The sequence below is a fragment of the Lagenorhynchus albirostris genome, chromosome 2 (assembly GCF_949774975.1).
Source record: "Lagenorhynchus albirostris chromosome 2, mLagAlb1.1, whole genome shotgun sequence".
In the NCBI taxonomy this organism is placed as follows: Eukaryota; Metazoa; Chordata; class Mammalia; order Artiodactyla; family Delphinidae; genus Lagenorhynchus; species Lagenorhynchus albirostris.
The window spans coordinates 90,291,776-90,363,864 of NC_083096.1; the positions used below are offsets into that span (position 1 = coordinate 90,291,776).

General features: G+C 42.3%; 2 protein-coding genes across 2 annotated transcripts; both read right to left on the reverse strand.

Annotated features, from left to right (window-relative positions):
* Positions 1-6,890: 6,890 nt before the first annotated feature.
* GNAI3 (G protein subunit alpha i3) lies at positions 6,891-46,988 on the reverse strand. The gene is made up of 9 exons (XM_060139419.1): positions 46,747-46,988; positions 25,751-25,793; positions 25,497-25,638; positions 20,404-20,561; positions 18,253-18,381; positions 14,987-15,116; positions 14,270-14,423; positions 9,122-9,335; positions 6,891-9,031 (listed from the first exon to the last, which is right to left on the reverse strand). Exons 1-8 carry the CDS (start codon positions 46,862-46,864, stop codon positions 9,145-9,147), a joined length of 1,065 nt encoding a protein of 354 aa, XP_059995402.1. The 5' UTR covers positions 46,865-46,988; the 3' UTR covers positions 6,891-9,031; positions 9,122-9,144.
* A 2,814-nt stretch (positions 46,989-49,802) lies between these two features.
* GPR61 (G protein-coupled receptor 61) lies at positions 49,803-52,639 on the reverse strand. The gene is made up of 2 exons (XM_060139418.1): positions 50,940-52,639; positions 49,803-50,267 (listed from the first exon to the last, which is right to left on the reverse strand). The coding sequence occupies exon 1, from the start codon at positions 52,545-52,547 to the stop codon at positions 51,192-51,194; it is 1,356 nt and encodes a 451-aa protein (XP_059995401.1). The 5' UTR covers positions 52,548-52,639; the 3' UTR covers positions 49,803-50,267; positions 50,940-51,191.
* Between the last annotated feature and the right edge of the window lie 19,450 nt (positions 52,640-72,089).

Below are 72,089 nucleotides of genomic sequence, written 5' to 3' on the forward strand. Positions count from 1 at the left end.
GAAGGAGGGGAAGGCACATAAAAGCTATGTGGTGAGTGACAGAAAGAAATCCTATATAAAAGCTCCCATGTATGAAATTCAACACCAGGTTTTTAGATGAATTATCCCAAACAAAAAAGCAAACCTTCCCTGCAGTCTGCAAAAAAACTAATTAAAAACAGAACCTCACTAAACCTACCACCCCTTTTTACTAACAGACCTTTATGTGCCTTAGCTCAGAGACCTGAATCACCAGATAGAAGATGTGAGTTTCTTAGTTTCTAAGGTACACATCCAGAAAGGCTTTTTTTTTTTTTTTGGTCGCTCACACTGTTTGCAGGATCTTAGTTCTCCGACCAGGGATTGAACCCCGGCCCTCGGCAGTGAAAGCTCAGAGTCCTAACCACTGGACCTCCAGGGGATCCCAAAAATGATTTTTATTAAGCACAGATTATCCCTCTGCTCCCAAACTGCCAAAAAACTGTGTTCCCTATATCTCTGTAAGTAACTTTATCAGCTATACAAGACACGTTCTGAGTAAACTTGGAGGACAGAACACACTCCCACTTGGAGTATTAATGATTTTATTGCTGCCACTTCTCTATCACAGAATTTAGAATAAGTGAGCAATCCTAAAATCCTTGTTTCAACCACTACATGTTTCAGGAGAACAAAAAAGCCAGCTGATTTTGCTTTAGGCATCGAAAATCTTCGCAGCTGGGTCCATGAGATGCCTGGCTGAAAACAACATCTCCCCAAACAGGCCAACAATTAAATTATTCCCTGAACTCCTTTGGGGGGAAACAAAGCTTGTATTTATCTTGACAGGAGGTGGTGAAGTCAAGTATAGATTTAGCATTTACAACTACTAGTGAGGAAAGCTCTGGGCATCCAAGATTTAGTATATAAAAGAAAGTGTCAATTAAAATGAATATCTGCTCCTTGCCAAAAATACACATTCACACTTAGGCTACTACTAGCAATATTGATACTAGAGAGCCATATGAGCTTGAAATACACTGAAGAATACATTTGCAGCTGTTAAAATTGGATTCATTTAATAGTCTTTCTGATTCCTTGAAGAGAAACCAACTTGGGAGAATTACCAGAAAAATAAGGAAAACTACTCTGCCCACTGCCGATTAAAAAACTTAAGCCGAAGAAAAAAATCTGGGTAAGACTTTTTGCATCCAAGCACTGTTCAGGGACTATACTAAAGGGCACGCTCCAAAGATTAACCTCTTTGCTTTAACTCAACATATAGGGGCTCTGAGTTTTTGTTTTTTTTTGGTATCATAGATCCCTCTGGCAGTCTGATGAAACCTATGGACCTCTTCTCAGAGTATTTAAAAATGCATAAAATAAAACTCAAGAGAATTACAAAGGAAACCAACATATTGAACCCAGTTTTATCTTTGGAGTTCTGAAGACCCAGGTTAAGAATCTTTGCTATAGCTATGATCTTATCTATTCAGGGCCCAGATGTAACTTTTCCCATTTATTCTACCTTCAAGTAGGGTAGCCCCACCTACCCCCAAATCATGCCAGATTATTTGCTTCTTTTATTCACTTTTCCTTGATCTTTGACTCTAGGCAGGAATTGGCTATGGGCCAAACTGTAAAAGCCCAACCCAGGCTCCTTGGTTATTAATGTTCATATAGAACCTGCCCTACAGTACTAGCATGAAAACAAAGCCAGTGGGACAGGTCTTCTGGTAGAACAATCTCTAGGAGAATAAAACACGGCTGCATTTTAGTTTTCTTTTGCTCTGGTAGACATCCCAACTTTTAACTGGTTTATAAACAAATTCACACAAGCCACCCTATATGCACTTTGCAAAAAGGTTACCTTTGAGGCTGGATGGGGAAGTAGCAGTACTTAAAAGCAACACTTCTACAGCTGCTTTACTGAAGTTAGGATCTGGTTATTCATCTTACAATATTTTCAAGCTAAAACTCTTCTGGTGAGTCTACACAGAATAAAAACAGTGGGCCTTGGTCATCCGTTCTCTTGTTCCTTAGAACAAAGTCAAAACAATTTCCTAAAGCTCTTAGCCAACACTGGGATGTTCTCTGAGTAAAGGTAAGAGGACTTCAAATGTTCTGGATAAGCTTCCGAAAAAAGGCATTAATCCTTACCGCAGCTTCACTGTTTGTCAGGCCCAGAGATGGTTCCCAAACCTCATACTATTAGAGACAACTCCACTGGTACTTCTCCTACCCAACCGGCTTATTTTTATCTCATGGGCATTTTGATTGTGTGGATGAAAAGTTCTCTTTGCATAAAACAGCTGTTAGAAAGCTTAAAACCAAAATTATGCCATATACTCACTCTGCTGTCTATATCTGTCTTCTTTTGTTTCATTTTAAATTTACACTATATTGTTGAATTTTATATCATCAGAAATTGTTTTTTCATAACAAGATAGGTCAGAAACTAATACTCAACCCTATTTTCACATACTGCAATCTTAATTCTTAGAACGATAAAGCTAGAAGAAACTTAAAATATTCCAGGTTCACTAGCAATTTACAGATAAGTAACTGAGGCCAAGGGAGGTGGAGAGTCTTCATCAAGATCACACTGCTAGGAAGTAGCAGAACTAGAACTCCAAAACAGGTCTTCTGAATCCAAAGCCAGTGGTCTTTCTATATGCACCGTAATACCAACAGCCCACCATACACTATAACATCAAAGTCAATTTTTTCATTCTCCTAAGCTCCTTCTATTCCCAAACAAATCCTTGGTCATTTTTAAATTATGCCATCTCTAAATCATAGATATTTAACAAAATCATCTCCACACTAAATACAAATTGGTCTCAAAATAGAATGTGAAATTAGCATAAAACAGTAAAAGTATAAATAGCTTTGTTTAAGGTATAATTTTCTGTTCTTAGAGGGCAGAGACTGTAACACACTTCCCTTGCATTGCATGATTAGACACTGATGAAAGTAAGCCAAATGTAAATTAAGTTCCATTTCATATAAATCTGATTACAGTTGCTTTTTTTTTCTTATAAAAATATGATTGACTCAAAAGGACACATACAGTATAATTCCACTTATATGAAGTACCTAAAGTAGTCAAATTTATAAAGACAGAAAGTAGAATGGAAATGGGGAATTATTATTTAATAGGTATGGTTTCAGTTTGGGAAGATGAGAAAAGTTCTGGAGATGAATGGTGGTGATGTATAATGATGTGAATGTACTTAGTACTACTGAACTATACACTTAAAAATAATTAAAATGGCAAATTTTATGTTATGTATATTTTAACACAATAAAAAAATGGAAAAAATATAATTGGAAATGTGCTTTTATGCTTCTGTCAATTAAAGGAGGAATAAAAGCAGCACAAAAATTCAGTCTAAAAATTCAGTATAACTATAAAAGACATATCTACTTGTAACAGTTCTTACTCTGATTAAAAAAACCACGTACCCCAAATAGTCCAAATCTGGGTGGCCCCATCCCCAAGGTGAAAAATAACAGCATTCAAAAACCACTCTATACTTGGAGATGTGCCGTAGACCAAAGTGTGCCGGCCATGCTGGGTGGAGAAGGTGGTGAAGGGTGAAGAGCTCTTACCTCCCACTTCCCTCTCTACCCGGCACAGCCCCCGGAGCACAGATTCCAGCAGGACTTCAGTGTTGGGCCAGGGACTGCAAGTGTGCCAGAGCCTCTGGTGATCCTGCTAGGTAAACGCGTGAAGACATCTCTGTGAGGTCAAACAGATATACTGCAGACTGCAGGAACTTTTCTTTCCTTTGGTCATGGAAAAGTAAGCACCAGTTTGAATAGAAAATAAAGAACTGGATTTAAATGCAAAACAAAGACCTTTTCACCCTGCTTCGCAAAATATAGGGTAATTTGTAGTTGAACTTGACTTCAAGTTTTCGAAATGAATATGGGGAAAGTGATGCTGAGAAAAGACAACCAGCTACAATGAATACATTTGTTGGTATTGTCTTAGGTTACCTTTTTTGCAGTGGAGTACAATCTTGAGTATCACAAAAAGTATGTACAAAACACTTTTAAATGTGTTATTTCTATTTGATCAGAACCATAGACTATCACAGCTAGAAGAAATAATTTAGTCTGTCTTTAGATGAGGGATATAAGACTGAAAGACTTCATAGCTAGCTGGAAGCAGGGAAAAGACCAGAACCCAGCACATCTGGGTTGTGAACTCCAACTTCATAAGAGGCTGCGGACCTTCATCTTACATAAGCAAGAAAAAACAGGTAATTTCTTATGATTTGTTATGTCTACTGGGATTTTCTCTTACATATAAACAAGCCTCTCGGTAAAAATGTTTGGATAACCCAAAGGAATATGGCTGGGGGGTGGGGGTGGAGGGTAAGAAGACAGGATAAACCAGGTTGTACAGAACTTAATATGCCAGCTGTCAAAGATCTCACAGCTTAGTGAACACTAACACACTGAGATGGTGTACCTCAGAAGTATGTTTACTAATATTTGATTATTTCTACTACCATGTTGATTCCCACTAGATTTCAGGAAGGGAGAACATATACCACTGGGCATACAAAGATTTTATATTATATTTGACTCCTCAATCATTCCCCTTACCTACCCCTTCCCAAACCCTCTCAAGAAGACTTTCATTCTATAGCTAGCTTTGCTCTTTTATCTACCAACTGTAAATGAATATTCATGTTATTACACAGTTACCTTTGTCATAGGATTTTATCTTTACTTTGGTATATCTTTCAATTTTCACTGAATAAATAAATGGAGTGAAATAAAAGTTTGGAAACCCCAAGTTTCTTGTTTTGCCTTAATTTTCTATAAAAATGAAATACTCTGTCTAAAATGTAGGAATGTTCTTTGACCAAACAGTCCTCATACTAATTTTCTGGGTGAAAGGCACTTTAAGTCATGTAGGTGCTTTATACTTAATGGCAAATAAAAAATAACTTAGTCATTCACTAGTGATTTTGATGTTGTCTACTATTTGGGTTGATCTTTAATATAAGGTCTATTCAGTTGTCCCCAAATATTGGCCCAGGTTAGCTGCATCAGAACCACCTGAGGAATTTATTTTAAAAATACATATTCCCAGGACCTGGCTCAGACATTTTAATTGAGTAGAGTTTAGCCAGAGAATCTGTATGTTAATCTTGCACCTCAGGTATCTACTGCTGCATAATATTCCATATTATCTCTTATTCCTGAGAGACTTGAGTAAAGCCAGGTGTAGGCCTGACATAGTATCAGAAAATAACCATCCTGCCCTGATTTGTTCTGAAATACGCTTTCCTCAGCAGAAGTAACTCATAAAAGGTTATGAGAAAACTGGGGGTGGGAATGGGGATTTAAAACCTAAACAAAGGAACAAGGATCTTGACCATCCTGGAAATTAGTTCTCCAGTACGCCTCACTTAAATCTTTTACTTTCTAATAGTTCATAGTAAGAGCAACTTTCAGTTCCAGGCCTCTAAGCAGCCTGGTTTTCTCTTGTGTTTGGTGGCCATAAAGTTATACGGAGAGCTGTGGCTGGTCCAGGTCAGATCTCTGATTTGTACTTTGAAGTCTAAACTGGAACACAAAAATTACCTGGCAGTACTTGGAAACTGAGATAATTTTGTTTTTAAAGTCAGTGTCACATATGAAAGATTTCACAGGTAATATCAGTGAGTAGAGGGCTATTGTTTTTTGAACATCTAGAAGGGGAAAAAATCAAGACAGGTTTTTAATTGGATAAGAGACTAACTTTCCCTTATATGTAACTGCCAATACAGCAAGGAGCTCTGCAACAGGAAACTCCAGAACTATGCTAAGCAAATGGATAAATATAAAAAGTAACTAGTCAGGTTAGGCAAGCAATGCCGAAAGAAAGCCACAGCTACAAATCAGAGAACAGTGGCCAGGATATAAGAATAACAGGTGGGCAAATAAATTAGAAGAACCAGCAGTTATTCCTAAATACTCCATAATGTGCATATAATAAAACACAAATATAATACATAAGAGAATAAAACATAAACGAGGGAAGAAAACAGCTTTTAAAAATTTGGTCCATCTATTCTTAGAATGTAGCACCTTGTGAAAAATAACAACCCATCAGTATGATACACTGAACTAGAGGTTTAGAATTCAAACTGTCCACGGTGAAAAAGACATTTCAAGATCCACTTATGAATAACTGTAAAAATTCTTGGAATTTTCATGCAATTTTCATTGCAATAGGAAACCTATTGCAAGGCTGAAATTATAAGGTTAGGGAAGACTGGCCATTAAGGAGCAGAATACTTCCTCTCTACATAGAGCCTAATGGATGGCAATTCTACAGCCCAGAGTTTTAATCAGGTGGGGAAGATGTGACTGTCAACAAAATAAAGGTACTGTTACAATCCTTCCTGCTAGTGTCTGTTTACTGTTCGTTATTTGTTAAAATTTAATTTTCTTAGATGTGCTGATTTCTTAAGTGGTCCAAAGACTGGGCACCTAAATTCTGAAACATGATCCATCACAAATCTCCAGTATTCTCCACCAAAAAGACACAGGCAATTTTTCACTTCTTTGATTACAAACATCAATCCTTTTTCTCCAGGCTAATAGATATGAGGTTTCATTCCCACATTCTGGCTCTGCTGTAAGAAAAGACCTTTTAATTCAAAATATTGATACAATAGTGATTTGTAAGGCTGATGATCAGAATCACCTTCTTAAAATTACAGAATGCCAGCCCACCAGCCAAGAGTCAATCTCCGAGATGGTTCCAGGTGATTTTGACTTAAGGCATATTTGAAAACCACTGACTGAAACTGTGTCCCTGTGTCCTTAAGGAATGTGCATTTTGATAAATTATTTGGCATGGGGGGGGTAGGAGGTGATCCTCATGTAAACGCAGGACAAATGTAAATGGTATAGAGGCAAAATTGTGGAGAACTACTGTTTTTCATTGACAGAAGGGCTAAAAAATTAACATATCAGACAGACGTATTCAAGTGAAAATACAAAATGCATTTCAAAGTATTAATTTTTTTGGATTATCCCTTATTTTGTGTTATCAACGCATTCCCATTAGCCCAGACTATAGAAAGACTACAGTTAAACCAACATTCTACCAGTTCTCATTTCCAGATGATCCTATATCACACAATACAATAAGGAAAAGATATATTCAAAATGAACAAGAACTATCCCTATTTACATTGTGGGCACAAGTCAATCACCAATTGAAGCTGATAATTTTCTTTCTTTTAGATCCAGTTTTGCCAATCCTAAAAAAAAAAAAACTGTTAGATAAAACGGTTATACCATCTGTATAGTTGTATTTTTCCCACGAAAGAAAAAAAAAAAAACTACCAATAAAGGCACTGAAGTGCTGTGGCTTGCTTTCTGAACCAGCTTTGATGACCACCAACCATTTTTTTTTTAAAACTAGTGAAAGGTCACATCAAAAGATGAAATAGAATCCAATCGAAAAAGATCGGACCCCAAAAGGCACTACTCAAACTACTGATTTGGAATGCTCAAAATGCATTCTCTTCATTTGCCTTCCCCTAATGGACCATTCAGTATTTAATGACATTTGCTGTACATTGTACAAAAGGACCTGCAGGCTGAGGTAAATAGAGCTCTCCACACAACCAAAATGTAAATCTGGAAAATGAGTTTTGACTGCATATCACTAACACAGATATGACATAACACGCTCAGTCAGGCCAAGATTCAACAATACTATTACACCAAAAGATTAACACCTTCAGGGAACCCTTCTACCTAACCCATTCTCAGACAAAGGCCTAAGCACACAGCAGGGGCAAAAAGCAACAGAAGAAAATACTTCCAGAAAGGACTAGTTACAAACAGGAACAAACCTGGACTCTTTACTCACCATTTTAATACTGCTGCCAACTATAACAGATTAAAATCTGTACACACAACAAAGTGGAAAAAAAGTCCCCAAATCAATAGTTTCAGCAAAAGAAGGTACTGACTAAGGATTACTACAATGAACATTGCTACAATAAAAACAATGGCAAACAGGGATTTGGCACCATGTTTACAAAGTAAAGGCATGCACTGTTAATACACTTTAGATGTTTCCCAACAGAAAAAGCCAATGGAAGATGGAAAACAAGGGGCATCTTTTACAGAACTCCCTATGACTGAGACGGACAAGCAAGAATTGAAGTGGTCAATTTAGCAGATGTGTAGCAGCAAAGTCACACTGGTTCTGTTTGGAATTTAGCAATTTGCATTTCTAACTGGCAGCTGCCCTGGGTGCGTCTGTATCCAAGAAGCTGACTTTATCATACTACATCAGCATTTATCTAGTAATTTGGTAATCAGCATAAACCAGGTTAACCTTCAACCATAAGCTTAAAAAAAGAGCTGGAATCTTACTACAGAATGCTTCAATGTAATTACCATTTAGAAACCATAATGGTACTTTGAACAGGAATAGTAACATAAATTTCATCCAAAAAAGCTATAATTAGAGCCCCAATAATTGTAAAGAATTAAGCAATTATGGAAATATTATATTCTGACCATACCAAGAGTTAAAAACAAAGAGTTCCTACTAAAAGGAAAATTTTCAAGATGATCTGGTCACATCATGTGCATAGTTAAGACTGTTTGTGTTTTAATAAAGATTCTTTTACAAAGAAATAAAATTTAGTGAAGTTATTCTTCCCTTGATAAAAAAAAATAAACAACAAAAAACAACTTAAAAAATGAACTACTGGTGGTTTGTCAAGAACGAAAAAAAAAGAGTAAGCTACATATTGAAGTTCTGGAATGCAGCACCTCAACTTGACATCTGCCCTAAACATTTGAGATTGTGAAATCCAAGTGATGTCTTCATGATCAAATCATACTTTACAGTTGTTCCAATTCCAATGTCTGACTTTAGCATCTCATGTCAATTAAGAGTTCCCTAATACAGAAGATTGTGCTAAAGAGTACTAAGATTCTGCATGCCGCTGCCATTCCCTGGTCCCGTTCATGCTTGCAGCTGCCCAATGAGACAGCAAAAGAAGTCTGGTCTCAACACTCCACACTGTAATAACTAGGAAAGAAGAACATTTGTAATTAGAAAAAGTTTACAAAGTCAAGAGACATCAGTACAGCACTATAATTAAACTGTTCAAAGTTTTACCTTCTATTTAACATCCACACTCTTCAATAAAGTCCACATTCCTTTAAGTTGTTTTTAATGATGACATCTGTAACAGCATCAAAAACAAACTGAACATTCTTGGTGTCTGTGGCACAGGTGAAGTGGGTGTAGATCTCCTTGGTATCTTTTCTTCTGTTCAGATCTTCAAACTGGCACTGAATGTAAGCAGCTGCTTCTTCATATGTATTGGAACCTGAGGCAGACACCCAATATTCTCAGTTCAAATTAAAACAGCTGCTTGGACTCAACTAAGTCAGGCCATCACAATTTACTTACGGAGAGAGGAAATATAACACAACTGAAATAAACAGATTTCTATTTTTCTATAATCATTACATGTTTCTTGAGTGCAGAATCTCATTATAAGTAAAATAAAATTATCACAAAGATCCAGGAAAACAAAACTTTAAGTTTCTTTCCCTTTTATTTAGACTTTTTAGCTAAAAAATCTAGAAAGAATAAAAGGAAACTAGGGAGGTAGGAAGATGCATTTCTAGAAGAACATAACTGTTTAAAAGGTCAGAGAGCTTGTGCTCCTTGGAGTGGTGCTGAAATAAACAATTCAAAAGGGGAAGTCATGCTTCTTTTCAAAATCATTGCAATTTTAACGGAGCTTAGCCTCAGAGCCTTAGGGAAATAGTTTAAATAACCAAAGGTAAACCAGTAGATGCAAAAGCGAAAGGGGCCTGAACTGTATATGTTTAAATGGTGAATTTTATGGTATGTGAATTATACCCTAATAAATCTGTTATTTCTTCAAAGAGGGGGACCCGAAAGTTAAACCCTATTTCAACAACATTGGTAATTAACACTCTTAATCGCCTGCTTCCTACACAATCTTGTCTACTTGTGACTCTTTAGAACAGCCTTAGAAACTGTCTGCAGAGCCAGGGAAACTCAACAAAGACAGCATACACAGTTATTCCTGTGAACTAGGGGCTATTTTCAGTGACATTAAGCACGACAAAAATATATCAACAAGTAAGTATATAAAGATGACTAAATAACAAAGAAAAGCTTAAAGAAATGACTATTATGTAAACAGACTGTTTAAAGAACAGAAGGAAGATAGCTTGGTGGGTGCTTGAAATAGATTTACTGAGATGTGCAGAACCTCTGTAAATTAAAGGAGACAGATGTTTGAAACACGTAACATCAGATTTTTGTCTGGTAGGAACAGATATTGATACTTGGGAAATCAGGACTGTGAGAATCCTTAAGAATGAAGTCAATGGAAGATAGGCTTGGAAGTTCACCCTACCCCCCGCCACCCAAAAATGGACGTGATATTGAGGACTCTTTGCTATGTGTTAAGATTTCCAGCTGAAACATTAATGTCAATCCTTTACTTGTCTTAAGTAAGATTGTTCTCCCATTCTAAAACTTGGATACTTTCCATCAACTTACCCAACTCTCACCTCCCTCCTCCCTCTGAACAGATGACGACATTTCCAAATTCCCTAAGAAAACAGAGGCCACGGGGCTTTAAACTACATCTCAACTTTTTAGCCCACCACCTCACTTAAAAAGTTATCTATATCTGCACTTATTTGTATCTTTGGTCTTAGAGATGTCTTCCTTTTGATTCAAAATTCAACTGCTCTATCTATACTTTTTTTTTTTAAGTTGAAGTGAAATTCACATAACATGCAATAAGTTTACAATACAGTGGCATTTAGTGCAGTCACATGCTATACAATCACCACCTCTCTCTAGTTTCAAACTTTTCCACCACCCCAGAAAAACACCCCATTCCCATTAAGTAATCATTCCTCATTCCCCTTGTGCCAATTTCCTAATAACCAACAACCAAACTGCTTTGTCTCTATGGATTTGCCTATTTGGGATACATCATATAAAAGGAATCACACAAACGTAACCTATTCTGTTTGACTTCTTCCATTTAGTATAAAGTTTATAGGGTTCATCAAAGTTGTGGCATTATCAGTACTTTGTTCCTTTTTATAGCTAAATAATACTCCATTGTACAGATATACCAATTTGTTTATCCATTCATCCTGCCTAGACTTTTGCTTCCTTCTTTTCCCACCTGCTTACACATCTTGCTCCATCAATTACATCCACTTTTTGTAACTTCTCTTTTGCTGTAGGATCTTACCTCTAAGCTCATAAACATTTAAAGATCTCTCCTTCCCCTGTAATCTAAGCTGCTCAAGAGGAGGCTACACCTGTCTTCATTTCTTCACTTCCCACTCAGTAACTCACTGATCCTGGCTCTGCTCTCATCATTCCACTGATAATGCTCTCCATAACAGTCAATGATCTCCTGACTGCTAACTCCAGAGGCCGTTTTTTCCAAAATGTATTTACGTACCTGCATATGACATTGTTGACCACTCCTCACTATTTAAACTCTCCTCTTAGTTTTTGATACTTTGGCTTTCCAGATTCTTCTCTTTGTAACCTATACAAACCTTTCTTTTTCTCCTTAGAGCCTGGTATTCACTCTCATTCTATTCTCTCCTCATTCTATATCATCACTCTAGGTCATCTCATCCATTTCCATGTTGTATTTACACATGATCCCAAATCAGTATCTGTTACTAACCTGTAACCTCTCCCCAGGCTCAAGGCCACATATATAACTATCTGTTAGATATCTGCATCAGGATGTTCCATAGATACTTCAAAACCAACATTCCTAAATATGAATTCAGATCACCGTACTGACACCCAATTAATACAGAACTCTGAGAGTACCTTTGACTTGTCCCACTTCCTTACCCTAGCTACACCCTTTCACCTTACTATATAAAGCATTTACATGTCTGCTCAGCTAACAAGAGGTCCCCTTTCCTAGAAATACTCAATTCTGATCTAAAGGTCATAGTGATACAGCTCTGGCACTCATGTTTGTGTCCCTAACCTCATCTGATTGAACTAAGGGTTTCTGCCTGACTTAACCCTGGCCAGAATCTCTCTCTTTTAGGAATTTGAACCTTGGGCCAAACAATCCCAGTCTAGCCTGGTCTTTTAAATGGAGGAGATATAGAAACTGTGGCAGGGCCATCTTTTATCACATAAACTGAGCAGCAGAGAAAGTTGGTAAGGAAAGAGAGAAGAATAGAGAGACACAGAGAACAGAGAACAGAGATGGGGAAAGAAGTGCTCCCAGGGTTCTTGACAGTGCTTGCAGGGTTCCTAATTCTAACTGCATTCTTGAGAACTGTCTGCATTCTTGTCCTTGACTTCTATGATATATCCCTGTATCTTCATCAAAAGTTTCTATTTGCATCCTAAGAGAGTCCTCACTAATTCAACTCCCCTACTATCTATCTTTATTGACATCTATCACATTATCTTTCTAAATCAGTTTCTACTACATCATGTACCCCAATGAATATCCTTCAATAGCTCCCCACTGTCTCAGCATGGGATACAATGCCCTCCATGAGCATCCTTGCCCACTTCTTCAACCACTCTTCCCCACCACTTTAAGCTCCATCAATACCAAATTCCTCCTAGGTTTCAGAACAAATCATGTCATTTTTAACACCATATTTTCATATATGCTGTTTCCTCTTCCTAAAATGTTTTTATTCCCCCGTGTGCCTGATGATTTACAGTTCATCCTCTTACTATCTTACTCCAAGTGTCATTTCCTCTAGAAAAAGACTACACTGATCCCACTGAGGTAACCCCTTCTTCTGCTCTTCTATTAATGAACATTTTACACTAAAATGAAATTCTTCAAGCGTGTCTCTTTCTACAACCAATGTCAGTTTCTTGAGTGTAGTAACTGCACCTTATTCTTGTATTTTGTGAATATATTTATACAAAATTTTGATTTTTATCATTCTTTATTTGCCTCAGAAAATGAAGACAAGGATTAATCTCCAAAATTTACAAGCAGTTCATGCAGCTCAATAACAAAAAAACAAACAACCCAGTCCAAAAATGGGCAGAAGACCTAAACAGACATTTCTCCAAAGAAGATATACAGATGGCCAACACACACATGAAAGAATGCTCAACATCATTAATCATTAGAGAAATGCAAATCAAAACTACAATGAGATATCATCTCACACCAGTCAGAATGGCCATCATCAAAAAATCTAGAAACAATAAATGCTGGAGAGGGTGTGGAGAAAAGGGAACACTCTTGCACTGCTGGTGGGAATGTGAACTGGTACAGCCACTATGGAGAACAGTATGGAGGTTCCTTAAAAAACTACAAATAGAACTACCATATGACCCAGCAATCCCACTACTGGGCATATACCCTGAGAAAACCATAATTCAAAAAGAGTCATGTACCAAAATGTTCATTGCAGCTCTATTTACAATAGCCCGGACATGGAAACAACCTAAGTGTCCATCATCGGATGAATGGATAAAGAAGATGTGGCACATATATACAATGGAATATTACTCAGCCATATAAAGAAACAAAATTGAGTTATTTGTAATGAGGTGGATAGACTTAGAGTCTGTCATACAGAGTGAAGTAAGTCAGAAAGAGAAAGACAAATACCATATGCTAACACATATATATGGAATTTAAGAAAAAAAAAATGTCATGAAGAACCAAGGGGTAAGACAGGAATAAAGACACAGACCTACTAGAGAATGGACTTGAGGATATGGGGAGGGGGAAGGGTAAGCTGTGACAAAGCGAGAAAGAGGCATGGACATATATACACTACCAAACGTAAAATAGATAGCTAGTGGAAAGCAGCCGCATAGCACAGGGAGATCAGCTCGGTGGTTTGTGACCACCTAGAGGGGTGGGATAGGGAGGGTGGGAGGGAGGGAGACACAAGAGGGAAGAGATATGGGAACATATGTATATGTATAACTGATTCACTTTGTTATAAAGCAGAAAGTAACACACCATTGTAAAGCAATTATACTCTAATAAAGATGTAAAAAAAAATGAGGAGGACAGAAATATAAAATAAACACAGTAAACTCAATTATGTCTAGAATAACACTTTAGACTTAAGGGGTCTTAATCACATGCTTAATGTTGATACCACTACCAGTGAACACTCTCCATAAGGAGATACACACAATGTTCAAAACAAAAGACAGCTGTAGGAAGGTCACTAAAGTTTTGACTCAAGATGTATACCTCCGACAAAATCTTTCATGATCCCTTACCTGTGTATTCTGGATAACAGATAGTTAATGGACTCCTCTTTATTTTTTCCTCAAAAAGATCTTTCTTGTTGAGGAACAGAATGATCGAAGTGTCTGTAAACCATTTGTTGTTACAAATGCTGTCAAACAGTTTCATGCTTTCATGCATTCGGTTCTAAAAAAGAAACAAAGGATGATAGGTCAGTAGGAAAAAGGAAAAGTAGATTAACTGTTAATGAACAACAGACCAAAAAGGTTTTTTTTTGGGGGGGGCGTGCTACAAGGCATACAGGATCTTGGTTCCCCGACCAGGGATTGAACCTATGCCCCCTGCAGTGGAAACACAGAGTCCTAACCACTGGACCGCCAGGGAAGTCCCAGACCAAGAAGTTTTAAAAGTGCTGATGGGCAATCATGAAAAGAAGTCAGACACTGATAACACAAAAGCTGAGTCAGTCCTCATTTTTATAATTCTTAGAGGTTGAGAGGTGGGAATAAGGACTGGCTAACAAGAGGACTTAATCCTGCCCACATACTCAATGTGCTGTCCTATCTCGTAAGTTTAAGAGGGCATGGATCAATATTTTGAAAAATCTAATCACACTGACAAGGAGAAAAATTAAGGATTTTAAGTTTTGGTTCAATGAGTAAATGGATGAACAAAGTCTTCCTAAGAGCTATTTTCCGTTTCCTGCCTGCATTAGACAGGCCTTTTATTTACCAGAAGCTCCAACATACCATCTCCTCATCCTCAGCCAGAACGAGGTCATAATCACTGAGGGCCACGCAGAAGATAATTGCTGTCACTCCCTCAAAACAGTGAATCCACTTTTTTCGTTCTGATCTTTGGCCACCTACATCAAACATCCTGAGTAAGGGGAAAGAAAGCACAATTTCAGCAAGGTCATGCACACACACATCTCCCTAAACTGAACTGGTTAGGGAACTTCCCACTATTGCATATTCAAAACCCCATTTATAATAGAAAAGACAAACAAGGAGCAGATAAAATGTAGTCAAAATAATTATCTGTGGTTAAATGTAAAAGAGAACAATATGAGAAAATAAAATTTAGGAACAATTAAAATTCTTATTTTAGATAAACAGTTGAGCCTCTTCACTATCAAAGCTTGTGTCAGATGTGCCAAAAGTCAGCAGAGTAAGCACTGAAATGGATTAAAGGAAGGAGGGAAAAAAGACAGGAAAAATGAAGAGCTGAACAATACAACTTAAGATAGTAACAATAATAACTAACATTTACCAGACACTAAACATCTTAAAGTACATTAACTAATTTAACCCTCATAACACTCCTGTCAGTACTATTATTATCCCCATTTTACAGATGAAGAAGTTGAGGCACAGATATGTTAAAAAATTTGCCCAAGGGAACACTACTAACAAATGGGGACTGGAACTCTAACTCCAGCACCCAACCTGGTACCCACAACACTACTCTACCTCTCAAAAGGGTTTATCTCTCTAGCTAAAAAAAAGAACAATAAATCCCCAACTTGCATTCTACTTCCATAACTCTACTGACTCAAAACTTTGTTTTCCTTACTTTTTGTTTGTTTCTTTTTTTTTAAATTGAGGTATAATTGAGATACATTTTTCTTTAAGGAAAACATTTTAGAGATTAATTACAGAAAAAAGTAAATTATACTTTATGGTAGGACTCTAAGAACCCAATACCTAAACACAAAATTTAACCAATATTTGCCAACTCCAAGTCTTATTTAACCTAATTAAAAACAACAAAGCCTCAATGGTTCACACATTTTATGTTCCACTTCAGATCAGTTTTAGACCACTACTCCCTTCTGGAGTGCTTACTTGATATCCTGAGTCAACTGCTGAACTTCTGTCAGCAGTGTCCTCATCTACCACCTATAGTAAAAGGAGGACCTGCACGGCTTTGTTTTTTAACTGGTACTAGGGTCTGAGGAGGTATGCATACAAATGGTTAGCTACTCTTAAGATATATGTTTGATGACAATGATAAAATGTTTTAGGGTTAAACTCTGCCAAGCTGGTTCAGTGTGTCAGATCTACAGTGACTAGGGATCTATTTCCAGAGAATTTTCCCCCTAGAGATTGAGAGAGATAAGACACAGTTGAGTAATTTCTCAATGTATGTTTGAAAGAGAACAGTCATCTCATCTCTTCATCACCCCACTTTTTCTTTTGGTCTTTTGATCTTCCCCAGTTCTTTTCAACCTTTAGTCCTGACACCTGGAATGAGGCAATCACAAGTTGGCTCTAATACAAGGTCATATTATAGGTTTTAAGAAAGCTAACATCACATATTTCACCATGGACCTTTCAAGAGCAGAAACACACTGGTACACCATAATTTGAATTTGCTCCACCATTTCTTTCTATAAAGTCCATAAAACTGGCAGAACACTGTGAAGTTCCCAAAGTGGGCTTTTCACACATATTAACATTTACAGTATCATTCACTAACAGATCAACATTTTATAGACATTACCTCATAACTGAGAGGCAAGTAAGCAATTACACAATGCCTTGCATATAGGAGATGCTCAATAAATGTTTGAATAAATGGATAGTGGTTTTGCCTAGAGAGAAGAGGAAAAGGAAGAAGTGATAGTACTTCATAACAAGATATCTACATGCCAACAATAAAGTGGGTGCAGCACCTTAATTATATCTGGCTATTGATCCTGACATAAAATGACCAATAGGAATCACCTAACTAAAGATCAATCTATGACATCAACAAAAAAGTTTCCCACACTAAATAAATAAAGGTCATGACATATAATTATGAATGGATTACTAATCTTATAGCACACCAAGAGACATCTCACTCCTACGGTTTCATGGGTGATAATCCATGGAGACTCTGCTATTCTTGTTAAATAAATTCATCAGTACTATGATAAGCAGCTCGTCTATTCTAAAAATATTCAGCTGAACTGCTATTTTCCTGCATCAGGTTTCAAATCTGTTTTGGTGTATTAAGATTTCAAGACCTCAACTAGTATGTAGTAATACCTAAACGCTGTGTGGGTTTTGCGAAACCTAAGAAGCAATTTTTTTCAGAGAAAAAAAAATTGAGAGAATCTGAACTAGAAGTTACATTTGCATGCAACAATGCTGAATATCACATTTTACATACAAGCATAATGAAGTAGCTAAAAAGGACATCATATACTGAAGGGGGAAAGTTTACTCCTAATCTCAAAGGTCATAAAAGCAGAAAACAAGAACCAAAAAGACAGTTCTATTATTTACAAAAGACCATTAATACAGAGACAAGCTGAAGCGTATTCTAGAATTACTAGTGCTGATGAGAAAATCCTCTGTATTAGAATACTAGAATCTTCTCTCTCTAAAACAATAATTGTTTATATTATATCATACCTCCACAAAATACCTCTATCCCTAGATCGATATTCCATTCTGTACTGTATTAAGAACTAAGTTGTGCATGATACTGTGCACAAACCGGTCAAAGGCCATGACAGTATTAGCTTCATTCCAGTAAACTGAGAGAGAAGTGCTATCCAGTAAGAAAGGATTGACACTGGTGAGAAAAGCATTTCTATTTTAATATCAAAATGCCAGAACAAAGCCATATAAACTAAACCAAAACACTAGTTTTCTATCCTTTTAGTATTGTTGTTACCCTTCTAAACAACAAACATTCAACACGTTTTGGCGATTCCAATAAAAAAGCAGCTGAAAATAAAATAAAATAAATTGGTAACCATATGATTACTTTTATTGATATGTAAGTTACAATTTAATTTTGAATTTAAGTTCCTCCAAATGGAAAATATACTTGATGCTATTTGGAGAAAGAAGAAACGTTTGGGCCCCCATTCAGTTTAAACAAATACTGGCTAATGAATATAATTGTAAGTTTCTAAATCAAAGAATATTGTCTACAGAAATTTTACCCTGATTAAGAGATACTAACTAAAGGAAAGATATTTGTGTTTGGCATATCTAGAAAAAGGCTAATGACTTACTTGAAGTACAGGTCTTTGAAAGTGAAATGTGTTTCCACAATGCCTGTGGTCTTCACTCTTGTCCGCAAAACATCTTGCTGAGTTGGAATGTAGTTGGTTTGGGATATTCTATCCAAATCATTTAGGTAACTAAGTAAGTAAAATACACATTTATTTTTACTTAATGAAGCCAACCATGTGCACAGCAAGTCAACAGACTAAACTAGTTCCTTGCCAAAAGCAGGTTCTGAACCTGTCACTAAAGTAGCAGAACAAATCAGATCTTCAGTATCACAGAAGATAATGAGAAAAAAATGAACCTAGCATAGGACAATTAAAGTAGGTTTTATATACACTACACAAAAGTGGTTTTGGGCTTCCCTGGTGGCACAGTGGTTGAGAGTCCACCTGCCGATGCAGGGGACACGGGTTTGTGCCCTGGTCCGGGAAGATCCCACGTGCCGCGGAGCGGCTGGGCCCGTGAGCCATGGCTGCTGGGCCTGCGCGTCCAGAGCCTATACTCCACAACGGGAGAGGCCACAGCAGTGAGAGACCCTCGTACCGCAAAAAAAAAAAAAAAAAAAGGTGGTTTTAATTCTACCAAAATTAAACTGTGAAAGCCAATTAAAAACAAACAAACATAGAAATGCTATTCTTAATAAAGATTCCTGAAATTTAATACTAAATCAACTGTGCACTGCACAGTACAAAAACCTAACCAAAACAAAAGCCCTCAGACATTTAATGGTCATCTGTATGTTTAAACATTTGCTAGGACATTAGAAAATGCTGTTTGAATTACTAAAATTAACAAGAACTACTTAGCTCAATAAGAATGAGTATTTCCTGTTTTCATTCATGAAACAGAAAAGTTACAGGTTTGTTTTTTTTTTAAATCTAAGCCAAAAACTAATACCTACAAAGAAACTTCATCTGTTTAGTGGAATAATTTAAAAACTGCTTCAAAGCTAAATTAAATTCTTCACAATTTCAGGGCTCCCAAAGATTTTTTTTTAATAGGTGATACCATAATAATTGAATTCTTAATGATTTTCTATAAAACTAAGTACCATCATTAATGTTAAGGAATCAGTCAACCTCAGATCAACAATTATGGAAAAAAACTCTATAAATCATGTATCTTCAGGTGTAGTTAGAGGATTCAGAGCTTACTGAGTGTATGTTAAAAGAAATTACAATCTAGCTTGATGACTACTGGGAGAATTATTTAAACTACCAACATCTGCAACTGAAAAATATTATTGAGATGGGCAAGAATCCTGAAATGTTTCTAAAGTCAAGTTTTCATTTAAAAAGTAAGCTAAGTTTTTCAAATATCATTTAATCTTTTTATAATAATTTGAGCTAGAATAATAGGAAAAGCAGGAAAATATAATATTGGAGAAAATACCTTAACGCTTAGAACTGCCTTCATTTAGTACGGAGATGGATACAAGTAAAAAGAACTTACCAAGCCCCCCAAAAGCACATTAAGAAAAAAACCCCACACATTCTGAATATAGGTCTTATAAATAAACACACTGTAAAAGAAGCAATATAGGACAACATGTAATAGCTTCACAGAAGTATTAATTATCAATACAAATTCTCTAAAACTATGTAACCCTAGAGAATTTCCTTAACAAATAGATGCTTCAACTTCGTTCCAAGACTCAACATTCTCTTTCTATACAAAGTCTACTATCGTGATCTGGCAAAAGATTTATAAGTGGTGACTAGTACCAGAGAAATCCATAATGCAGCCCAGCCACAGAGAGTTGTGCATAAAAGGGATATCACAATTTTAATTTCCCTTGCTAGCTGGCAATCAATGCAAAGCCCTTATGCAGAGGGAACCTACTGAGTTGGAAGAGATCCAGGACTCAGATGCAATAGATTTCTCTCCTCTTTCACTTGTTTACTATAAATGACCACGGAGCTACTTTCATGATGCAAAGTCTCCCATTTACACTCCAAGAGGAAATACTTTTCTCCAAATCATATAAAATGACCAAGGGCTCTATAACCCTAAACTGAAACAACCTTTATAAAGGGATCCTACAGAATTCTAAGTGTCTCTTCCTTAAATATTTCCTTAAGAATGGGCACTGAACTTTCACTAGGGTCACCAAGTTATTTTCTGTTTTCATTTCACAGAGAAAAATTACTTACTATGAAGCAGAATCATTGAGCTGATATTCCCTGGATCTGCTGAAGCAAGCCTGCACCCCACCGTCTCGCCATAACCGTTTAATCACTCCTGCTAATTCTGGAGTCATGACTCCTTCTTCCGCACTGCCAGCTAAAACAAATAATTGCCGGGCATCATCCTGAAGAAAGCAGTTAAAGGAGAGAGACAGATGATTCTCCATTTCTTACAGAATTGACAAGAGTCTCTTTAACACACACACACAGATATACATTATATGTTATATTACTTAAAAGAGGTATGAAAGAGGCCTTTCCTGGCAGTGCAGTCTGAGAGAATTTACAATGAAGTCTGTCCCCCTTCTCTCTCCACTACAGTTAGAAGTGCAGAGCAGAGTTGAGGAATGATTTCACTCCCACTACCACTTCTTCACATACCACCATCCCCTGAAAAGATCTCTTCTGACTGTCCTACAAATCCCCATCCTGGTTACTCATGATTTTTAAAAAAAATAAATTTATTTATTTATTTATTTTTGGCTGCATTGGGTTTTCGTTGCTGCGCACGGGCTTTTCTCTAGTTGTGGCGAGCAGGGGCTACTCTTCGTTGCGATGTGCAGGCTTCTCACTGTGGTGGCTTCTCTTATTGTGGAGCACGGCCTCTAGGCGCACGGGCTTCAGTAGTTGTGGCTTGCGGGCTCTAGAGCGCAGGCTCAGTAGCTGTGGTGCACAGGCCCAGCTGCTCCGCGGCATGTGGAATATTCCCGGACCAGGGCTCGAACCCGTGTCTGCTGTATTGGCAGGTGGATTCTCAACCACTGCACCACCAGGGAAGCCCATGATTTTTTTTTTTAACAGAAAAAAAACTGATCTGTCTGTGAGACAGGCACATGTAACACATCCCCATTCTGTTAAAGGAAGCCTACAGGGCTTCCCTGGTGGTGCAGTGGTTGGGAGTCCGTCTGCCAATGCAGAGGACGCAGGTTCGTGCCCTGGTCCGGGAAGATCCCACATGCCGCAGAGCAGCTGGGCCCGTGAGCCATGGCCACTGGGTCTGCACGTCCGGAGCCTGTGCTCCACAATGGGAGAGGCCACAACAGTGAGAGGCCTGCGTACTGCAAAAAAAAAAAAAAAAAAGGAAGCCTACAATAAAAATAGAAATGAAAAGACTAGCACATAAGAGGTAAAGTCTAAACACGTCAAAGGGAGTAAAACATTAATCAAATTTAAGGAAACTGTTCTCTTTTTCCTTCTTAATCTCAGAGGAACAGGAAGAAGAAGAGACTGAAGCATTTAAGAAGTCTGGAAATCTAGTAGGGGAAATAAACCCCTAAGGGAATAATTCAGTCTCTACGCTCCCCAAAGGTATAATAATCCTCTAAATGAGAGAGAAAGAAAGGCAGAAGGAGAAGAAGAAAGTAACACAGAGATCTGATCAAAACTTCGTGAGTCACAGACATAGCTTTATAAGTGGTTACAGTTTTTTTTTTTTTTGCAGTACGCGGGCCTCTCACTGCTGTGGCCTCTCCCGTTGCGGAGCACAGGCTCCGGACGCGCAGGCTCAGCGGCCATGGCTCACGAGCCCAGTCGCTCTGCGGCATGTGGGATCTTCCTGGATCGGGACACGAACCCGTGTCCCATGCATTGGCAGGTGGACTCTCAACCACTGCGCCACCAGGGAAGCCCTTGTTTTTAAAACTTTTTAAAACTAAGATATGTGAGAGGTAAAGAGGACAGAAAGGGCTGAGAATTGTGATTGCTTTGCTTTATTCTACCCACCACTACTTGTCAGATAGTTTATAAAAATAAACATAGGTCTCATGGGATGATTTTCCCACCTCAAATCTAATATTTATCTGCCTCAGGAGATTTCCAAATAACCATAAAAATGCAACTACTAAAGAAAAACATATACTGGGTAAAGAAGAAGTAAAGGGGGAAGGGGAGCAATCAATTGTATTATAAATAGTCATTAGGACAATAAACTAGCACGCAAAAAGCATTTCAGACCACAGGTGAAATTGCAAACAAAAATTCCTAAGACTTGTGTATTCCCAAAACTCGTGCATCCACCTAAGCAAAAGAAACCAAAACTAACCATAGCACACTCCAATTAATTTTGCCGAACCCAGGATCTTCAGCCTTAATAGATTTTGCTGAGTAATACTCTCTTCCTTTGAGATCCTTTCCAGTATTCTTCCTAGGAATACTTTAGACCCAATCGTCTCTAAGAAACTTCATCTAATATCTATATTCCCCTCGTCTCTTTTTAGAGATAAAAATTTTTGATAAAGGAACAAATGAGAAAAGCTGAAAAATTACACAAACTGGCAATGTACTCAACAGTGGGCATGTCCTTCTACACATATGGAATAGTACTTTATTTAACATTTAATGACTTTACAGTCCCTTGGTTCTGAAATTTGATCTATACACATGCAGGTATTCAAAACCTCAATAAGTATTGCTTTGTTTTTTTTAATACCATGATTCTAATTTTAGAAATTTTTAAACAGAGAGAGAGCTACTGCTACGTATTTTTGCTGTCCTGACTTTGTAAAGTTTTAGGACAAAACATTTTTCCCTTACCACTTAACCCCTTCTACAGACCTACTCCTGCTTGCCCATAATAAACCCTCTTTTATAGGTCGATAAAGAGGCCCCTCTTTACAGTGAACTTCATACCTCCACCTTAAGCAGATATGAAAAAGCAACCTATCCCACACCCAGCTTTATGCTTTTCTATTCACTCTCCAGACAACTGTAAAAAACTAGAGGAGGATAAAAGAGGAGCTATAAATATAAATCCTTACATATGAAAAAGGAAAAGAGAAACTTCAAAAACAGGGTTGTAGATTAGGATGAGTGAATGCTGGAGGGCTAGGCTAGGTGATTCAGGAGGCCTGAGAGGAATTAATAATGTCAACTGCATCTGGTGACATGGGAGTGTTAGGACCCAGAGATTAATGATACTGATTTGATAAAAGAGAAATGAAAGGAGGAAGGATACTATGGTGTGAATATTTGTGTCCTCCCCAAATTCTTATGTTGAAATCCTAATGTCCAAGTGATGGTTTTAGGAAATAGGGCCTCTGGGAGATAATTAGGTCATTAGGGTAGTGCTCTCATGAGTGGGATTAGTGCCCTTATAAAAGAGACCCCAGAGAGATCCCTTCCCCTCCTGCCAAGTGAGGACACAGCGAGAAGTCTGCAACCTGGAAGAGGGCCCTAACCAAACCATGCTGGCACCCAGACCTCAGCTTCCAACCTTCAAAAGTGTGAGGAATAAATTTCTGTTGTTTATAAGCTACCAAATCTGCGGTACTTTATTACAGCAGCCTGAACAGACTAAGGCAGAATATGACAACTACATCTGGTGACAAAGGAATGATAGGACCCAACGATTAATAACAACTAATTTGATAGTGGAAAGAAAGGAAAGGAGGAGGGATGGCCAAAAGGCAGAAAGGCAGTCAGACAGAGGGTGAGAAGTCAAAAAGGAAGAAACTAAGAAAATAAGTAAATAACTGAGATGGAGAAAAAGCCAACAAAGAGAAGGAAGAGAATAAATACAGTATTACTAACCAATTATTGGATACAGCAAATACAACAGAGAAAGAGTTGGGTGATAGGAAGGAATGAGAAAAGGGAGGAAAAAAGTAAGAACACAAGAAAGAGCTGGTAGAAAGAGGGAGGCAAAAGCAAGAAGAAAGGCAGCTGCGAGAGGGGATAGAAGGAATAAGACAAAAACAAGAGTTTGTTTATTCTTGCCTTAGCTATCACATTTTTCCTGCTCAGAGGCTTAGAAAAATAGTCTCTGATTTTTTGTGATATGGAACCCTTTTACAAAAACATAGAAGTCATGCCCCACACATTCCTCTTCATTTCTTCTTTTGCTCCTCTTCTCGCCAATCATTTTAGAACCCTTACTCTAGCTGCCCTTCCTTTATGGCACCTCTAGTCTTCCTAATCTAATACTGTCCAATTAGAACCATCCTTCTATTATTTTTCCCTCCAAGAATTTCCTCACTTATTTACTGAATGTTAATTTACATCTGAGAAATTGAGAGTTGCTTAGAAGAGTTCCTAAGCTACTTCACAGACATATAGGCTTTGCTTTTCCAGGCAGTCTCTCCAAGTCACTTCCTTTTATTGCCCATAGCACCTAAGTATGACACTGAACACAGCTGATGACTCTCTTAGTTCTAGGAAAGCGTTCTATACATTCCCAGCCTTCTCCTGGAATTTAGCTGATGATGATATAAAAAATCACCCACTGGGCTTCCCTGGTGGCGCAGTGGTTGAGAGTCCGCCTGCCGATGCAGGGGACACGGGTTCGTGCCCCGGTCCGGGAAGATCCCACATGCCGCAGAGCGGCTGGGCCCGTGAGCCATGGCCGCTGAGCCTGCGCGTCCGGAGCCTGTGCTCCGCAACGGGAGAGGCCACAACAGTGAGGGGCCCGCGTACCGCAAAAAAAAAAAAAAAAAAATCACCCACTTTCATTTTGGCTCTCTCCCCACTGCATCGAACATCCTAATTTATAAACTAGACCTTCAGGGCCCACTAAGTATTATAATCAATCAATACAACTTTTGAATATCTGACAGGTGCAAAAATTATACTAGGACATGGTATAATCCAATTCTATAGCCTACAGTACAACATAGTATAGGGATATAGTTATTCTTGAATACTGGAAATTTGCCTCTAAAATTGAGACTTAGTGTTCATGTCCTTACCAAGTTTATTCTGCGACACTGATATTTGCCTTTAATCTCTACACCTCAGAAAGCAGAGCTCCATATCATGACAACCTCTCTTAGATTATTTCAATTTACTACTATAAAAGTCAACAGTGCTGTAAAAGAAGCAAGTGAATAAAACAGTTACCACAAAAACCTATAGTATATCCACAGAATCCCATTTCCTAGACTTACCTTTGTGGTAGTAATCTAATATCTCTTAAAGTAGATTGCTAACATGTCTCAAATCAGCAGACAGTACTTTACTACAACTTAGCTTGTTGCCTAAATTTATTTCCCTAACACATGAAGCAAATTGGGCTTAACTGCATCTACTGAAAAAGAGCAAGTAAAGAGGAAATGAGATACACTTACTGCTCTGGCAGCTTCCCCAAAGTCAATCTTTAGCCGTCCCATGGCTCTTATGATTGCAATGATGGACTGTATAGTATTGCTGTAGACAACTACTTTATATTGCTTACATTCTTCCTCTGAATAGCCATCCTCATGAATGATTCTTTAAAAAGAAGAAAACCACAAATCATTACCATGGACCTAAAATGAAAAGACACTATGGACTTTTATGCATTATGAGTAAATGTTTTACAAAAGACCACGTTCCAACTTACTTCATCTGTTTCACAATGGTGCTTTTACCAGATTCTCCAGCACCTGAAACAGAAGAAAACCAGACTTTGAATTCATCTGTAATCCAGCTCAAAAGTATGAAATCAAAATAAGTGATAATTCTAGATTAACAGAAACCACAGGTCCTAGGGAAAACTTTGGTGAGGTTTTCTATCTATCAGGAAAAACTACAAAGCTTCTCCAGTAGAGATTTTACTTTCTTTATATAACACAGCAACCAAATATAATTCACTGAAAGTGTTCCAGGGCCATCTTGATTATCACCTGTGTAACGTAGGCACTCTAAAGGAGATACGGCAACATAAACACCTCTAGGAACTCATCCTCTACATCCAGGGTCCCCAAGCCCTGGGCGGTGGACTGACAGCAGTCCTCAGCCTGTTAGAAACCAGGCCGCACAGCAGGAGGTGAGTGGCGAGCAAGTGAAGCTTCATCTGCCCCTCCCCCTTGCTCGCATTACCACCTGAACCATCCCCCTGCCTCCCCTCTGCCTCCCGTGGAAAAACTGTCTTCCATGAAACGGGTCTCTGGTGCCAAAAAGGTTGGGGACCACTGCTCTACATGAAACATCATGAATGACATAGACACTGAACACAGGCAAAAATGAAATGATTTTTTTTGGCTTATTCACTTTTATTAATTCCTCTGTCGACATCCATGGACCTAAGAAGCAGCAATCCTCTCAGCCATGAGACTAAAGAGTTCACAACAGAGGAGGCAATGTCCCTATCACTTTTCCACTGTATACACACTCAAGACCACATTTCCCTCCTCAGCCAGCTGGAATCACTTTAACAACCACAAATGTCAGATGGGCCCCCTGAACTCCTTGACATTCCACCTGCACTTCCTTAGTCAACTCATTCTCCCACCTTCCAAGATGCCTATCTGACACCACCTCCTCTCTCTCAAACCTTACAAACCCCTACCCACTCTGACTCTCAGCTAATGATCCTGCCACCCTCTTCCTGGAAAAAGTAAAGCACTCTGAAAAAATTATCTCATTTTCCCATAACCAAACCCACCAATCTATCTGCACCTCCATTAATCTCTACCTTTATCAGTGGATGAACTAACTATCTCTGCCAGTGTCTAAGACTAACGCTGGAGAGAGTTCACAATTGGAGGCTGTGCACTCACCCACCTCATTTTACCTATTCAAGGTCTTGGCTGCTACAATTGTCTCATGTCACTCAAATATCATCAAGTTTTCTCTACCCACTGGGTCACTCTCTTCGTTATACAAACTTGCTATACTATCCATCTTAAAATCAACACAAACACACCCCATTTCCTACCTTTCCTTGACTCCACAAATCTTCCTCTAGCTACCACTCCATTTTCTCTCTTCCTCTTCATAGCAAAACCCCTATGAGTTGTCTATATACATGTTCTTCAATTCTTTCCCCCAATTCTCTCCTTAACCCACTCCAATCAGGTGTTCATACGCACTACTCTACCCATTTCTCAAAGTCTCCAACAACTTCCATCTTAACAAATCCAATGGTCAATTCTCAGTCCTCATCTTACTCAAACTCTCAAGCAGAACTGGTCCAAGTTGATGACTTCTCTTGAAATATTTTCTTCATTAGGCAAGCTTCTAGATCCAACATCCTACTGGTTTGACTCCTACCCCACTCCTTCTCAGTGCCCTCCCTCCTGTCTCTGAATTCTAAAGGTTGTATTGCTTCAGAGCTCCCTCATTGGACCTTTTCTCTATCTAAATTCATTCTCTAGGTCATCTCATCTAACCTCATGGTTTTAAACACCACTCATAAACTGATAAGAGTTAACAGCTAGTGAGTACTACATGCCAGACACTATTCTAAACACTTTACTTGTGTTAACTCATTTAATCCTCACAATAACCCAGTGAGGTAGATATTATTACTATCCCCATTTTATAGACAGATGACAAATTCATTTGTCCACCACTACATAGTCAGTAAGTGGCAAAGCTGAAATTTGAATTCACACAGGTTGGCTCCAAAGCTCTTGTACACTGCCTCTGTGCTAATGATTCCCAAATTTAGATCTCTAATCTATACCCTGGCTTCTAACCTTGGCTCCAGACGCATATATCTAAATTACTTACCTGATAAATCTTATATTTCTAGTAGACAACTCAAACTTAAAATGCCCAAACTAAGTTACTGCTTCCCCACCCTTACCCTCAAACAAACCCTGCTCCACCATGTATCTCATCTCAGTAAATGACTTCAACATTCACTCAGTTGCTCAGGCCAAAACTGGTAAGTGACATGTAGCTAACATACAGATGGAATGTGGGTGCCGGGACCAATATGTATACTGAATTAGTAGAGCTTAATTTTTAAAAATAGAATTAAATATAGCTCTAACAGTTTCTTCTTGCACCACAATGATCATGAGCATACTGGAAACCATAGACCTAGATCATTGCAAAAGCTTCCTAAATGGTCCAATGCTTTAGACCTCACCTTTCCTATGGTCAGTTTTCCACTCAGTAGCTGGAATGAATTTTGTAAAATGTAAATCAGATCGTGTCACAACCCTGTCCCAAAACTCTCCTATGGTGTCCAATTACACTCAAAATAAAATTCATGGGCAATAAGGCCCAATATGCTCTGGCCCCTGTCTACCCCTTTACCCTCAACTCCTATTATTCTCCACTTCGTTATCTTGCACTTGTCAGACCAGCTTTCTTGTTTTTCCTCCAACATACCAAACTGGTTCTCAATGAGCTAGATCCTGTCTCATGATCTTCACATTTACCATTCTCTCTGCCTGGAATAAGTTTTTACAAGATCTTCTTCACCCAGGTTTCTGCTTCCCTCAGAACAGCCTTCCCTGACTAATCTATCTAAACAGCCCCCACCCAATCACATTCTCTCCCCTTACTCTGTTATATTTTTAAAAGCACATATCACTTCTTCACATTAAAGATTTCATCTCCTGTCTTCTCCACAAAATATAAGCTCCATGAACATTTATTTAACCTCGTATTCCCAGGGCCTAGAACTGTGCCTGACATAAACTGGTTACGTAAATATTGCTGAACAGATGAATGACTATCGTTCAATAAGAATGATCCTTTACTAATATTTCTCAACTCTATCAACCAAAAACGTTAGTTAAAATAAAGTTCAAATAATTTTATAATTTCAAAAAATAATAATAATAATTTTATAATTTCAAACATCTACATTTTTAGAGAATCAAAAAGGACATTTATATATGATTTTATCTCTGTTCTTGTAAACTTAAGAACAGAGATTCTATCAATTATCACTTAATTGATAATCGGGGTAGCACTAAAACAGTTAATATTCAAGTAGCACACAAAGAACTTCCTAATGACAGTGTGAGAAAGAAGTGATTTCTCCCATGCATATCTAAAAAAAACCCCCTAATGATTCAATTTTGAGGAAGAGAATACGAAAGCATACCACTTACATTTAAAATAGTCTATAACACACAATTCCCAGATTATCCCATGTTAGCAGCAACTACAAAATTAACTACAAAAAGTAGAGATTAATGAAGGAATGTGCACCTTCTTTAATATATTGAAAACAGCATTTCTACCATTGATGTTGGATTATTTTGAGTGAAATAATAAGTTTATTAATCTCAGAATCAATTTTTACCCATCTCATTAAGTTCTACCCTATGAAGGTGCTGATTTAAAAAAAAAAAATGTTGCTCTCTCTCTCTCATGTTTTTCCAAGGCTCCCTGATAAAATGTCAGTTTGTCCTTCTCTTTATTATCACACAACATATATTCACCCAAGTTTTTATTAGGCATCCAATTCTATCTCTTAAAAGAAAGCACCTCTTACTGACCACAGAACTAAATACAGGATTTGTTTCAGTGGGTGTACCATAGCTTTTCATACAAATAAAGAATGAATTGCTTTATACCAAGCCTTTGACCCATTCAGCTTCTAAATCACCATGAAAAGTGCCACCATCTTACCTTCCTTCCAGGTACGAAAGCTAAGAGTCATCTGGGACCCACTCACTCTTCTCTCCTTACATCAAGCTGTAACAAAATCTTCTTCTTATGCATTTCTCAAATTAATTCTTTCTACTACTCACACATCTGAGCCTGACGTATACCTACTGGATGTTACTGCTGCAATTTTCTCAAACTTCTAGCTCAAAGCCCCTCTTCCCTCTCATCATCTCCAAATGGCACTATTAAAAAAAACATCAGGGCTTCCCTGGTGGCGCAGTGGTTGGGAGTCTGCCTGTCAATGCAGGGGACACAGGTTTGAGCCCTGGTCCGGGAAGATCCCACATGCCACGGAGCAACTGCGCCCATGTGCCACAACTACTGAGCTGTGCTCTAGAGCCCGTGAGCCACAACTACTGAGCCCATGTGCCACAACCACTGAAGCCCGCACGCCAAGAGCCCGTGCTCCGCAACAAGAGAAGCCACCGCCATGAGAAGCCCACGCATCACAACAAAGAGTAGCCCCCGCTCGCCACACTAGAGAAAGCCCCCGCGCAGCAAAGAAGACCCAATGCAGCCAAAAATAATAAATTTTTTTAAAAAACCATCAGTTTACCTAATAATTCTCCAAATTCTTCCAACATTTTCTATAACCCTTTCTTATTAGGTCTGAACTCTTTTTTTTTTTACCTCAGTCCTCTGTGCTCCACTGCTTCAGTAGTATGTTCTCTCTCTAATAACTTCTCACTCTTAGGTTTTCCCCAAACTGCTACCCTTGTCTCACCTTCCTTCCCCAATACACATGTGGTGTTTGAAACTTCCTAATTTTACGTACATCTTTTTATGTAACTTCCTTCAAAATTCATCACAAGTTTAAGGAGAGATTCATTTGCCCATCTTCAATCTTCAATAATAAGGATATAAAGAATGGAATAGACATAAAGGAATTGCAAAGACAGACTCTATGGCTTGAAGAGGAAGGAACTGAAGATGATTTTGTAGGGAGAAGGGGTGGAACTGGGCAGGCGGTAGGACATATAGGGAAGAATAGTCTGAAAGGCTCCAGAGACAGGAGGGAATGGGATCAGTTCGACTTAATTTATCCTTAAAACGATATGTATCTAAAGGATATCCAATATAAATAGGAAAAAAGGATGAGAGCTAAAGCTACAGAGATTTTTGAGAGAAAAGGAAGACAAGTAGCTAAGTTAGATGGTCTTGTTCTCAACAAAAGAAACAAGGCAATCTGCAGAGAGCAAAGGAATGGAATTAATTTAGAAAATCATGTTATAAACAGTCAAACAGAACAAGAAAGAAATGTGTGTACAGGTTAGCACACAGAATCACCAATACTGTTAGACAAAAAACAATTTACCAGTTTATATTCTACTGTAGAACCACTGTATTTACCTAAATATACTCTAAATTTTATTTTTAAGGAGCTCCTTGAGAGCAGGTACCATATCACAGGCCCACCTATTTCTTCCCATAACATATACTACATTATGAATGTGAAAAACAAGAAATGGTGATGATTTCTTTGCAAGATTTTTTTAAGGCCAGTGAATTGCTAGTATAAATTATTATATATGAGTAAACACATTCAGCTCACATACACACTGATTTTAAAAATGTATCCTGAAAGATGGCTGACACTCAAAACCACAGTATCACCTGATGCCTCCTCTTTTTTCTCTCTCATTTTGACTAAAGAAAACTTAAAGCCAGCCTAAAGAAGGTACATGAGTATATTACACTCTTTCATACTTCTGTGCCATCAGGCATAATGAATTTCCTCATCTGTAAAACAGGGGTCAATAGAAGATTCTTAGAACAGTGCCTAGCACATACTAGGTATTCAGTAAATGTTAACCAGCCATTATTTGTGAATGCTGTTTTCTCTGTTCCAAGTGCCACCAAGTAATGTTAAGGCCCAAAGTGTTTAATTTAATAAAAACTGCTTGGATACTGATGTTGGTTCAAAACTTGAGTAGAAATGGTATAACTACTTAGCTGCTGTCTCACAATAACAATACCGTGGATAGAACCTGGATTCACATACTTAGTCATCAACTTATAACCTAAAAGCTACAGCAAACTACATCAAAGCATTAGTCATTTTCTCTGCCCCACCCTGAAGAACAAAAACACTTTCTTCCTTAAATCTATTTTCAGCCCTAGATACTCCTGTCTGCTACCGCTTCTCCCATACTTCTCACCCATCTGCACCTCTGCAGCTTTTCCTTTAAGTTTGCCCACAGGTCTCTGCACCACTACCTCATGTACTAGTAGTTATTCCAGTGGCACCTGAAACACCTCCTTTTCCTTTTAAATACTTGTTTCTGTAGAGAAGTCATGAAACTTCTAAAAGACCAGGATTATAACTACAGCACACCCCCTTTTCTAGAAGTCTCACAGCCCCAATATGCCACTATTTTTGGATAACCCTCTAGCCAGTGCTAGACAAACACATGCTCATGGTCTCTCTACAGGCCTGCAAAATCAGATATATGGGAACATATGACTGCAATAGGCACAGATCAGCCTCTCTCCCACAGCAGATTGAAAGCTTAGGCAGTAACTTTGATTTTTCTTTCTAACTTATTTTCACCTTTCATTTACAACTCAGGCACTTAAAAAGATTTTTTAGTTAGGGATACCATGTAGGAACAAACTCTATGGAAGAGGAAACTTTGGTCCTAGTTCTGCCATGACTAGCTTGTGACCCTGGGCAAGTCACCTAATTTAATACCAGTCTCCTTACACATAAAATGTGAAGGAGTTTGGCTTAGATGTGCTTTATGGCTGCATTCTAATATTCGATGATTATAATTATTATAATGCTAAAGGCAGACTAAATCTCGAATTCTGACACACAGCGGCTTCAAATCAAATCATGGATCCACATCTTCCTATTAACCCAACAATCCACAATACTACCATAGTACAGTGATCAGCATGTTCTTCAATTACGCACTACTGATCAAGAAGGGACAAAGAGCAGAAAGAATTAAGAGTGTAGCAACAGTAAGGAAGTAAGAGTTGTCTGGCAGCCAAGCTCCTATATTCATGCTCAAGGATATTCTATGTACAGTCTTAAACTAGCAGAACATTCAAGTTAGATTGCTATTCTTAAAAAAAATATGTGAATATCTATAACTAAAGATCACAGGAGCACAGTTCCTGCTATTTCCAAAAATAAGATTATCTATTGTTCCCACTGATTCCTTTCTATTGAGGTATAAGTAGTTAAGATAATAAAAACTCAGATTAAGGTAAAAAATGACATTTCATCCAAAATGCTTTTCAAGGTACCACACAACACAAAAACCAGTTTCCAGCTTCCTAATTCAGTAAAAGAAATGGTTAGCAAAATTACAGATGGGAAAAATGTCACAGAGCAAACAAAAATTGTTATTCAGCCTTTAAAAAACACACACACACACACAGACACACACACATCCTGCATTGCCTGGCATTGCTAGACAATGAGACTTCAAATACAAATAAGTTTAGGAATTTATGGTCTCATGGGAGAAGTTAGATATATTTTTCTTTTGAAATTAGCAAGTTTCCTTAACCTAAAATAACAGAATAATTTTTTCACCAGCCCACTGTCCCTCTAAGCATGCCAAGCCTCTGCATTTAAACATTTTTGAAAATGCTATTCAACTCGAACTTCAATCTTTGCTGAAGCCTCCCCATTCCCTCTGAACACAATTAATACTCCCGCTCTGTTGGCTGGCACAGATTATTCCCTTTCAGCATCAGTCCCAGAGGTTAATTTCCAAAATCAAGTCCCAAACTGTCCTTCCCAGTCACCTTACCTCATTTTATCTCTAGCCAGCTCTGGCTACTCAAAAATAAACTTTTTTTTTTGTCTCTCTTTCCAGCTCCTAATCTCATAAACTGCTAATGGGTTTTCTTGATTTTGATTAAAATGGTAACGAAACTCTTTTTGGTACAACCTGAAAACCCTTCCACATCTATGTAATTCTCCCTCAAGGTGACTCTGACCAGATTCAACCTGATCCTACAGGTTAATATCAAACACCACAACACTAATACTTGGTCAAATTATTTTAATTATTTGGGTTGGTGCCTGTTTAGTATTCCACTAGTCCTAAGCTCAAAAGCACACTCCTCGAAAGCACAAAATAGTGCCTTCTTTTTGTGTCTCTACCCCCAATCTAGAGCACAGTCTAGGACAGAGTAGACACATTAATAACTGTGGAATGAATGGCTTGAGTTTCTATGAGATCCAGTGGTTGCCTAATTACATTTCGCAAATGCCAGTTGCAAGAGATGGAATTTTTGATATAGGCAGTTAACAGAAACAGAAGATTTCCATGACTCTGCTATCTTTAGTCAGCCCCACACCCATTCCTGGTTATGCCTTCAACTCTCATCTCACAACTATACTTGACAATAAATTTGGACTCATTCACAAGCCTCCTGTTCTCCCTATTCCCCTCTAAACATTACTCTCAAAACCCAGTCCCAGCTCCCTTGTGCCCACCATCCGTTTCAGTGAAATTAACTGCTATGAATCTGTCCTGCCCACTCTGTATCCTAATACCTGAAGGAGTGCAAGAAACATTGTGAGTGCTCATTAAATATTTGTTCAGTGAATGAATGAATATCTTAATAAAAGATAGCAATGAGTTGTGACTGGGACAAAGATAATGGGTCTCTTCTCTGAAAAAGATTTTTCTAGGAAGCAATCACATACCAATCACCAAAGAGGCTTAAAATGCATTAAGAAATTTTTGATAAAACTTAATTGATATATTAGAGTATCTGCCTGCCCATAACCCCTTCTGGAGAAATCCCTATTTCATTTGCAGGGTGGGTGGCCTACAGGATCTGGGCCATGCCCCTCTCTGTGGCTGGATAATGAGTAAATACCTGACACAGGAGTCACCCAGTACAGGCGGACAGAGGGCCTACACCCTGTGTGATCTAGCTCCGAAAGATGAGGAAGACCAGCCAGATTTTCTGAGGAATCTGTACTGGAAGATACAGAAAAAGTCATCCTAAACTACAAAGTCACAATGTGTGAAAACCTAGGTTACCATTATAGGGCTTCATGCACATCAATACCATAAAGGAAAGAATTCAGAGGAAGTTGATCTGGAGAGAAAACAGAATAGACAAAGGCACAGAGAGACTTAGAGATGTCATGAGAGAAGAGAATCCATACAAAAGAAGAGATAGAAAATGAGTGAGGAAAGAGACCAAGAAGACAAAAAAGAGAGGAAGAGACCAAGGAGAACAAGTAAAGACAAGAAAGTAAAAAGAGGCAGAAATAGTGAATAATGAAGACAATGAGAAAGAAACAGAAGAAAGGCAGAGAAAATAGCCTGGCCAACGCCAGAGCTGCCTCAGTTTCTGCGGCCTGATTCTTCAGGTCTTCCTTCATTCTCATAAAACCTATCTCTATTCTAACAATAATTCCCCTCTCCAAGTCTTTGAGCTAGTTTGAGTGAGTTTTCTATTCCTTGTAACCAAACAAAACAAAAAGGAAAACCACCTTGAATGGAACTGGCTTTAAGTTAATTAGAATCAATTACCCCTTTTTCAGCCTTTAAAACTTTTTAAGTTGTTTCAATTAAATACTGAATACAAAAAGGGATATTTATGACATGTGTGTGACAAAACAAACATCTATGTACCTATCACCCAATATAAAAAATTAAACATTACCAGTTATCTCTGAAGTCACCTATGTGTTCCTCCCCAATATCAATTACTTTTTCATTAAGTATTTCCAGAGGGTGAATATGCAATAAGGGAGGGGGAGAAATTTTTTTAACTCCCTAACAACCAAAATATGTCCGGCTTACACAGTAGTGCGTCATTTATTCAGTTTCACATCTTTCATGGACATGATCCTATCATTTTACAAGCCTTATAAACCATAAAGTAGAAAGCTAATAGCCATTTTAACATTCATAAATCACCTAAGGAAAATGTTGGTTTGATTAAACAGGAAAAAAAAAAAGAGGCAGCTCACTCAGCCAAGTAGCTCTCCTCAAAATCTTTTCACTTGAGAATATGAACAAGGTAACTCGAGTGTTGCTAAGGATCATGTGTTCTCTTTGGGCAACTGGCCAATTTAGAGGGAGAAGAGGGGTTTCTTCCTCACTTTTGTGGAATATAGAAAGAATGCTTAAGGGATCAATCACTTGCGAGCAAGAAGCGGGATCATTCTCTGGCTCCCGCAATGTTCTAATTTTGGCTTCTGGTAACTTTCCCTTTACTTCTTTGAAAGCAGAGCAACAAAATGTCACTATGGTGCTAATGCTAAATTATGGGATGTACATATGACCTGACTGAAAACTATTTTTGAATAGGTACATTTCTTACTAGCTCTGCCTCGAAATTTTGTGAGATAAAAATGTAAACTATACATTTAACCCACACAAATAATTCATATGTAGTGGAGATGTCCTACAAAGTTAACTGCAATGTTAAATCCATTCATCAAATTTTTACATTTAAAAATATTAAAATCATATCCCCATCTAAGTCTCAAACATTGACAGCAGCATACAGCACTTTTCTACATGCCTATTTAATTGAATGTAAATTAATACCAACTTTAAAAATTCACCAATAACAAAATATTATAAATTCAGTTGCCTACAATTTCAACTCAGTTTCAATTCAAATTCAGTTCCACATTCCCAAGGATGCCTACAATTTCAATTTCCTTTACCATATAAATGCTCACCAATGTTGTAAGTCAAAACCCAAACGGAATTTGGAATGGCAAATGGTAGTGGAATGGCAAAAAAGGCAGGTAATAAGAGGGAGGAGAAAGCAAAGTCTCTAGATGGCTTCCCCACATTATATCTATATTTATCTTTATCTATCTATAATAAAATGTGGCTTTTTAAAAATACAGCTACTAAAAATTCAAATCAATACTCTCCAAATCCACTGCAAACGTTTCCAGCCTTACCTCCTACACTCCTCCCGTGCCAACCCTTTATTCCAGGGCAAATCTATTTGCTCACTCATAGTTCTGAGTCTTTGTACATACTATTCCCTCTGTCTGGATGTGCTTCTCTCCAGTCTCTGCCTTAAGAGTTCCTATTTATCCCTCGAGGTCCATCTCAAATGTCACCTCCTCTGGGAGGACTTCCCTGATATGTCTCTTCCTTCTCTTCCTCCTTCCAAAACTAGCTACTCTTTCTGTAACCACATTCCATTACCTTTGTTTACTTGTATATCTCCACAATTGAACTGCTTAAAAGTTTTGTCTATTTCTCATTTATACTTCCAGGCTAGGAAAGTACCTGTGTACATATAAGACAACCAGAGATACCTAATCATAAATAAGTCAATAAATGAGCCTCCTTCTGAACACTGAAAACCAAAAAGCTTAATAAAAAGTGGCTTTGACTAAATGCAATGCAGTGTCCTGGATTAGATCCCGGAGCAGAAAAAGAACATTAATGGAAAAACTGCTGAAATTCAAATAAAGTGTGAAATTTAGTTAACATTAATGCACCAATATTAATCTCTTTGTACTGACAAATACACCACAGCTATGTAACACATCAACACTAAGGGAAATCAGGTGAACAGTATACAGGAACTCCATGCATTATTTTTGCGGCTTTCCTACAAATCTAAAATTATTCCAAAACAAAAAGCTTACTAAAAAACTTTTAAGTAGTCTAGAAAAAGTTGAAAGAACTACAAATACCAATGAGAACATGAATGTGGATTTTAATTGCAACCATAATAACAAAAATAAAAGAATAAGAAATATACTTCTCTTCTTAGAAGTAGAGAAAGGAAGGAAATTATTTTTAATAATCTGAAATGAACCAAAACATGTCAGGATTTATTAATATTGCAAAATAGTGAAAAGATTTACATCATTAAACTGAAGTAGTTCAATTTTTATTTTCAGAAATAAATAACTCAATATTGAAATAACCTGCATAGAAAAGTTAAGACTGTGCTATCATATCCCATACATCAGAACTACATTATCTACATAAATCATTATAGTATTTATATCATTACTTCAAACAGAGCCCTGTTTTGAAGTTAATGATTCCCATGTTCTAACTGCAGGAGATAGTGGGGGAAATGTTCTATTAAAGGTATCTCATTCTAAAACAATCCTTCTATAATTTATAGTAATTTGTAAAATATAACTTCCAAAGTCGTGGGCAAAATTCATTTCCACATTAGCTAAAGAGCAGTGACTAAAGAGGAGTTTTGCTGTTTCTCAACTGATTTTAAAATATTTTAAACTTAATGATTCTAAAATCATACTGGTAAGTTCCAAGATCATATCATAATATATAACACTATCCATTAAATAAAAACATAAAAACTAGGGATATCAATACATGGCTAAAACGGAAATCCAAATACAATGTAACCTTTTCGTTAGTTCTTAGAATTCAATGGAATACTATTTTAGTTTTCAAATCCAACTTGAAAGAATAAAGGAAATTTTGAGTATCTGACCCAGTGTAAATAGGTTGCACAATCAACCACTACAGGAAGATTAATTACAATATGACAAGAATCCAGCTACCTTCCAATTTTAAAGAGGTCTGATTTAAATGGTCCCTAAATCACCAGTGTAATAAGTGTTAACACCAGGCCACATGAATAAAAGCAGGAGATACAAGAACAATTTAAATATACAAATAGTGCATATTTTAATCCTGGTGAGAGATGCCTGACATGCCAGCTGTAGATTTACATGAGCAGCTAGAAAAAATTTAGAATACGATCTACTTTTAAGTTAAGCGACAAAAACTTTTTGAGATGTAAAATACTAACATTATCCAAAAAACTAAGACTTTTGTAGGAATGTTAAAACATTTACCCATTCGAAAATTAGACTGATGACTATAGCAGCAAAATAGTAATGGAACAATGCATACAATAACATCTCAGCTAATCCTTAACAGTCTTAAATTTTAAGTATCTTCCAAGTCTAACTTAGAAATCAAAGGAAATTCATGTCTAAAGACTATATCCAGGAATTCCCTGGTGGTCCAGTGGTTAGGACTCCATGCTTTCACTGCCGAGGGCCTGGGTTCAATCCCTGGTTGGGGAACTAAGATCCTGCAAACCATGCGGCGCAGCCAAAAAGAAAAAAGAAGAAGAAAAAAAAAAAAGACTATACCCTCCTGAAAATTGTTTCTAAGATCACCTAGGCCATTATTCAGGTACAAGTCAAACAAATTTGGTCTTTTTGGTATCTTTTGTTTGCTTGGTTCTTACCAGATATGTTCATTTCTGTTACCACCTAATAGCAAAACATCGAAAATAGTATATTTCATTTACATACAGCAGTGCACCAAAACTAGAACAATTAAACAGTGATCCTAACACAATGTTATTCAGTTCAAGCAGCCTGAATTACAGAAACGATATACATGATTACCAAGGAGGTAAAAGGATAGCCTGGATAGATAAAGGCCTAAAGATAACTCTAACTTGCTCAGCACTGATAAAGAATTGTACCAAAGTGAAGATCATTAAAATTGGTGGAGAAATCAAATACTAGAAGAACTTCTTTATATTCTCTTGAACATTTACATAAGGGTACTTTGTGAATTTATGTCTTTCAGGTTTTTAACTTCAGTTTTTAACTATCTTCCTAAACAGGTTTATTAAGTTAAACTACTTTCAATCAAACTCAAGAACAAGAGAAATAACACAAAAATAGCCCGCTTTATAACTTGCTAAAATATTCCATCTAGTTGATAATATTAACTTCACAGACAAGGGACCCCTGAGGTCAGACCTCATTGTACAGAAAAAGGAAAATGAAGCTCAGAAATTAGGACTGCTCTCCCAGTTTTCAGTCTCTGCTCTTTGCCCTACATTACATGGTATCTCCTATTTCTGAATTGAGTTACTAGTTCAAATAGATGGATTTTATTAGTGCTAGTCTACTGTATTCTGTTGACTACAAAACAAATTTTAAAACAAATTTCAGTAATCTGAACAAACTTAGTGTCCACTGCTCTAGACAATTCTTATGAGACCCACGTTTAAATTTTTTGGTCTTTACTGCTAATATTCTAGCTCTTGAATACTTAAAACATCTCTTCCTCCCCATTTCCCCCGACAAGCCCCACCCCGCAATAAAACAAAACTAAACTAAACAGGAGAAGACACAGCATGGATAACTAAAAGCTATGAGCAATCTCTTTGCCAAATGTTTTTACCTACTCCCTAACAAAAACCTCTAAGCAACGTTATTAACAAGGAGCAAAATGGTCCATTTTACCTCTTCCCTTAGCTCTGGACAATTTTCTGGTGCTCATAAAAATAATAGGGGGGAAAATTAACCGGAAAAAAGCAGGGACAATGAAACATAGACCCTGAACTGATTATATGCATTTAAGAAAATTAATTCCTGAATTAAAATCGAAGGTAATTAAAATCAGGTAACATTAACTATTCTGAGTTGGATGCATTGATAATGGGAGTTTAAAATCCTGCACCTACCTCAAGTTGAATTTAATTACATCTCCCAACCATACAAAATGACAACTTAATGTTGAGAATTAGCAGGCATGCTCTTGTGAATTAAAGAAAAACTAAAGCAATGATATGTTTAGTTCTTCAATATTTCCATCTCATTCCATTATTTTCAACTTATATTCAGTGAGTGTCTACTAGGTGGTAGGCACTGTCATCTATTAAACATTAACTTTCTAGCCATGCCTTTTAAATTGAGAACTTGACCCACCTAGTCCCTGAAAGGGTCAGCCTTATGAAACTCATGATACCCCACAGCCCTGCCATATTCCCACCACAGAAGACTAGACTGCGGTAGGCACCTGACAAGGATGGGCCAATCTGATATTCTTTCCCAGGAACCTGGAATGCGAATCCTGGAAACCTGAGTCAGATGACATGAAGTGCCTGAACTACCAGGTTAGGCAGTGTGAGAGCCAGAGGTATGAGAGTAAGTCAAAGTTGAAGACTGGGGGAAGGGGAGTAGGGGCAAAGAAGTCCCGTGAACAGAGAAAGCTGTTCTGAAGAGGTGACTTACCAACAAAGCAGAGCAAGTGACCAGTCTACTCTAGGAGAAATGGGGGGAGGGGACATGTATTACATTCCATGTGCATGCAACCTGGTTGTATTGCATTTCTTATCTATCCTTGTCTGATGCCTATGAAGGTGCCTACTGTGTCCTTTCAACAAAGCCTTCCTTGACTGGAAGAAGTATGAATTTCTATTCCTTTCAGGCAAAACACCTTAGCATTATCTTAGGTGCTGCAGCAGATATAAAGATAAGAAATACCTAGTTCTGGGCTTCCCTGGTGGCGCAGTGGTTGAGAGTCCGCCTGCCGATGCAGGGGACACGGGTTCGTGCTTGGTCCGGGAAGACACCACATGCCGCGGAGCGGCTGGGCCCGTGAGCCATGGCCGCTGAGCCTGCACGTCCAGTGCCTGTGCTCCGCAACGGGAGAGGCCACAACAGTGAGAGGCCCGCGTACCGCAAAAAAAAAAAAAAAAAAAAAAAAAAAAGAAAGAAATACCTAGTTCTCTTGGCCCTCAAGGACCATATATAGTGAGGAGCTGCTAAGTATACAAATAACCATAATATATGGTAAACAGTAAGCATAAACAGTACTATGAGGTTTCAAAAAGAGGGACAGATCATATCCAATTCAGAACATCAAAAAGGTTTCATGGAGGAAAGGGAACTAAAATAGAAATAATAGATGGACCTTGGGATATTTTTTAAATGTATTTACTAAGAAAAATAAAATGTCAGACTCCTAAGTCAGTCAACAACAAAAAAAATAATTTTACTGGCCCATGAAATACAAAAATCTGGTAACAACTGAGTCATAGCACTTGGCAACTGACTGGTTATATGGATGAGAGCAAGCCAGGAGTTAAAAAAACGAGTTCAGTTTTCAGTGTAGATGATTTTGAGAATGACAATGCCGGAACACAAAAGTTCACAACAGGTGGATTTGGGGGAGAGAAGTGAGGAGGGGAGGCAAGTTCTGTACTGGATATATTGACTTGAGGCAAGCATCACTGGGGGAACTGGAGAAAGAGGAGCCATCTCAAGTACAGAAAACAGTTTTCTCAAAAATTCCAAGGAAAAAACTTTTAGAGAAAAGACGTAAAAGACTTTTCACAACGTCTAGGTTTTTTCTTTTTCTTTTTCATTCTGAATGTTCCATTTTTGCCCAGCTACTGATTTTCCTGGTCCAAAGATGAAGGACTTTAAGGAGGTTAGGCAGTACCATGGAAGAAGAACTTGATGAAAAATATGGCTCTTCTCTCCAGAAAAACACATGTAACCACAAATTTCGCTAAAAATTTTAGAAAGTTCATGGATCTTCTGAAGCCCTAAGGGGTACACACACCCCAGGTTGTTTTTTTTTAAAGGCATGATGTGGAAGAAACTGCGAAAGAAGAGACAGGGTTCAGAAAAAAAGAGGAAATATCTGTAGAGACTCAACCACTCCCTTTTCATTTCCAAGCAACTAGAGGATGAAGCAGCTCAGCACCACGGGGGAGGGATAAAGTTGAGGTTCTACCTAACTTCTCTAAAAGAACAAACTACTTTTATCAGAGACCACTGCTCCAAAACTAAAAGACTTTTTGTAATAGTGCAAATACATTCAGTAGGCTAAAATTTTTAAAGAAACACAGTTGCAGCCCTGATTAAAAAGTTACATGTCCTGTCAAATCTACTAAGTACTAAGCACCCAACTCTATGGTCATCCCTGTACTTACTACATAATTAGCATACTCAAGCAAGATTACAATACTATAATTCCTGAAAAGGATACCACACTTTCAGACTGCAGAAGTGATGAATGCAAATAAAAGACACAAAGAATAATAAGTGCTTATAAGAAACAAACCTATTTTTGCACTGTGAATTTCTGTTTTTTATGCCAGTTTCTTTTGCCCAGGCACGAGATGCATCCCCACAAGAAATCTAATAACTGTCCAGGAATCTCAAGCCAAATAAATAGCAAACATTATAATGAAAGGATATCATCTTATGACAATATAATAGCATATTTATCAAAGGACAGTCTGATTTTCAATAACAAGCATATTCAGCCAGTAACATGCAGATATTTAAATGTAAATAATCAAATATAAAATATAGGGTTTAAGTGAATTAGATGATTCCAATTCTCTGCATGCAACTTAATTTTTTTTTTTTTTTTGCGGTATGCAGGCCTCTCACTAATGTGGCCTCTCCCGCTGCGGAGCACAGGCTCTGGACGCGCAGGCTCAGCAGCCATGGTTCATGGACCCAGCTGCTCCGCAGCACGTGGGATCCTCCCAGACCGGGGCACGAACCCGTGTCCCCTGCATCAGCAGGCGGACTCTCAACCACTGCGCCACCAGGGAAGCCCACAACTTAATCTTTGCCATACCACTACCAGCAAAATCCTAAAGAACAAAGCATTAACTTCATTTTGTATAACAATGTTTTCTCAAGATCTGCTAAGGGGAACTATCAAGAAATGGATAGACAGAGATAGCATAGGAGTAGATCATTCAATAACTTACAAAACTAAATGATAATGTTTAATTCCTTTTACCACAAAACAGTTATATTAAAATTCCTTGAAGATCTTTGAAAAGGGTACATTAATATTTGAAAAATAATCAAATATCTGTCTGAAACACCCTTTAAAAAAGTAGCTAAAATGATAAGTTTTCCAAACATCATTGTAATGACAGAAGTCACCACTTAGTGAATATTTATCTGCTAAGTATTTTACATACATTATCTCATTTGATCTTCTGAAATAAGCATCACATCCCCACTTTATATATGTGAAAATTAAGACTCATATGTTTAAGTTACATGCTCTGGGTGTCACAGCTAGTAAATGGAGGTGGGAATTGAATTCAGTTTTATGAGACTCCAAAAGCAGTACTCTTATGCATTATCCCAGTGATTCCCAACTTTGGTCACATAATGTCGCATGCTGAAAATGGCAATACTTGTAAAGCTTACTGAGGTAAGCTGGAGGGACTTAGTGAAAATAATACATATTTTCTTAATATTATAAAATTATGACATGAAAAATAAAATACAAAATATTACAGATGATATTAAATACTAATTGGTATAAACCTTCCAAATCAAATATTTTCAATTGCCAAATTCAGACTTTACTGATGGAATCATATCAAAAATGTTCAAATATCATTCCAACTGCTGTAAAATTTTGAAAAGTTAATCATAAAATGATTTAAAAATCATAAAAATGATTTAAAATTTCAAAACCATAAAACATTTGCAAACAGCACACTGTATGCCTTCCTATGCACTACACTCTGGTTAGGAAGCCCTGCATAACATTATTTTGTTTTTCTGTAGAATATTATGATTAAACACTAATTTGGTATATCAAGAGCTTCTCAATAACACATCTAAAAGAAATTTAAACCAAAGGTAACCAAAGAATTATAATACTGCATTCTTCCTTAACTAATCTGAATTTCTATAGTACCTTTAATCTGTAACATTCATTTTGATATAATAATAACAATGGTGGCTAATATTCATTACACTAATATTTTGTGCCAGACTGTGTTCTACTTCACATTATAATCATATTTAATCCTCAGAGCAATCCTATGAAGTACCTCTGTTTTCTCCATTTTAAAGATGAGGAAACTGAGGCAGAGAGAAATTGAGTAAACAACTTTCCAAGGTTATAGTTGGTAACTGGAAATTAGAATTTGAAACTGTCTGACTTCAGAGCCCATGTTGTTAATCACTATGCTAAATTACATCCCCGCAAGGAAGGAAATACAGTAATATTTAAAGAACACCTATTATGTGCCAGGAAACCCAAAAGTAAGTAAATAGATCTCAACTTAGACCAAGTTTGATAGTTTTACAGTGATGAGGTAAAAATGACTTGCATGTACATCAAAGGAGGTATTCGACAGCAAAAAGAAAATTATTTGTATACAGTGATGGGTGTATTTTGCTTACAGAAATAGCAAGGAAAATAACTTTAATTTCATAAGTGTGTTGTTATGGTTCAAGCAAGAACATCTCTCTCTGCCACCTATTTGAATTTGTTGATTTAACTTGCTCAAGAATATAAAAAAATCTTACTTAAAACAATGAAATTGATGAAAAGTAAAAGCAAATGTTTTTACTTACTGCTTTTGAAGTTCCCTAAGTGATCATGTGTTTAATTTTGTTTTTAATTAAATGCACTATTTATAAAGTCCTGTATCACAATAGGCTAATGTCCTGAGGGGATCTCTAATGACGAATGTAAATCAAAATAACCACAGAAGATGAAAATACACCTTTACTTTCATAACTAATCAATCGAGACAATGCTAATGCCTTGAGTATTTTGGTTTATATCAAACATCTGAAAGGCCCCAAGGAGCAATGTCCAACATTAGCTGGCACATGCTGGTTAACAGTATATATTTAAGAAGCACCTACTATGGACCAGGGACCACGCTCATTCACAAATGATACTGTTATACGGAGAGTGGCAGTCTGGAATTTCAATTTTATTTCATATGTTCTGTAAGATCGGGTATTCAAACTGAAAGCTCAAGCTCCAACGCATAACTTTCCCTCTTTATCCAAAAAGCTGTTACCAGGGCTTCTGCAATCTACAAACCATCAAACATGTTAATATGAAAAGACTAGCATGGCCACCCAGAACACCCTGGAGTACAAAATAAACCCTGGGTTATGGCGGTGCATTGTGTCCTCTGGAGCTTTACACCATAAAAATTTGGCACTTCTCCTAAAGCAACTTCTTTTTCCCAAAAATCACTTGTTTTAAAAAGTAAAGTTCTATTGCTTACAGAAACCATTACTCTTATTTAGTCTTCCCTGTCAGATCCCTAGAAAATACTAAAGGTGAAGAAATGTGGCTTGATCTTTTGGTAAGCTGATGCCAGGGTACTTTATGTGATTTACTGAGCCTCTAGAAACCAGTCTCTCAAAAATTCTAAAACTAACCATGCTGAGTAAAATGCATCTGACTGTACATAAAAGCTACTTAAAACAAATGTCAGGTAAAATAAAAGTAATTCCTGAAGCCAATATTAAAAAAAAAAAAGAACAGCTCACCAGAAATCTGTCACTGTCACACCTTTTACAGTAAATATGTCCAATATTTATCTTATCCTAAGATAATTGCAGTCCCACTGCACATCATCCCTAGCAACTATTCAGCAACTCCCACTGTGTAATCTATTATCATCACATCTTATGCCACAAACCTCAAACCAGCAAGTCCTTAAATCTCCTCAGCTCACACAACCTCCCACTTTATAAAAACAAGGAAAGGAGTTATAAAACCTTAAGAGAATAAAAATAATAGAAAAAGATGGATAAGTACACACAGCTTCTGCACCCAAACTCTTTTCCTTTACACCTGAGAACTTGTCATTTATCTCAACCACACATCTTCCTGCTCCTGGATAACCCAGAGTTCCTCCACCTTACCGATAGTTCAAAATGCCCACTCTCTAATAAATGACAAGATCCTATGTGACCACTCTGTCCCTGCCACCCTCTCTATTTATATTAATTATTCAAGCCTCCTAACTCTAACCTGTCATAAAATACCACCACGCTCCAAACTCACAAGCCATTATACAAGCCCAACACACTCTCCCGTCCTCGCTACCAACTCACTCCAACCCCTCCCTTGCAAAACCTTCCCTAACATCAGCTCTTCCTTTATGAGCTTTTCCCATATTCCTAATACAGTCTCAATGTCCTACTGGACCACACTTTCAAGCTCTCTTCGCTGAACCCAATTCCAGCATGGAGGCACACCCTCTCTCCAGCCTAATTCCTACCACCCCAAAACCCCACCCCCTCATCACGCCCTCCGGCCTCAGCCACCAACCCCCCACACCCCGCCCCACGTCCGTCACGCCCTCCAGATCCTTTGGGGTCCTCTCCTCCGGCCCGACCTGACCCCCCGCCCAGGACTCCCAAGTGCCTGGGCCCTCGGGAACACCCCGCCAGCCCCGCCCCCAGCCCCTCACCGAGTAGCAGCAGCTTCACTTCTTTGGCCGCTTTCTCCCCGTCCTCCCGCAAGTTGCGGTCGATCATCTTGCTTCGCTCCACCGCCGCCTTGTCTTCGGCGCTCAAAGTGCAGCCCATGGCGGCGGAGGGAGAGGGGACCAGGCCCGGGCTCACTCACACACCGGAGACCGCGGCTGGGCCGGCGGAGACAGCGTCTACTCTTGGGCGGCGGCCCTCTCCGTCAGCTCCCTGAGCGCCCAGAGAAACCGGATATCCGGCGTTTTACGACACTTCCGGCAACGCCCGCGGCCGTTACTTCTCGGCCCTGTCTGGCTAGGGTAAAGGAGTAACAACCGGGAACGGGAGAACGAAGAGAGGAACGAGCAGGTCAAGCGGTCGTTCCGTGGTGTAGGGCTGCCCTGTCGATCTCGCCGGGCGCCGCTCGACCTTAGTCCCCTTTCACCTTTTCGGCTGCCTTATTTGGATAAGTGTGGAAAAACCAGGGACTGGCTTCTCCGGCTCAAGACACCCTCCCGAGGTCACACAGGCGGCTTCAGATTGACGTGGGGGATAGGAATTCCCAAATAAAAGGCCGCAGCCCACAAGGAAATCTCTGCTGGGAATTTCTCACTGGCCAGAAAACCCAGCTGGACTCTGGCTGTGGAGATCCGGGGCCTCTGCCCAAGTGTAGGACACTTTCTCGGCCGGAGTTGTCTCAGCCAGATCTATAGGATGAGAATTACAGAGTCTGGGCCCTGGCCACGCTCTACATCTGAAATTAGTAAGACCGACCATGCCTGGGACTTTATCTATCCCTTTCTGCTCTCTCCTCTGGCCCACCGCCTCCTGCTCTCAAAATGTACCCAGTGAACTAGAGAGTTGCCCAGCCACTACGTTGGTAAAGGGTCACTTGAAATCGCTAACGGATCTTACTTTACTTGAAAGGTAAGAGTGTAGTTTCTCCATAAAATTTCCATGCTGTCTTTCCCCAACGTAAGCCAGTTTTAGCGCTCACATATCGTCCTGCGTTAAGGGCTTAGGACTTCTACCAGGTTTAGTCAACCAAAGTTCCACACCCTAAAACAAACCAGTGCATCCTGTGAATCTCCTATTAAAATTACCTGTTGTACCACATGAAAAGGAAAGTTCTGGTAAAATTTGCCTCTCAGCCATAGCATCACCTGAAAGTTGATAAATCACCTATAAAAGCCCCAGACTGATAGCCTTTTTACTCATAATCCTGGATACTAAGGTGAAAGTAGCCCTAAATTACCTTTACTTCCAAATAGCCCCACAAATACTCTCACCATATATTCTAGGGAGGGGAACTCTTGTAGCCCCCAAAACCCTTCCCTACGATTAAATATTATCTCCCCAATAGAACCTAAACCTTAGAATATACGGTCCAAACAGAAAGGTCTATATGGTGATGGATGATCATTAGAGGAATTTCTTGAGAGCCACCTTAAACAGCCTCATCCACCATAATTTATTATTGCCAGTTCTTTAAAGTTCGAAGTCTCCTACTCTTTTCCAAGTGACCGTTAGAATAAAAGGGACTGCTTTCCCATAATCAATACTTACGGGGAAAAAGGGCAAGAGGAAAGGGAAGAAAAACCAATATTTATTGAGTACCTATTTGCCAGGTATGGCTAGGTGCTTCCATGTGTCATCTCTTTTATTCCTCACAACAACCCTGTGAGGTAGGTTAATATTATCCCCATTTTTACAGATGAGGAGATAGGCTCAGAGAAATTAAGCATCTTTCCCAAGTTCACACAGTGAGTAAGTAGATCTGACTCCATATTCCCTCCTTTTCTACCATGCTACTATAAGATGTTACCTGGGCGACCTGACAACAGAAGGTTTTCATCTAGGATTGAAAGTTACCCCAACACCACCAGGGTGCAGGAAAAAAATAACTTGAGAGCACGGTTTTCTCAACCTGTTGATTTCTTCAGTGGATTTAGAGGTCAAATTTTGTCCAGGAATGGCTTTCACAGCTAAGAATTACATATAGAACTTTACCAAGTGATCCTGGTGATTAGAAAACCCCTGGAAGGTGGTCATGACAAATTGTTGGGAAAGTTCTCAGCATAATAGAAGAGAAAATTTTATTTCCTTCATGATCCACTCTGGGAAAAATAAATGGCAAATGAACCAGCATATGTCAAATTCTGTAATAAACACCAGTGAGACCACAGTGTCAGGAAACTTCAGCCTGAATTTGCCATATTCTTGTACTTAAGATTTTCTCCTTTGATGTATGTGAAGGAAGAGTTGGAGGGCAAAGTCAAACAAAAGGCAAAATAAGTTAACAAAATGGCTGCCAGGCAGTGTTTAGTGTCCCCCCCTCCCTCCCCACCTGCACTCATCTTTCCTAGCTCCACTGGACTCACACTGCCACCTGCTGGCAATGCTTAGGGTCGGCTAGCTCATCAGTGGTGTTCGGAAGAAGTTTTCACCCTATCTAGGAATGAGATTCCTCCCTTATGAATTTATCTTTAGAAGGAGGAGAGAGAGGAGGAGAACATGCATTTCAATCGCAAAAGACTCTCCTCGATGTATATATCATCTAAGGGATTTCCTCAATGTAATAAGCACTGGACTAGAGTAAGTCTAGTGGTAGGAAGACAGAAACCTGGAAAATTTCCTAGATCTGAGGAGGAGAAGCTGCCCAGTTTCATGTAATAAATTATTTTCTTCAACTAGAGTTTCATCTACAGCCCCCAGACTTTTCAATCTGCAGGAAGCCTCCATATAGGCATCTTGCTGCAATAGGCTGAACTCTCAGAAGTTAGAACCATGAACATATTCCTCAATATATTTCTCTTAACACATTCCATGGTGCTTTACCATATGTAAATGCTCTGTCAAAATACAGGGTACCTGATCAAATTAGGCTGTGAACTCCTTGAAGGCAGTGACTCCAAATCCTCTGTGTGAGTCCCAGAGAATAGGGTATTCAACTATCATGCACTGAGTTGAACTGAAGGAGTCAATGTTGATATCAGCATAACTTTTTATAATAAAAATTATTTATTAACTGTTCAGAGGGGAAACTGTCCCACTCCCACCAAGCCATCTTCCTCTTTGATGCTCAGTCAAGCCAGGAATTTGTTCAAATACAGATCACACCACCATGTGGTCCTGCCTCAACTCTCTAATGTGACCTGATTGAATTGAGGGAAGTGGACGGACGGGTAGTCCTAGATGGGTGTCCTGTCCAGTTTGCGATTATTCCCCCTCCCTTGAATATACCACCACCAAGACCACCCAACACAGTTCCTACAGTCTCAATCAGTGAACAGCTGAGCCCAACTACCGTGCCCCCTCTCCAACCCAGGGCTGCAGATAGGAGAGAGATTTAAGTCTTTGTCACTGAAGCTAATTTTGAGAGCGATGAATGGGAGTAGGGAGGCATTTAATGAACCATGGAAACCCCACCTTTCCCATTCCCAACCTTAGTCTCTTGTACCCGATTGTCCAGAGGGCTGGCGATGGGTCACTGCCATGAGGAGAGAGATCAGGGAGGCCAGCTCTGGAAAAAAAAGATTTACAGTATTATTGGTCTGGGTTACTACAGGCCTCTCTGTATCCAACCACCTTAGCGATTCAAATGCTAACCCCCACCTTCAGCCGTCCAACCCCCAATCTTTCCACTTCTTCATCCTAAAAGACAAAGAGAAAAACCATCCTGCTTTATTCTTGCCTCTTTTAAGATCAAGCCCCAAACTTGATCTCCCATGTCCAAAAGAGAAACCGAAAAATACAACAGAACGGCTGTTCCTGGAGGGTGGGAGAGAGAGAGCTGCAGTCAGCTGTCCTCTATTCTACTCCGTGTTCCCTGATTGCTATTTCCCCTTGCTTGGCCAAACTCAAGAAAGGAATATACCCAGCTGGTCCTCTTGCTTTAAGGAAACCTCAGGTTTAAAACTAGAAAAAAAAAATCTATTAACTCAAAGGAAACACTTGGCTGTAATTTAGTTGTTTTTAAACCTAGCAAGGAAATGAGAAGACATGGGTCATTTTCTTACCTTGCTTGAGTGCAATTTCTTCCCTGGACAATTACACTGAAAAATGAAAGGTCCTAAAGGGTCCCCAGAATAACTCCAAGCCTGGTCTGCTGCCCTATATCTTCCAACTCCTACCTTTATAGTTTCCCTGCTTCCTGAGTCATGGAAAGTTCATTGGTTGAGAGGCATCATCTCACCTTCTTGACCCTTTATTCTCGTCACCATCTCACCAGGTTCCCTCCCCCGGTTGTCAAGGCTCACAGCCATGTCCAAGGCTTTTGCCGCATATCCATCCAGTTGGCTCTGTTCCTGACCCAGAAAACACTAAGCGAAAGCTGTGTGCAGAGACCCCCAGCCCCAGCTAGCTGGGAAAAGGTGATCCCACAAGGAGTTCCTTGCGGTCCTAACCGGCCCCCAGCCCCATCTCCCTCCAAGTGTCCAGCAGCCCATCAGGACTCCAGTCGTGGTGAGGGGGCAGGACGGAGGTAGCTGTCCGACACGATGATGTCGCTGGTGAGTTGTTGCTCCAGGAACTCAGAGGTCTCCTCAGCTATCTGGCCGGGGATTCGAAAGTCAACAGCAGGCGGCTCCTGCTTGGGGCTGGGTACAGGTCGGGAAACCCAGGACTCCGTGGGACAGCCAGTGCCCTGAAGAAACTGCAGGAAGTTCTCCTCAATGGAGCCCTCCCGGCTAGGCAGCCTCAGCTCCTCCTCCGGCGCCTGCTTGAAGAAGCAGACAAACTGCTTGCTCAGCTCCCCCCGGATCTGCCGATTGAGACATCCATAGAAGAAAGGGTTGGAAGTGAAGCAGAAGTAGCCAATCCAGGTCACCACATTCTCGACCTGCCCAGTCAAAATGGGCTGAGCACTCAGGGCGACGTAGAGGTGAAAAGAAAAGTAGGGCAACCAACAGAGCAGGAACTGTCCCCCTACAGCCAGGAGGACCACTGCTGCCTTCCCTCCCCCAAACGTCCGGTGCGGGGTGGTCTGGGGGGCCCCCGAGCTGGTGACCATGGTGGAGCGGCTGCTGAGAGACTCGGAGCGTTGCCGGGGGTTCTCCATCCACGTGGGCAGCGGTCCGTGCTGCATGGCAGCCACTCGGGCTACTCGGAACATGCTGCAGTAGACCACTAGGATGAGGAGCAGGGGCAACAAGAAGTAAAGGACAGCAAAGACCACCACAAAAAGCTGGCAGTAGGCACTGTGGCTCCATTGGAGTGAGCAGCCTGGGGGAACACGGGGAGCTCCCTCCTCCAGGGAGAGCCTTCCCAACACCGGCACAGAAGCCATGGCCAAGGCCTTTACCCACACACCCACCAGAACAGAGGCCACCAGCCCCAGCGTCATGCGCACCTCGTAGCGCATGGGGTGGACCACATAATAGTAGCGCTCCACGTTGATGGCCGACACCGAGAGAATGGCCAGGCTAACAAAGCATACGCTCAGGAACAAGTAGAGGCGGCAGGCAACCTCCCCAAAGAGGTCACGGTCAAAGAGGGCGGAGCTGGAGAGCATGGCCAGGGGCATGAGGGTCAGGGCAGCCAGCAGGTCCACCAGGCAGAGGTGGAAGACAAAGACAAACTTTCGAAGGGCGGGTGTCTTGGCGATAACAGCCATCACAGCAGCATTGCCAGCCACAGCGGTCAAGTCCAGCAGGAGCATGAAGAAGAGGGCCACAGATTCTGAAGCCACGTCCCGCAGCCCTACCTCCGGGACCCCACTGGCAGTAGAGGGACCTGGGGTTTGAGGGACCCTCCCCAGAGTGGAAGAGTTCCCTGATGACGGGGGGATGGGGGAGGACTCCATGGGGCCGAAAGAGGACACCCAGGGCACCTCCTGTCACAGGCCCATCCCCCATCCTAGTCCAGTGACCCTGGGATGGCGAGCCCAGGCCCAGGCTTCCCAATTTTGTGTGTGCGGGTTGGGGTGGGGAGAGAGCGCCTCCTGCTGGAGCCTCTCGGGCAGGCTCTTGTTGCCAGCCCTCAAGGCCGGGGACTGAGGGCTCAGGAGGCAGCTCCGGGTCCACCTTGGTGACTGCAAGAAAGCAGGAGCGTGAGAGATGCAGGAGCCTCACCCACTCAACACTCTGTCTTCTGAGTGGTCTCCTGCTCCTTTCCTCTCTTCTCCACACCCTTCTCCCCTTTCAAGAACTGTTATCCAGGGACTCTAAATCCTCTGTCTCCCTTTCCCAGGGTCCTGCTGAGCTCTGGGATAGTGCCCAGTTTTAAGGTTGCTTATGTAAATTTCCTGATTTCTTGTCTCCTCAGAATGGCAGCAGCTGTCGAGGAGAAGGAGCACGAGATCAGGTTTCTAGTCCTAGGTCTGGGAGCTACTAACTCTTCTGAACTTCAGTTTCCTCATAAAGGCATCTGTAAAATGAAGGGAATAATACCTACTTCACAACTGTTTGGAAGATGCTGCAGGATTTGTTAATAAAAATGCTAATAATAAGTAGTAACATGTCTATGGTGCTTTCCACATACCAGGCCCTGTTCTAAGCACTCTACGTATATTAACTCTTTTTTCTTTTTTTTGGTGGTACACGGGCCTCTCACTATTATGGCCTCTCCCGTTGCGGAGCACAGGCTCCGGACACGCAGGCTCAGAGGCCATGGCTCACGGGCCTAGCCACTCCGCGGCATGTGGGATCTTCCTGGACCAGGGCACGAACCCGTGTCCTCTGCATCGGCAGGCGGACTCTCAACCACTGCGCCACAGGGAAGCCCCTATTAACTCATTTTAATCCTTATGCAACCCTATGAGGTAGATGTTATTCTTATCCCCATTTTGCAATCGATAAAACTGGGGCTTGCAAAGATAAAGTAACTTACCAAAGGTCACACAGCTAGTAAGTAGCAAGGTCCAGGTACGCACCCAGGAGGCCTGGCTCCCGAGCCAGTACTCCAGCCCACTGTGCCATACTGTGTTTGATGGTGCCCTCCACAGTGGCTGCAACATAACAGACATTCAGTAAATAGTTGTTGAATTTGAACCGTCTCTAAAAATGTCTCTCACCACTAGACAGAGATTACCTGAAAGGGGGAAGGACTGTGCATTGGTGTGCTTGGACATCACCATCCCCAAGACAAAGAGCTGCCACTTTGGGAGTGTTGAGAAGGACCAGTGAAAACAAAACATCCCAGGTAGAGGGAAACTGGGAGCTCAGCTCATCCGGACTCCACTGCTCCCAAAGCCAGAAGGGCGTAATTCATAGGAAAGCTGCCCTTCTCCACCCACTCATTAACTTCCCAAGGTCACTGTTCCCCCACAGGTGGGAGAGGAGCTGCTCCTAACCTCCCACTTCCCAGGACCCTGGATTTTGGGTCATTGGAGCAGATCATCACAGGACCCCTGGCCAAAACCCTCCTATTCCTGGACTGTTACCACAGTCCCAGAACAAGGAGGGAGGAGTAGGCATCTGTGTAAGAGGTATGGAGGGGTGGAGGTGGGTGAGCATAAAGCAGAGAGGAAAACTGGAAGAAACTGTCAAGGGGCGGAGTCTTGAGTGTTCAGTGTCTCTCATTTCTCCTGCTCAAAGCTGTTTTACGTGTCTCATTATCCATGCTGAGTTTGCACAGAATTGAAATAAGTTGCTCAATGTACAGTTGACCCTTGAATAACATGAGTTTGAATTGTAGGAGTCCATTTACATGCAGATTTTTTTCAGTAGTAAATACTGCAGTACTACAGGAGCCCATCAGCAGTAGGTTGAATCTGCAGATGTGGAACTGCAGATTCAGAAGAATTCAAGACGGAAGGCCAACTATAGATTATACCTGGATTTGCCACTGCTCAACGGGTCAGCACCACTAACCCCCACATTGTTCAAGGGTCAGATATAATTTTAATTTTTTTTTTGATTTCCATATGCCATTCTTGAAGTCCAGATTCCCTCAACATAATGTACTAATGTATCAAAATTAGAGGCAAACTGTGGACATGCCAAGTCTGATGGGCTTTCTGCAGACAAGCCAGAAGTTTCCTGGGTCAGTTTCCTAATCTGTAAAATGGGAGGTTTGAACTGGACAACCTCTAAGGTTCCCATATATGACAACATTTGATGGCTCAGTGAGTTCCCGGGCTATGGAGGGCCTGGTGGCTGCTCAGTTAAAAACGCATCATTTCTCTGACTGCAGTAAAGGGGCCCACTTGGGGCAGATGGGTCCTCTTGCCCCTCCATTGCTACAGCCTTACAATCACCTTGGCTTTTGGCATTACCACCAACCTTGCACTAATTTAACTTCCAGCATGCCATGCATACGATAGGTGCTCAGTACAATTTTGTGACCTGAATCAAACTCAAATTGATCAGTTGAATCTCTGCCCCCTAGGACATACTCCAAGAACACTCAGTCCATCAGTTGTGTGCCAGCCAGGGGCCTGTCTTCTGGAACGAGTAACTTGGGCTCCTGGACTTGAAGCAGCCCTAACTTTGAACAACTACCTAGAGACGTGCCTCTCCCCGGGGATAAGAGACAGCACATGTCACATAGCCACTGGGTCTGCAGAGAAGGTGAAGACAGGGCCCAGAAATGCAGACCCTTCTCATAAGACAATCTGCCAGAAAAAAATGTGGAACGAAACACCAGGGGAGGCAACATTGCCCCTTACTCTCTATGCCATGACTCCCGCATTCCTTCTACCTGGGAGTGGGGCCCAGAAGACATGACTCTGAGGCCCTGGAAGCTAAAGGAGTCGAGGCCCACCATGTCTGCATGGACATCAAGTGTCTGCCAGCAGGGCTTACCCAGGGTCCCAGACTGCAGGAAGCAGACATGGTTTCCACGTGGAGATGGAGGGGTGCTGTGCAGCCATGATGGAGCCCTAGGCAAGAAGGCATTGGACTTTTCTCCTTTTCACCCCCTCAGCCTTGCCAGTATCTCTGCACTGACCCCTAAATTCCAGTATTCCCATTTACCTCCTAACAGAAGAGCCAATATACCTGCTCCCCAGCACTTCCTCACTGATGGACCAGGGTAAAGCCTGAGAGGGCTGTGGGTAACGGTTTCACAGGGGAAGCCCAGGGAGCTTCACTCCATTCCTAGCTCATATCATCATGCCTTCTCGGACACTCTTGTCCTCCCTCTGCTCCCTTCCAGCAACGCTTCCCTCACCTCTAGGACTTCTCAGTACCTGGAAGGCTTTGCCACCCGAGGATCTGGGGTCTGGGCCTCTAGCAGGGGTATGGTCAAGTTACAAACAGCCGTGTCTCAGGATGCAAGATGTACATAAGTGCCCAGCCCAAGGCCACAGAGGTGTTGGGATTCACATACACCTGTTTCTTAGATGCAGAGCCTCCATCCCAAGGACCCGAGACTGGCCTCCCTTCAGAGAAGAGCGTGCCCCTCCTAAGCCAGGAGAGATTTTCAGGGGGCTACAGCACCTCTCCCTAGGAGAGTTGCCGACGCCCAGGACACAGAGTTGCCCGTCAGCCTGGATGCCAAAGGATTCATTCCTAGGATGAAGGGGACCCATTTCTATGACATAGAGCAAGATAGATGAGGAACCCTGTCTGCCTGCAGGATGTGGGTACTCCTGCTGGCAGCAGATCAATCCCCATCTCTAGGCTTCAGAGATACCCACACCCCAATATTGCCTTCGGGATACCTGGGGGCCCATCCCCTGACAAAACTGCCCACTGTAAGGTAGGATGGGCTGTACCCTTCTGTACAGTACCTCAGCATTCACCACCAGGCCTGGGTCTGGCCCCCATTCCTGGCCTAGTCGGCAACTCCTACCTTTGCTGAGCAGCTCCCGGCTCCCATGTGATAGCTCCTCTCAGCTGATGCTTCTCCAAGGCTGCTGAAGCCTGAACCACTGCAGTGATCAGTGAGAGGCAGCCGGCAGAGCAGGATGCGCTGAGAGCTTCTGGGTCCTAATGGCCTCCTGCTTCCCACCCAGCCCCTTGGAGCCACTTCTGCAGCCAGGAGCCAGGCACCAGTGCCCCCAGGCAAGGCGCCCAGGAGTGGGCCCAGCCCCTCCCCGTCCTCTCAGGCTTCTGGAGTGGTAAGTCAAAAACCTGTTGGGGTCAGGTGATGGCAGGTGGGGGAGACCCTCCTGGCCAGCCTGATGACATAAAAAGAGCACTCAGAGTCAGAAAACCCAGGTTTAAGGCCTGGCTCTGGCAGTTACTAACTGTGTGACCTTGGGCCAGTCACTTGCCATTTCTGATCTTAGTTTCTTATCTGTTCAAAAAGAATATAGGACAGATGATCCCTAAAGGTTCCTGACAGCCCTGACATTGCATGGTTCTGTGACATCAGAACCAAGGTGCTTTTGTAGCAGGTCAGTCAGTACAGGTACAGGGCACTAGGGTCAGGTCTGGCAGGGGCCATGGCTCGAGGGCGTGGCCCAAGGTTTGGCTCCTTCGGAAGCTGCCGCATGTATAGCGAGGACAGGTTCAGGAGTGGCTGTCGGGTTTGAAGAGGAGCTAAGGGCCTTGTCCTAACCCTGCACTTGCCCCTCAAAAAGTGCCTTCCTATTGTCTTCTTAGATTGTATGTTTATGTGGTGTGGGGCTGAGAGAGCTGGTGGAGATGGGGGAATCCAACATCCTCATAAGCCACCTTGTGGTACCAGCACTGCACTGCTCCCTGAAGGCAGAGTGGGAGGCAGGTACTCAGGAAGGCTCTGATTGGTCTGGATCTGTGGGATCTGCGGGATCTGCGGAACTGAGCAGAGCTGGGGAACATTATCGGCAGAAGGTCCAAGGCCAGGTGATGAGTCTTTGGAGGTGAAATGAAGGGGCATAGCTTCCCACCAACTATGAAGAAAACAGCTCCGGGCTTCCCTGGTGGCACAGTGGTTGAGAGTCCGCCTGCCGATTCAGGGGACACGGGTTCGTGCCCCGGTCCGGGAGGATCCCACATGCCGTGGAGCGGCTGGGCCCGTGAGCCATGGCCTCTGAGCCTGCGCGTCCGGAGCCTGTGCTCCGCAACGGGAGAGGCCACAACGGTGAGAGGCCCGTGTATCGCAAAAAAAAAAATCTTAAAGAAAACAGCTTCCCCAGGATTAGGACTGACACCCAAGGATAGGATCCTAACATTGTAGAGCTGTAAGACATCCTACAGGCCAAGGCACCCACATTTGTGAGGCCCAGAGAGGTCAAGAGATTGCCCAAAGCCACGCATGGCAGAGCCATGAGCCTAGACAAGGAATTCAGGCATAATATCTACTCCAGAGCCCTCTTCCCTGAGACTCACCTATACGGGAACTCCCTCTGTCTCTAAAAGGGAAGAAAGGGAATTCTGGAATTGTTTACCAGACCCAACCCAAAGAGCCATAAGAACAATGAATCACCCAGGAAACTCAGAGGGGGCAAGGTGGCTGCCCCAGGTCAACAACAGAGGCCACTGACCAGCCTAGACCCGACCCTGTGATCTCCAATATCCCAGCCACCCTTTCTTGAGCTCTTACGAGTGCCAGCCCCTTTACATACGAGACCTTCAATCCAGTCCTATGAGGCAGCCATTACTCACCTTATTTTACAGATGAGGAAATGGGTACCCCAGGTGAAGTGACTTTGCCCAGGTCACATAGCTAGTAAATACCAGAGCCAATATTTGAACCCAGGTTTGTTTGAAGCCAAAGCATTTACTCCTTTCCCCCTGCCCCCATGGCTTCCCTGGAGGCCTGACATGAGACTCTGGGCTGAGGCCCTAAAGCCAATTCCATAGAAATGGCCACTACCTTCTAGGAAACAGCCTAAAACAAAATTAGATATACCTGAATACAGGGAAATCTAATTAAAATGTCAAATGAGAACCTGAAGACAGCAAAGTGATTTTTATCAAACCTTGTGCTATCATGTCGGCAAGATCATCTTGGCATCAGTCAAACCCTCTGTGATCAGGTAAAGTCTATCCCTGATCAGCACCCACATCATTCCTGCAGAAGCCCAGCTCAGACTGACATGGCCCCCTTCCAAAGATCCACAAAGAACCAGAGAGAATTCGGGCTCATCAGAACAGGATTATAGAGAGAGCACTGGAGGGAATTCCCAGGCAGTCCAGTGGTTAGGACTCAGCACTCTCATGGCTGGGGCCTGGGTTTGATCCCTGGTCGGGGAAATAAGATCCCGCAAGCTGCGCAGCGTGGCCAAAGGAAAAAAAGAAAAAAAAAAGCACTGGATTGGTCAGGAATCCTTGGTTCTAATTGGGCTCTACTCTATTGGTTTATAGTAAGACCTTAGCCTGTGAGTTGGCCATCTGTGCCTTAATCTTTCTATCTATAAAATGGACAAACATTCTTCACTTCCTAGCTTATCTAACAGGGATAGGAAGCCTATAATACGTAGCCTGCTTCTCCGGCTTGGGGGAGCTAGTACCCTGGCTGGTCAAACAACTGGTGTGGTGGCCAGCGGGCAGTCTCCAGGTCCTGAGGCCCCTCCCAGAGAGCCTTTGGGAAAGGTGGTTGCAAAGAGGCAGTGGATCCTAGAGCATCTTCTCAGTTGCTGGAGGTCATCTTGGCTCAGAAGAGGCAGAAGGAGAGGAAAAACTGTCTATCCTGGCTTGGAGGCAGCTGGTAACAAGAATAACAAGAATAACAAAGATGATGATGATACTAGTTCTTGACGGCCCAATCTGGGGAGGACTTTTTATGCAATATCTCATTAAATGAACTCAGGGTTTGGAGTAGCTATTGACATTAAATCCTCCCACCCCACCCTGCCAATCCCTCCTTCTAGAACTTAGCACAGTGGAGGAGGTGGGAAGGCCAAGGTGGAGAAACTGGAGGTGGTCCCACAAGCCACATCAGAGGTCCATGGCCCACCGTACTGCATGCATACCCAGGAGTGGGCTCCTGTTACAGGTTGGGGGCAGGGGTACCCCTCTCCTCAGGATCATGGTGGAGCCCTTGGTGCTGAGGTCTGATTTCTCCATCCCAAACTTTCTCCTTGGTGCAGCCCTGCCCTACCCTTGCCCACCTCTTGACAGGGCTATGTCCCCTCCCACTCTTTCCTGCCTCCTCAAGATGAGACCTTGAAGGGGACCAAGTTTATCTTTCATTCGCCCATCCATGTATTCAATAGTCTCCCGAATGGTCTTTATGTGCCCACAGCCTTCTCCCTGCAGCCCCTCGCCCGCTCAGTAGCATCCACTGCCCTCCTCTGCTCTCTCTGCATCTGTCAAAGCCTGCTCTCAGGAAAGAGGCTGACAAATCCATTCACACTGATAGCAGCTTAATGTGTTCTCTCTCCCAGGAATATTAACAATTTAACAGGGAACAAAGGAAAGAAGCCGGAAGTTGGGATTCCAGCATCGACCAGGGGTGTCCCTGAGATCCCACAACAAAGACTGGCCTCGCCCCCCAGGACGCCAGCATGGCGCCCTCCCTGCACCCACCGCCATCCACATGGACACCCAACCCTCCCCACGTGGAGAGCAGGCTCACAGCTGGGACCTCCCCACCGCAGCTCAGCACCCGGCCGTCCAGAGCCCCCTGTGCCAGCTCCAGCCACGCCTGCTCCCAAGGCAGCCACCCCCCTGCCCACCATCTGTGACCAAGCTGAGGGGCTGAGGAGGGAGTCAGAGGAAAGCAGAGGTGAAAGCCTTTCCATTGCCTTTATTCCCCCACAGTCTGGCCTACACCCCCTGCCAGGAGCCAAGATCCAACAGTATATTCAGCCTGCAGCTGCCACTGGTCATGTGAGCCCATTGCTAGGTTACAGGGACCCAAAAATAAATCTTTCCCAACCAGATTAGAAACTGGGGGCCTTGGATGAACCAGGCTCAAAAGAGTGACAGGAACACCCACAGTGCATGTGCAGGCCAGGCCTGCTATGAGACGGGGGAGTCTTCCCCATGCTGCCCACACACCCCCATCCATCAGCTGGGGCTCAATGCTGGATCCCCAAAGAAAAATTCCCAGAGAGCTGCTGGGCCTTTGATAATTGCACAATAAATAGGTCTCCAGGGAGAGTGGCCCTTCCTCTCTAGCATCAGGGGCTGCTTGGGCAATAGCCCTCTGCCTGTTCTTACCATCCAACCTCCTCAGCATCAGCCTGCTCCTCCACATGCCCCACCCCACCCCCGGTGTACCTAAAAAGCGCCATTAACGGTTTGCCCTGTGGCTTGAGGGCCGATCTGTACCAGTTGCCCTTTTCCAGACTTGGGGAGGGAGGGAGATCTAGCAGTAGCCCTAGAACAAGGCACTTTCACAGGAGAAATTTCACAACAATTTTCTGAGTTAGTTTTAATAACTCCACTTATACACGTGGAAACTGAGGCTCAGAGAGTTTAAGTGACTTTCTCAGAGCCACACAGCTGGGCAGCTGGGATTTAAATCCCAGATCTCTATTTACTGAGTCTGGGGTTAGGAAAAGGAAGAGGACAGGGAAGCACAGCAAAGGAAAGTGAGGGTCCCTGAAAACCCTTCCCTGGAGCCTGATAACCGGACACTTTACTTACCCTGAGTCTGGAGTGTTTTCTCTCCCTGCTGCCCTCCTCCACATCCTCTGAGTCAGACCACAGCTGACTCAGCCCACATGCCTCCTTCTTCATGGCTTTGCACTCTGTCACCTTCTCTGGTCCAGGACCTAGATGGTGCTTAGGCCTGAGGGGGGTCATGTACAAATTCCCACTAATCATTACCCCTCTACTTCAGAACCCCCAGCTGGAGTCAGAAGAGCAGAGTTGCAAGGGTCATAGGAGGTCAGGTAACTATTTTACAGATGATTAGACCCAGAGACAGGAAGTAAGTTGCCCAAGGCTGCACAGCTAGAGGGTGAAGGAGAAATGACCAGAATCTAAGCCTCCAGATTTCTATCCCCCCTTTTTTTTGCTTGTCACTCAGGATAGCTGGGGGTCTGTCATACCTGGCGCTGGGGCAAACCTGAACTTTCCCCAATACCAGGCTCCCTTCCTCAACCTACCACATCTCCAAGGCCCTCCCACCTGCCTGTTCTCTTCACTAAAGTGTTCCTCCTCCCCAGGCAAGGGTCCAAGGAGGCCCAGACACCCCACTCACCTCCCTGTACAGTCCTTGCCTCCCTGTCCTGAGCACACTCCCGTCATCGCCTGAAGCCTCAGAGCATCCCATTCCCACCTCCTGCAGCTCCCAGCAGCCCAAACTGCAGGCTTCATGTCACTCGATTCAAGAATATTTACCGAGCACTTTCTATATGCAAAGCTCTGTTTAGGGGGTAAGAGAAATGGTACGAAGGTGAAACAAATATAAACATTGCCCTCTTGGTGCTTACAATCTAGAATGGAGATGAAGCAGGTTATAACCTTCAAAGGAGAGTCAAAGTGCCATGGAGATTCAAAGGAAAAAGTGAACCGACTCCCTCAGGAAATATGGGAAGGCTTCCTGAAGGAAGTGGCATGGGTCTTAAAGGAGGGGTAGGATTTAAACTGTGAGTAGTTGAAAGAGGAGAGGAGGAGAGCAGTTCAGGTGGAAGGAGCAGGTCTAGCAAAAACGTGGAGACAGGCAGGTTTATGGAGACAGGGCACGATAAGTTGTCCAGTTTGACAGAAAAATAATCAGGAAAACATAGGGCCACAGATGTGCCCATCTCTGGTCTTTTAGTGAGTCAGTTGACAAGTATTTACTGAATCCACAAGTTCCAGAGTGAGGGGATGAACTCAAGGCTGGGAATTTTCCTTATCATTCAGGCCTAGAGAGAGGAGAAAAAACACATAGGTCATCAAGGAGATAGTGCCTGTGACCATATGACAGAGTGAACTCAGGGCCGTCAGAGATGAAGTGATGTAGAGACCAAATGATACCGATGAGTCACAGGTGGGGCTCTCCCTCGTGACCTGCATGTCCATTCTGTGGGGGAGGTGAAGGATGGAGCGGTAACTTGAGTGCCTGGAAATTCTCCCTTCTAGATTCATGATGTCATAAGAAGCTGCCCAGCCTGATCTGCAGGGACAGGGCACCCTGGACCACCCAGCTGCTCATTCTGAAGCGGGCTGCCCAGCTGCCCAGCTCATTGTCAGGTCCTGGGCTCTGACCTAAGACCAAAGAGTTGAGCTGGGTTTCCCAACCTGGGGTCCACAAAGCACTCCCAGCAGTGCCTGGTCTCTGACTCTAGGGGGCGCCCCTGCTCTACATCTCTGGGACAGTCCCCCTAAGCAACGTGTACTCAGCCCCGCCCGCCCAACTGAGCCCTAGGGTAACCTGACCCTTCCTTCTCCAGGCTGGGCACAGCTGAGCACAGGGATACGGGCCCTATGGCCTCTTTGCCAGACAGTGTTCTTTCCTCCAAAGTCCTCTCCCTGCATTCGTGACCCACAGGACCCCCCCCACCCCATCCAACTCTCATGCCCCCACGGCCAAGGAAGGTCCAGACTCCTAGACCCAGTGCTCCTTAAGGATGGAGAGATGGACTGTGAGTGGCCCCTTGGGGTGGGGGTGGGGCCGATGGTCAGCCCTCGATCACCTACCTGAGGACTCTGTTGCAGAATGGTGTGTGAAAGCTTAGTCTTTCAGATGCCCTAGCCTGGAAGGGTAGGCCTGGAGGGTCAAAATCAGCCCTGGGGGCGGGGGACCCTGGGCTGGAGAGAAGACACCAACTGCTACATTTCAGGGCCTCTAGGCCGCCCTGACAGTCAGAAACCACAAGAGGGCAGTGTTGGCCACAGAGCTGCAAACAGTTGATTGCGGTTTCCAGGTAGAGGCTTCTCACCTCCAAACCTCACCGGCTTTATCCCTCCTGGGGCACTTGCTGTCCTGTGGGCCCCGAATTTTCACCTTTCTGACCTCCCACAATCTTGGCTTGGAGGACCAGGCAAGAGGGCCAAGGCTCCCAAGAGAAAATCCCTCCTACTCCTAGGAGTTGGGTAGGAAGAGATGAGCAGGCTGGCATCCTGGAAGGAGCACTGAACTCAGAGTCCAGAGGTTGCACCTGCATAAGTGAGCAGTGCACTTGGGGCTACTCTCCTCGCTTCTCTGAGCCCAAGCTCCAAATGAGGATTGGACTAGACGTGTATATGCTCTCTAAGGTCCTTTGCAGCTCTCGATTTTGAGTCTGAGTCACAGCTGCTGTCCTCAAGTGGCTTCTCTCTCCAGGGCTCTGGCAGCTTGAGAGATTCAGGCCCTGGGGGTAAGGGGCTGGGTGCAGGAAATAGCAGTGGGCACATCTGCTCTCCACAAACCAGGTCATTCCTATGGGAATTACAGTCAGAAAGAGATTCAGTCCTAGGACTGGGAAGGGACCCAAGAAGGGATAACCAGTATCAGCTGGGCCCCAGAAAGACCCCTCTAAAGGGCTCCATCTGAATGGTTTGTGTGTGACTGTGTGAATGGTAGGAGGGCTGGAGGCTGGCTGAACAGTGTCCCCTCCCAGACCCAGGCTACCCAAAAACCACGGGGCCAGATTGGACAGCCCCAAAGTGGAGGCTGCAGAAAGCCTAGACCCCTAACCTTGGCCTTTTCACTTCAAACCCCCCAACAGTCACCTTCTGCCCTTCTCCCCACATTGCTCTGACTCCTGCTTCCAGCCCATACCCTCATCCCCAAAAGCAGAGCTCAAGGTTTGAATCTAGGAGAGGGTCCCTGCCTGACCTTCCCGTCTCTGGACTCCCGGCCCACCCCCTATCCCTCCAGACCAGCTCTGTTCCCTGTGCCTCTTTGTCCCCAGGCAGTGTCTCCTGACTCCTGTCATTTCACACCAGGCCCCTGGGCACACTCTCCCCAAGCACCTCAGCTTCCTGATGGGGCATCTGATCGGGCACCTGGGGCCTGACCCCACTCAGCACAGGGTGTGTCCTGCTACTTGTATCCCAGCTTCTCTTTCTTCCCTGATGGCCCCATTTCTACCTTTTCTGTCTCTTATTTGGCTTCCCTCGTTTTATCTCTCTCATCTGCTCTCCCTAGCCTGTTCTCAGAACTCTCCAAGTCTTAGAGCCTCTTTGCCCTGGGCCTCTGCTCCCCCGCCTCTCTGTTTCTTTGCCTCAGTGTACACCTTCCTTTCCCATCTCTCTCTCCACCCTCACTTCCTCCTCTGCAGTGAGTACATTGAGAATCTGATCCATCCCTCTCTGGACTGAGGGTATAAATAGCAGAGGGAGGCTGGGCTGGGAGCCAAACTTGCTACCAGCCTCTTCCTTGCAGCCACAGGCTTAGGCAACCAGGACCAGTAGTGGGGAGGGTCCTGGGCAGGGTCTCCGGGGCAGGGAGTTAGAGAGTTGGGATTGAAGGCCACTGTACAGAGCGGCAGACCCAGACAGAGAGGATGTGACAGGAAGCTGGGGGTCTGGAGCCTCACGTGTAGGCCAGGTCCTCCCCACCAGCCTATCCACCCCTACTGGTTATGGAGTCCCTACTTCTGCTGCTAGAGAAGGAGCTCTGGATCAGAAGCCTCCCCAGGGCCACTCGATGGCCCTGCCCCCTCCTCCAGGGCACAGATGCGTGGGCACAGGTGGCTGCCAGCAGACAGCAGCTGGGGACTGGAGTGTAAGTGGTACCCTCAGGAAACAGGCCACACTCTCACCCCAGCCAGCTCCCTGGCCTAATTAGAGACTGGAACGGGCATTGATCGGCCCTGAGCTCATTATGTCACAGCTGGGGAACAGCTGGCCAGTTTTTTCCAGGCCATTAGCTGCACCATGAAGTGGAGACAGGGAGGGGGCATGCCAGCAGGATCAATACCCCGTCTGTCTGTGGGGGGAAGCGCCTAGTGGCTGCCTCCTTCCGTGCTCCAGGCTGTGCTTCTCTCCGGGGCTGCCTGCCTGTGAGCCGAGCTCCTTGGAATTCATACACAAAGCTCAGCTCCTTCCAGCCTGGAGGCTGGAGAGACAGACTCTGACCTGACCCTGATCTGGCCTGCGGGGACCCTCTGAGTCTTCTCTCTCAGGGGATTAGAAGGACAAGAAAGAGGTTCAGGTTACCCACGCTGGTCTCCGAGGAGACCTTAAAAGTCCAGCTCCTCCCACCCCCACAGCAAGTTGACACCTAAAGCAGCTGTTTCTGCTGGCCTGGGGCCCACCTGTCTGTGCCCCTGGGCTTAGCCGGGTTCAGTTTCCTGCGGGGTGGGGAGATGGGAGGGGATGCTCCAAAACTTGGGGAACGGCATGTGGTAAAAGGAGGGAGGGAAGCAGGTCAGCTGGGCGGGACCTAAGACAGGAGGAAAAGTGCCCACACGGCCTGACCCCAGGAGGCCCACTGTCAAAGGGGAGTTCAGCTTTATTTAATGAACTGGCTTTTTACTTGTGGAGTTAGGAAGTGTCAAGACCCCCAGAATATCCCAAGCCACACTTCTCAGTTTACAGAAATGAAAGCAAACTCTAACCTGCCTTAAGCTCCCTCTGCCTGGCCGACTACTATCAGGGCTTCACTTTGGTTCTCTCTGTTCCTTTCCTGTTTGTTCTGTATGAGTTCTAATGCAGCCCCGGGGACTCTCAGTCATACGTCCTCAGGCCACCAGTAGAGTTGTGGGAACCACCAGGCTCCCCTCCATCCTGCCTCTACGCCACTCCACCCCCAGCACCACCATGGGTCCAGCTGCTGGTTTCCTGGGCAGTTCCCCTACCCCGCTGAACAGAGGCCAGGATGTGCCGTGCCCTCTGCTCCCCAAACATCCTGCCCTAGCCTCTGTTTCCAGAATCAGCAGTGAACTGAGCCTGGGAGTCAGAGGCCTGAACTCCAGACTTGAGTTCCTGCTAGGCTTGAAGAGGCCGGCAGACTGGTTTAACTAGAAGGGCACAAAGGACAGAGGGCCCCTAAAATGTACTCCTCGCGTCATGGATGAGGAAACTGTGTCTCAATGAGCAGAAGTGATTTGCTCAAGGACGCCCAGCTGGTGAGAGCAGATCTGAGACTGGGTTTGCCGACTCCCAGGTGATCAGTGTTGGTTCTACTCCACCACGGGGCCTAGGCTGTAAGTTCCAAAAGCCACTGATCAGTGTCTAGTGGATCACCCTTGACCCATCCAGCACATCCCAACAAATCCACCCCTAGCAAACCCAGAGTGCACCCTCTTTCTCAGGCCTCTCAGAACCAATCAGAATGCAGGTTGGTCACCACTGCTGCCAGAAGCAGCCCCTTCTCCCGTGAGCCTCCAACAGGTCGGGAGCAACTGCTACCAAGGGATCTGATCAAGCGCAGACCGGCTGGGCTCTGCTGTGTCTGATGTTGATCCATCTGTCTGTCTGGGTCCAAGAGGTGCTGAGGGCAGAGGGCGTCCGGTGATAACCTGGCCTTGCTGAACTTCCTCCAGCCTGACTCACTGGGATAGAGCGAACTGGAAGAAATTAAGTATTGCTCCTTCTGCTGGCATTGTGAGGAAAGAAATGTCTACATGGACTTGAAGATGACACAGCACCTGGCCCCAGAATCGAAAGGGCACACAAATGAGCTCCTGGGGCCAGCTTCCCCGGGGCCACTGTCAGGATGGCCTCATGCTCCTTGTCTCCTCCTTTGACTCCAGAACAGGGAGTGACAGCATTAAGCAGCAGGGGCTAAGATGCTGAACCCCTGTGGTTCTAGCCAGATGTGGTGGCAAGACAGCCTGGAGAGAGAACCCTAGCATAGGGTGCTTCAGGTGGGGATCTTGTGGCAGAAGAGCTCTGAGAAGCCAAGGGCACAGGAATCAGCCCCCCGAGGCTGGAAAGGGAGCTAGAGAGGCACCAACGCTGAACCATCTCCTGTCAGAGTGTCCATGATGAGGAGAGTCCTGGCTGGGTGTCACGTGGGTGCCATTTACTAGCCTTGTAGACTGGGGCAAGGCCTGGTCTCTCCGATCATTACACTTTCCTGATCTGTGACAAGATGCCGAGAGCCATATTTGCTTCACAGGTTGCTGCAGCTTTAAGGCTCACAGGGGGAACGTCTGTGAGAGGCTTCTGAAAATGTACAAAACAGGAATGATGATTTTCATTACCCCGCACTGCTGTCTGTCGGCACCTCTACAGTGGGTAGCATTAGGACCCTGATTCCTAAGTTGCCAGAGGGTGGATTGTATCACAACGTTGTATACACAAGTTTTGTGGGGAATGACAGAAGCAAAGGGCGTTGCCTTCTAGAAGGGATTACCCAGGCCCCACCAGCAGATGTTTATGAATCTATAACAGCATCCATTAGTCCCCACAGGGTCCCTCTGCTCACGGAGAAGGCGCCTAACATCGAAGCATCCAGGATACGAGTGCACGCACAACCATGAGCACACAAGGACCCAGGCAGACGCACCATGGCAGACGCACCATGGCAATCCGTGGATTCGCCATCAACTGTCCCCCTTCCCAGGTGCTGGGCCTCCTCAGTTCTCAGTCCATTAAGGGAGTAATCTCTCTGAGGATAACAGCATTGCGATGGTAACTGGTTGAAGAACTAAGAGAAATGTCTGGACTGAAGGGACAATTTTGCATTCATTAGTTGTAGTTTTCTGGGAGAAAGATACTACTAATGATTTATATTTGGTATCATATTTTATAACTTACAAAAGACTGTCACATTCATTACTATTTAAGCCACATGGCACTCTTAGGAAACACATTCTATTCATTATCTGAGGCTCAGAGAGGTGAAGGGCCTTTCCTTGTCTTCATATTTCGTGATCTTGATATTTTTGAAGAATATAGTCCAGTTGTTTCATAGAATGTCCCTCAATTTGGGTTTGGCTGGTGGTGCCTTATGAGTGGATTCAGGTTATGCATTTTTGTCAGGAATGCTACAGAAATGATGCTGTGTTCTCAGTTCATCTCCAAAGAGACAAAAAATGTTGATTCATCCTGTTTCAAGGATGTTAACGTTTATCAGTTGGTTAGGATCATGTCAGCCAAGTTTCTCCACTGTAAATTCAATTATAAGTATTGTGTACTTATCAGTTAATAAGCATTTGTGGGGAGATACATTGAAAGCATGTAAACACTGGGTTCCTCATCAAATTTTCACCCACAGGATTTAGCACTCATTGATGATTCTTGCCTAAATCATTTACTACTATGATGGTTGCCAAATGGTAATTTTCTAATTTTATCTCTTTTCTGTATTTATCAATTGGCATTCTAATATAAGGTAGTGCCTTCCCTTCTCACCACGTATTTATTCATATCTGTATTAACTCAACCATTCCTATTTTATGCAATGGGTTACTATACTGAATACTAATGCTAAAATTATTTACTTTGATGCCTAAATTGTTCCAGACTTGGCCTGTGGGTATCCCTTCCATCTGGATTATGTATCCTTTTTTTTTTTTTTTTTTTTTTTTTTGCGGTACGCGGGCCTCTCACCGCCTCGGCCTCTTCCGCAACGGCGCACAGGCTCCGGAAGCGCAGGCCCAGTGGCCATGGCTCACGGGCCCAGCTGCTCCGCGGCACGTGGGATCCTCCCGGACCAGGGCACGAACCCGCGCCCCCCGCATCGGCAGGCGGACTCTCCACCACTGCGCCACCAGGGAAGCCCTGGATTATGTATCCTTTTGTTCCCATCATTCTTTGAGCAATTCCTTACTTTCTAGCACAACAAGATGCTCTAGGTTCATCTAGTAATTTTTAGGCTGGTCAGTCCTGGTTCTTTTTAGTGGAAAATTTAGAAACAAAGATCAGAGTGATTGGTGTGTTCACTGCTATTCAGGTGTCATTGCTTATCGGACCTTTAAATAGACGGAACTAGAAATATATATGTACACACACACCACACACACACACACACACCCTTACATCTATTTATCTATGTTTAAAACATGGGTTCAAACTAATTACCCTAATTCTGATGGTTTATTTCCTTTCCATAAATGTAACTCCTTTCACTAACCGTGAGAAATATAGCTCCCATTATCCTCAATATATTACCTATTTTCTCAAGTCCTCTACTTGCAATCAATCTCCTAATCATATGAGATATCTTCTCTGCCCCAGGCTCACCAAACATACTGGTTGCACTGGCCAAATTTTGACCCCAGTCTCACTGACCACACTAGCTATGCTGACTGAATCCTCCATCTATATCAAAGGGAAAGAGGAGAGGAAGGGCACATTCTATAATTTTTTGAAGGATTGCATTTATTTAAGTGTCTTCATCACATATTGAAATCAATTACACATTCAGACACATCCTATAACCTAAAGATATCTGTTCCAATAACAGAGCATCTTTAATGTTTCTAATAGAGTAATATAGCCAGTATTTATGAAGTTATTTCTAGATTAATCTGAAAAACAGATTATAACATGTGTGTTCTTCATTCTGCATTTTTTTAAAAGTTACTTTCTATTTACTTACTTACTTATTGGCTGCATTGGGTCTTCGTTGCTGCGTGCAGGCTTTCTCTAGTTGCAGTGAGCAGGAACTGCTCTTCGTTGTGGTGCATGGGCTTCTTTTGTTGTGGAGCACGGGCTCTAGGTGCGCGGGCTCAGTAGTTATGGTTCGCGGGCTCTAGAGCGCAGGCTCAGTAGTTGTGGCGCACGGGTTTAGTTGCTCCACGGCATGTGGGATCTTCCCAGACCAGGGATCAAACCTGTGTCCCCTGCATTGGCAGGCGGATTCTTAACCACTGAGCCACCAGGGAAGTCCCCATTCTGCATTTTTAAAGCTCTCTCATAATCTGTTTTCTTATTTTATATTCATTCTAACTTTGTAAAGATGACAAAGTAGAGATCCTTTGCCCTACTGATAAATTCAGGAAAAAAACTCTAAAGAAGGTATGTCAGACTAGTTGTTTACCAAACCATTTGTTTTTACCTCCTGGGTGCAAGCTTGACTACATTTCCCAGCCTCCCCTGCAATCAGGTGTGGTCATATGACTGAGTTCCGGCCAGTGGAATGTGGGCAGAAGTGATGAATGCCACTTCTAGACCCATAACACCTTCCACACAATTCTGCAGGCTCCAAGTCTCTTCCCCATCTGCTGACTGAATACAGAGGATCCATTAGAGGATTCCAAAGCCTGTAGCAGTTGGCTGAGCCACAAGATGGACAGTTCTAGGTCCCTGTATCACCCTGTGCAAGGCCATCAGCTGAACATCTGCATTAAACTCTTATGTGAATGTGATGTTGACTTGTATTGTGATAAGAAACTGAGACTTGGAGGTTATTAGTCACATCAGTTAGCTCACTCTAACTAATACAGAAAGTAAATTAATTGCCAAAGTTTACCCTTTAGAAGTGATGAAGCATCATGTTGAATATGACCTTCTGATCCCTACCTGAGAGTTCTTCCCATCAGATCAGACCAAGTTAAATAACATTTTCCTCTTTAGCGCAAGCATGACACTAGACCAACATTTTATCCCTTCCCCTTTCCCAAGGGGACTGTGGCCCACATTTGCTGTTTCATGGATGCATCTTCATCAGATGAAAACACCTGGTTTGCCTAACACCTGGCCTCTGGCAGGAGACTTGCCCACCCTGTAGAGGTGAGTCTCCCCGGTGAAAGGGGACAGTCCTTCAATTTCCCACAAGTGGACTCTGGTTGGTGTGGCAGTGGTGACAAGGCCCGAAGTCTGGGGATGGTCCGAAAGGCTTGGGGACAAGTTGATTTCTTCTCCTGACACAGGAGGCCAGCAGCAGTTCCTGGTCACGTCTACATCCTGGCTATTCATAGGCTGACAGCTATGAATAGCTGTTCAGCATGTCAGCGTGGTCCAGGCTTTTAGAAACTTACATCTTCCTGAAGAGGACGTTCCTCACCTTCTTCCCTCCAGGCAAGACAATTTTTCAAGACCAAGAGAGTTAGAGAAATCAGATCAAGAAGGTGGGGAAAGTGGGGAACAATGCAATAATATGGGGGAAAGGAAACCTCAGGCTGGAGATGTGGACATGAGAAGCCTTGGGAGCTTTCTCAATATCTCGGTCTAAACTTCCGAGTAAAGTCACAAAGTCATATTTCTAGAGTTGGGCAAAGCCCCAAGGTTTGCCTAGCCTTCATTCCATAGAGAAATGCCTGACTGTCATTTCATAGAGAGGAAATTGAGGACCTGAGTAATTAAGGAGCATATCCAAGGTCACAGAGGTAGTCGGGGCTAGGACTAGACCCCAGAACAGTGCTCTTAGCACTTTTCTACTATGTTTGCAGGTCTGATGGGAACCACTCAGTTCAAGCAGTTGGAGAAGCAGATGTAATTAGGATACTAAGTGCTCGAGAGTGTGGTCTCTGAGGACACATCTCTCCATGACCTTGGCCAACCCCCAAGCCTCCCTGAAAGCCTTTCCCTGCTTCTATGAGATGCCAGCTCCCATCACCCACCAGGGTCTGTCACAATCTGTCTGGGGTGAGTCGCTCAATTGCAAGGTGAAGCAGGAGTGGGAACATCTCCACTTAGAACTCCAGAGCTCCTGGGAAGGGAAAGTGTCTCCAGACTGGAAAGGCATGGAAATTTCCCTGAACCCAGAAGCATGCTTGGAATAGTATCAACCTCTGCATCACCACTCCAGCCTGGCCTTGTTAGTGAGGCAAACTGCA

What these genes read in the sequence shown, in the direction of transcription:
- GNAI3 (XM_060139419.1), bottom strand. Translation starts at nt 46,864, where the DNA reads ATGGGCTGCACTTTGAGCGCCGAAGACAAGGCGGCGGTGGAGCGAAGC. An exon ending in ACCATTGTGAAACAGATGAA is followed by an intron (nt 25,639 to 25,750) that starts GTAAGTTGGAAC and finishes TTCTTTTTAAAG; the next exon opens with AATCATTCATGAGGATGGCT. An exon ending in TGGCTGAGGATGAGGAGATG is followed by an intron (nt 14,424 to 14,986) that starts GTATGTTGGAGC and finishes TTTCTTTTTTAG; the next exon opens with AACCGAATGCATGAAAGCAT.
- GPR61 (XM_060139418.1), bottom strand. Translation starts at nt 52,547, where the DNA reads ATGGAGTCCTCCCCCATCCCCCCGTCATCAGGGAACTCTTCCACTCTG.